Source organism: Oncorhynchus gorbuscha, linkage group LG01, assembly GCF_021184085.1.
Source record: "Oncorhynchus gorbuscha isolate QuinsamMale2020 ecotype Even-year linkage group LG01, OgorEven_v1.0, whole genome shotgun sequence".
In the NCBI taxonomy this organism is placed as follows: domain Eukaryota; kingdom Metazoa; phylum Chordata; class Actinopteri; order Salmoniformes; family Salmonidae; genus Oncorhynchus; species Oncorhynchus gorbuscha.
This window is the reverse complement of record NC_060173.1, coordinates 36,504,163-36,576,251: the sequence shown is the minus strand read 5'-3', so window position 1 is coordinate 36,576,251 and position 72,089 is coordinate 36,504,163. Positions and strand designations below refer to the sequence as shown.

The 72,089-nt window shown below is 39.2% G+C and overlaps 1 long non-coding RNA gene and 1 pseudogene across 2 annotated transcripts; one reads left to right on the top strand and one right to left on the bottom strand.

Moving 5' to 3' along the window:
* Positions 1-46,274: 46,274 nt before the first annotated feature.
* On the bottom strand, positions 46,275-51,895 carry LOC124036670 (annotated as a pseudogene). Its single transcript, XR_006838942.1, has 3 exons — positions 50,690-51,895; positions 49,160-49,686; positions 46,275-46,898 (listed from the first exon to the last, which is right to left on the bottom strand). The product of XR_006838942.1 is annotated as a COUP transcription factor 2-like (transcript).
* A 1,729-nt stretch (positions 51,896-53,624) lies between these two features.
* LOC124036676 lies at positions 53,625-61,978 on the top strand. The gene is made up of 3 exons (XR_006838944.1): positions 53,625-53,944; positions 59,155-59,203; positions 61,043-61,978. It is a non-coding gene; the product is annotated as an uncharacterized LOC124036676 (long non-coding RNA).
* The last annotated feature ends 10,111 nt before the right edge of the window (positions 61,979-72,089 follow it).

The window sequence follows — 72,089 nt, the reverse complement described above, 5'->3', positions numbered from 1 at the left end:
TCGCGCTGTGGTCTGCAGACAGCCTTACTCCTGGACCCGTTCCAGATTCTCTAGTGGTGGTGTGACTCAGTCTCTGCCGGGCAGCATAAAAGCTTCTGTTTTTTGAGGGGTGGTTTTACACCCTCAAGTTGACCACAAAAATATTCTGGCATCTAAGATATGTTCCGAACAAACTGTGCACGAAGGAGTGTAAGAACATTACTTTGTTAATTTCATTGTAGGGTTCTATGTAAAAAAATATTTAAAAAATAACTATATATATATACTCCCTCACAATATTTTTGAAATTATTAACAAATCAGTGGACTTACATTTTTCACCAATTAAAGATATCAGTACAACACTGTAGTGTTTCTACACTAAAGAAGCCAAAGCCTTGTTACTTACTACATGCTTTTTCTGCATTCTCACTGTGAGGCAAGCGGCAAAATGTATTCTGAAAATGAACACTTTCTATTTGGAAAAGCAACAAAGTCATTTAAATGGCATTCCAAATCCTGCACTGTAGACACTAAAATGACAATAAATAAATAAAATGATACAACAGGATACTGAATGAATTTATCTAGACGTGAAAACCTGCTCGTCTCAGGAAGTTTTAGAATGTTATCAGTAGTTTCAGCTCAAGAATGGCTTGAGGTGTTTTGAGTGTGAATCCGTCTACAGCTGCCAACACTGACATACACAGCATATGCTAAATACAGATAAGAGTATTTTTAATAGATCTGCAAAAAAAGTCCATCCAAATAGCTCAATGAATGTGCTTTGAATGTAGATGATAAATTGGCTTAAGCTGAATGTAGTGTCCCATGCAACATTGTGCTGTTGGGTGAGCCCATCACAAACTAGTCTCCCAGTTAAGACTGCAGCCATGGTAGGGATTAGAGAAGAGGCTTAAAGATCAGCTTCATGCCTTCATGGAGTTTTGATCATAAATTGTCATCTGCTACCAAAATGGTAGACATCACTCCTAAACAAAGGAATGAGAATAAACTGTGCAAAACTGTGTTATTGCTTATAATTCAATTGATTATATAATACTTTTTTTTATTCCATATTAACTTGTTTGAGGAATTCTATATATTTGCATTATTTTGGCACTGTGTAAACTACAAAACATTAGTCTGTTAATTTAATTCAGAATGTAATTTCCAATTGTTCCTAGCTATGGTTTTCAACTGAATTTACAGAAGTAGGCACTGCTTACACTACCAGAATGGTCTTATAGTTGTAGTCCTCTCCCTCTCTTCAGTTTCTTTCTAAAGAGTTTTCAGCCAGTGTATGGCTGGGAGGGGATGAGAAGGGCAGCTAAGCCTCTTTTAAGCTTCCCAAGCCTCTTAGAGATCTGAAGCACCAGCTTCTGTTGCTATACAGGAGGGAAAAGAAGCAAGTCATCTTTGTGCTACAAAATGGCTTCGCTCTTAGACATGTTCATTAAAATTATTCTACAGTATGTACACACTACATAACCAGGCTGGCATGGATGTCTTCTAGTATGCCTGGACAAATCATCTGTTTCAACCAATGAGGCCTTTAGACACAATAAGAGGGCCAATTCCAGTTGGTGCTGATTTTAATGTATATTACATGGAATACAGGTGATTTGTCTTAATGACAGTTGCAACAGCATTGTAGATACCCTAAAGCAACACAATCACTCTCCCTGAACCCCATTATGCTGTTACTGAATATGCTTAGAACTGATGACCTGTCAATAGCTACACAAATACATGCTGAAACAACGGGCTTTATGTCAGGGGAACACAATGTTGTTTTGGGGTTTCAAATCGGGTTTAGAACATGGCAGTCCCAACATAGTCCAGCTAATGTTTATTGTCAAAAATCTCACCAAAGTTGTACTGTGTAGCAACTTCTTGTAGTTTCAAATCACTTAAATAAGCTTCTTAAGAGGAAATAAGCATTTCTTTCTCATCCCTGAACTGTCCACCTCTCTCAGAGGTATTTAGAGTGAAAATCCTATCACTTCTCCAAACGTGGGACACCGTGGTAGATTTCTTGGCTCATTATAGATGCCCGGAAAAAACACTCCATCCCAGCTTAGCGTCTTTCAAGCAAAACATTTCAATACCAGAAAAAAGAGGTAGTAATATGGTTAACAGGATGCCCAGGGCAATATTTCTGAATGCTCAACTCTGCATGGTACCCATAGGCTACTCATCCATTTCTGATGGTTAATTGAAGTCCATTACACTGAAGTCTCCATCAGAGCTGGTGTGCCAGAGCTGTTGTTTTACATTTTTGGACAGCAAATGTTTTCTTTGATGTCCTGTAATTTCTGGGTGGGCAATGTGGGCAATACGATTAGGGAGAATGGCTTCTGGCATTATCTTTGCCGTTATCTACCAAAGGGGTAGGGCAACGTGATTGGTGCACATGTCATACCAGATAGCAGCAACATCTGGTGCAGACAATGAGATTTGTCTGAGGTTTGGACTGATTAAACGGTATGACTGTTGTTATCCCACCACCTTCCACCGTAGGTTATGCTGTGTCTCTGTGTGGGTGGCTGTCAAGGTTAGGATCTCGTTGTGAAAGCTTTTGGAATTCATAGATGAAAGTGCATTTCCTAAGGGGGAAAAGTTTAATTATATTTGACTTTAATATAACAAACTGTTGATGATATTCATATCAGCCACATATTGATTGAATACGCATGTACATTTGAAGCATTTGAAGCAAATATGCAAATGTAACTCTATCGTGTAACCATTATTTATTGATAAAAACACATTATGCAATCTACCAAAATAAACTTTTGACTACTTATTAGTCTTTCAGGCCTTGTTTTTTATATGCTGCCATGATTGTAATATCTGCATCAATATTTGTGACCCCAAGTATCTCTTTATTAACCCCAGCACTGGGTTTCATTTGCTGTCTGATCTTCAGAGTTATTAATGAGCTTTAGCTACTCTCCTCAAAGCTACCCTCTGCTTTTTCCATCAGCTCACGCAGGGAGCCTGTTAAAATAGACAGTAAGGGATATCCGGGTGGCATCTGTTCAGCATTAAAACGCAATTGCATCACTAAGAACTGAAATGGAGAGAAAAAACAAGAGATTTTAGAAAGCATCAGTTGAGAACAGTTGATAGCACTATTGTTGAATTGTCATGGATGTAAGGAATATTGCACAATTTGTGTTAGTATGCTGCTGCTTACTGATGCTGAAATACTGATGTGATGTATGAATAAATGTACATCTACCTTTAGATGTTAAACCATGTATATCTATAGCATTTCCAAAGCTGTATTACTGTATGCTGTAATTGTTCATATTTTCCCACATTTCATTATGTAGTTAATTTTTTTAAACAATGAACATCTATGTAATCTTAGTTCAAATTAATCCAATATTGACATGCCTTATACCACTAATATTATCTGCCAATGAAATACAATCGTGGCTTGTAATTTATTCAGTAATATGGAGATGTCTTCAGTTCCAGCTAAATGTGTCATGAGGGCATCTCTTCTCTGCCCCCACCTCTTAATAAGGCAGCTCTGCAGGCCTCTACTGTAATATATTTTACCAATAAAGCAGCTCCAGAGCCAGCATGGCCTTTTGACCACCACTGAGAACATGGAAAGCAGTAGGCAGTCTGCTAACTAGGCCTTCTCTCTAATATGAGTTACCTGTCCCCTGGCTTTGCAGAGGCTGGCTTAGCTCTTGGTATTTTCATTTGGGCCTGCCAAGATGCGACACCCCTGCTTTAATCTTGTGTTTGACGTTAAGCACTGTGTTCATGAAAAGCTTCAGTGAACTTCAACCTAGGGGTGGTGCTGTCATACAAAAATGATGTGGTGGGGGAGTGGAACTGCCTCCTCTGTCCTTGACCTCCCCTATTGGCCAGCCAAAGCCTTTCCCCTGCCCTTTTTTAATCAGGCCACACATTGACAGGTGGGACCCTTCCATTTTAGGGTTGAATAAGACATCTTACGAACTGGGGATGTGGGGGAGTTCCAAATACATAAGTCCAGAGAAGAATATACTGTTAGATTGTTAATCCTGTTATTGTGTACTTGTTTATTGTGGAGGGACAGTTTTTGGTTAAATACGACTTTCTAATAGGGGTATGTACAATATGATTAGTCTTATAGTTCTACATATTTAGTTTTGTTAGTCAAAAGTAGTCATTTGCAATATAATCTGACCAGTAGTAATACTAATAGTCATTTGGGTTCCACATTTTGTTACAGTGTTGGCACAACCACTAGTCTATTAACAGTATAGTCACGTCAGTGGGGCGGTTTGAAAACTTGAAAATAGAGAGGATGACATTAATTAAATTAGATAATTGAATGTATTCATTTTAGCAGGGTCCACTCCACGTAATGACTCTGATGGGATAGTTTTAGTAGTAGGGTGATAAACTTACTCATAAAGACACACAACATACATATGTATAAGAATGTCAATGGAAGCAGGTGTAGAACATGGTCTGATAGTCTATTTTTGCATATTAACATATTGGTAGAGATTGGTGCACTGATGCTGAAATGTTGGATGCCCATCCATTTAGATGCTTCAGGTACGGATACCTTCTTGCTATCGTTTATGATGATGTGGGGGAAAGAAAACAAGCCTCTTCTCCCTAATCATTTAGCTCAGTTTCTATGTGATCTGTTTGATGCAGTAAAACCAATTGTTCCCCATAGCATCAATGTTTGTCTATTACCATACTCTCTAGTAATGACAGGCTGTCCTCTGGCAGATTATAGTGCTCTGTCTCAAAGTAACAAAGAGTAGAATCTCTCTATGTGACCTGGTCTGGACTGTAATCAGAATATATTACATTGATGAAGGAGTCATTCCTCTCAAACTTCCTCTCAAATCATCTCTTTTTTTTGTGGGACACAGTAATGCATGAATGGTTGCCAACTATTTCTCAAATTGCTGTGCTATTTCAATGCAATCAACGTTGAGTTCTAAATGTAAAATAATGTTTTTATATTATATTTGATATTATATTTATTCAAAAATCATCCTAAATATATTTGATATCATATACCGAGTATATATTCTTCTGCTTACATTATAATATTTGACCCCCCCCCATATTAGCGTTACATGGCCCACTAAATGGTCAATTGTAAGCCCTGAGGACCAGCCAGCAGACATCCATTTGATGTAGGAAATATGTTAGGCCATTGTACATGCTATACATGAAGGAAATATACAATTTCAAGCATGAGCTGCAGTGCACTACAGACAAATCCGGGGGTTACATGTTATTACCAGGGTGACAGGTGTTTTTCAAAGAAAGTACCTACAATTGTATCCCCTCCTATAGTTGAGTTATTCATTGAAATGGGAACAAAAACCCTGAGAAGGCCTTACCAAGAAAAACTTCTAATTCAAGGTAGAAAGGAGTTGGAGCACTCAACAATTGTACAGTATGTGAACCGGTGACTGACATTTCAGCGTCAAGCTGACATCTTCTTCATAGTGACCTGCTCCTATTTATAGCCTAGTGGCCCATTGAGACACAACAATGTAAGAAAATAATAATGATAATATGTTTCAAGGTAAATGACAAATTATAGCACAAAAAAATACTTGCTAATAATAAGATAAATAGTGTGTCTTGTTACTCATAGGTCATTACAAACCACAGGTGATATTTTCGGTGTCTGTGAATTTGGAGACACAGAATCTATGCAGCAACATGATATAAACGAGGACAGTGAAAAATAATAATGTAGTTCCTTATGATCCATAGTGTCTAAGGAGTACTGACAGAATGCCTCTCTTTCCTTTAGTTTACATACAATGTCACCTCCTCTTGGTGAAAAGAATGTCTCTCCTATTAACATATTGACCACCATCAAAAACACAAAACGGCAACTCCAATGAAAAGCATCAAGATAAAGTAAACTAGCCTGACCCTCATTACATGCTACAGATGTAGTGTTGTACGACTATTTGATCATGTCTTTGTGCCTGAGTGAAAACCGCTCGGTGACACAAAGTGTTTCTCTGAGCTGACTAATTGAATAGACTTACCAATTTTATTAAGGTTTAATATAGCAATTGGCATTTACAGGTTGACCCCAATCATTCAAACGTGTTTTGTATCTAATTACCTACAGTGAAATTTGATTAGCAGAAAATATGGTGAATATCAAGCGGTTTCTTGCTCTGTGAAATATCAGTCTGTATAGTTAGAGTTGAAAAAAGATTACATGAGACTTTAGTCAAAACAAAAGCCTCTAGCTACTAATGAGAGTGGTTAGCGATTCTAATTTATGGAAATGTTATTAATTGACACCTATCTTTCATTTGTACCATTTGGTGGTGAAGTAATTAAAAACAACAATGAGAATCCCAGCAGTGGAAAAGCAAACAAGATCAAAGGAGGCAAAGCAGGCAGGAGAAAGTCCCTTATCCTGATCTGGGCCTTGCCATGGGCAACAGGGCCTCATTAAAGTCAGAAACACTCTGTTGATCACCAATTAACCTGATTTGTTTCCCTTCTGATTAAGGCCTTCTAGAATACTGGCTTTCCTCTGCTCCTGAATGACAAGGTTTATGGACAATGTGTGGCTCTATGTTAGCAAATAGAACATAAATCCATGGTAATCTGTGTCTTGTATGATACAACAACTTTGTAATGTGGCTGCAATTACTTTTGATTTGATTTCAGGCCAATGACACTTGAGCCTTTGTAGAGCGAGAGAGAGAGCAGCCGTTTGAACATAACAGGGGTAGACACCATAGCTTCCATCATCTGACCTGAATCAGAGCATTAGAAATAGATATGGAGAGATCAATCGCCCTCTCTGGTGTCCCATCCTTCAGGATATTGACCTATCCTTGTGGAAGACCCTCCATTTGGAACAGCGCAGCAAAGATGTTAGAAAGGAAGCAGAGAAGCACTTACTTCCTGCTAATAACATTCAATGGCAATGAGTAATGGCTGTTCAAATCACTGAAATATACTACACGATGGTCAGGATGAAATTAAATGACAGTGTCCTCAGTCCCATGTTTCATACGCTGAAATAAAAGATCCCTGAAATTGTCCATATGCACAAAAAGCTTATTTCTCTCAAATTGTGTGCACAAATTTGTTTACATGCCTGTTAGTGAGCATTTCTCCTTTGCCAAGATAATCCATCCACCTGACAGGTGTGGCATATCAAGAAGCTGATTAAACAGCAAGATAATTAAACAGGTGCACCTTGTGCTGGGGACAATAAAAAGCCAATCTAAAAATGTGCAGTTTTGTCACACAACACAGTGTCACAGATGTTTCAAGTTTTAAGGGAGTGTGCAATTGGCAAGCTTACTGCAGGAATGTCCACCAGAGCTATTGCCGGATAATTGAATGTTAATTTCTCTACCATAAGCCACCTCCAATGTCGTTTTAGAGAATTTGGCATGTACATCCAACCGGCATCACAACTACAGACCGTATGGCGTTGTCTGGGCATGCGGTTTCCTGACATCAATGTTGTGAACAGAGTGCCCCATGGTGGCAGTGGGGTTACGGTATGAGCAGGCATAAGCTACGGACAATGAACACAATTGTATTTTAATGAGAGCAATTTGAATGCACAGAGATACCTTGACGAGATCCTGAGACCCATTGTTGTGCCAGTCATCTGCCGCCATCACCTCATGTTTCAGCATGATAATGCACAGCCCCATGTCGGAAGGATCTGTTCACAATTCCTGGAAGCTGAAAATGTCCCAGTTCTTCCATGGCCTTCATACTCACCAGCCATGTCACCCATTGAGCATGTTTGGGATGCTCTCGATCAACGTGTACGACAGCATGTTCCAGTTCCCGCCAAAATCCAGCAACTTCGCACAGCCATTGAAGAGGAGTGGGACAACATTCCACAGGCCACGATCAACAGTCTGATCAAAACCTATCTGTAGGAGATGTGTCACATTGCATGAGGCAAATGGTGTTCACACCAGATACTGACTGATTTCTGATCCACACTATACTTTTTTTTAAAGGTACCAACAGATGCATATCTGTATTCCCAGTCATGAGACATCCATAGATTAGGGCCTAATGAATTAATTTCAGTCGACTGATTTCCTTATTTGAATTGTAACTCAGTAAAATATTTTTCATTGTGCATGTTGCATTTATATTTTTGTTCAGTACACAATAGTCTTTTACATAAGATGACCTGAAAGGTGAACTGTTATGGCATCTTTACAGAGATTTGAAAGCTATATGTTTTCTGATGCAGTCTTTCAAAGTAAATGCATCTTAATCATACACAAATTATACACTAGACTTGCTCTTTTAATAATAATAAATCCATTAGCTCGGTATTCGCTTTGTTTTACATATTCATTCTCTAAATTGCTTTTAATCACCACTTTCCAGAAATAATTATGGGATTTGCCAGGCGTGAGGTGAGTTTTAAGAATACTATGTGGTAGATTAATGACTTGAATAGAATCCACCTTCCAGGACCCTTTTCCAAGCCTGCAATTTGTAGCTTTGGATGATGGAAGTGATACAATGTGGTTTTGTGCATTGATTTGATTTGGAGAAAAGTTTTGCTTTATACCAAAGTAGCATGGGTAAAGTGATGGCTACCTGTGTAGAAAGTACCAGAAGGTTGTATATCTTAAACTTTTGTTTTTATAAAGCCACATATTTTTTTTTACAATTAGCCTATAAAGGAATTGTTAACACAATGTGCTGTTCACAGTCATAGTTAGACATTTTTTTTGCTTGGTACCTAAGTGGCAAGATAATGTAATATAAGGTTATCTAAGTGTACACATGTTGTATAGGCTAGTAGTCCTCTAAAGTCAGTCTGTTGGGAGGTAATGAATGCATTGCCAGCTTATATTTGATACATGAATGTAGTCTTTGATATGATGAGTTATGCCATCCCCAGTGCTCCAGATCTTCACTGGGTTTACTATAAACTAATGAGTTTATATTAAAGTCTGATATTCACAACTCTGGTTTACACTCCTGACCATGATTAAAACTGAAGTATCTACCAAAATAATTTACTGTAAACTTTGAGATTAAGAATATGCTTCAGGCCAGACAATATTTTTCACTAGACCGAGTTTCAAACAAATATAAACTAAGCGTATAAAAGCTATATGGAGAACAAATAAAGTACTGGGACAACAAATAAGACGGCCATTCTTAGCAGAGGATGTGAGGGGTGAAGGTTATATAAAATGAGAGATTAGCTGCTCATCACAATATTGGTGGGTTATCAACCGCCTGCAATGAAAGCAAATCCTGGCTCTGGGTCGATAAGGGTTTGACTGCATTTCGAATTAATTTTCCTCAGTTTAGAGAACCACTCCTATCTCACTATTGATCACACGGTTAATCCATAACCAAGCTCATCCCTTCCCCGTGGAACAAGCAGGAAAATAAAATAGATCATTGGGTAGGAACTCTTGACTTTATAAATAAGTGGGACAGAGTTAGGAGTGATTAGAGCTCATTGTTTAAGAATATACTCCCATACCATTGCTACTGTGAGTCAGTCATTTGCACATTCTGACCTTGATTTACCATGGCAGACCAGAAACTCCTGTGGATTTTCAGAGTAGGTTTGTTTGTGCTTGTTTGTGTAGTGGTATTCTATTCATCCACTTAAACATTTTAACTCTGTAACTGTATGACTGCTTGGTGTTTTTATGTGTGAGTGCACCAACACACTATCACCGCTTATTGTGAAATAGACACCAATTAGGGCACACGAAAAGTCCACTTTTTCATGTGCTTTACACAATTTTCATCACAACACATTTTGTGTGTATCTCACGATTTTCTTTCTTCATAGCACATTCCTGTACATTACACAAATTCCAATATGGTGTGGCTAACATTAGCTAGGCTAGCTAGGTGGCTGACATTAGCTAGGCTAGGTGTTAAGGTGAGGGGTTAAGGTTTAGGGGTTAGAGTTAAGGTTAGGGTTAGGTAACATGCTAGCTAAGTACTTAAAAGGTTAAGGTTAGGGTTAGGATTTAGGTTAAAGGGTTAAGGTTAGGGTTAGGAGTTAGGTTAAAGGATTAAGGTTAGGGTAAGGGTTAGCTAACATGCTAAATGGTTACAAAGTAGTTCAAAAGTAGTAAGTAGTTGAAAAATTGGTAATTAGGTAAAATGCTAAAGTTGCCCGTGATGAGATTCAAACACACAACCTTTGGGTTGCTAGCCTTTCATGTTATACACCCAACCATTTCCCCCAAACAATCTCCCTGCTATTATTTCTGTTTTAAGTGACCTGATTGTAATTCACTGTATATGAAAGTGTGTACTGCATGCAAAAATGCGTGTATAATTCAGAATAATCTGTGATACTGGTTTGGAGTGCACGTGTGAGGTGAGAATCCATTGAACGGTATGATTTTCCCGAATGACAGCAACAGCCCCTCACCTCTCTCTGTCTTTTCTGTTTTTATTTTCCAACTGAGTCACCTCTGTGGATTAAATTTAGCCCTAACCTTTCACCTCTGGGGTTCAACATTTGTCTCCAGTCCAATGACCACAAACAACTCCTGGATTGCTGTAAATGTCAGTGCAGTGGTGTCTCCGCCCTATCCCATATGAACCATAGGGCTGCGCTCAACCTGCACAAATGGAAGGCTTTCATGACCCCCCTTTTATCAGGACTGTCTGATTTCTTGTCAATTGTCCTGTTGCTCCTCTTTAAAATACATTAATAAATCAAGCACTAACATAAGAAATGACAGCATTAGGTTTTCCATATATTTTTATTGAAGACATTTGAAATAATGCTGGACTAACAACTTCTGGTTCAGAGATATTTTTCTTTACATTTATCAAAATTGGACCTAGTGAGTATCTCTCTCAACTCGAAGCATTTTCATCTCACATTATTTTCTTTAGGGCTGAAACAAAGCTCATCAACATGTAGTCAGTGAGCGCCTGATGAATGTAAGATTGATCCCTGAGAATTAACCATCTAAACAGTGCACCTGATAATGGTTTTAAAAGATACATCTATTATGGGATAGTATTTCCTTTTCAGAAGAAATTGGTCCTAATGAGGGTTGCTCTGCAAGCCCCCCTCTCCTCCCCTCTCCCTGTCCTCCCTGGGTCTCCCGGGGTTGCTGTCTCTGCGTTAAGACTCCATTGTTGCCTACTGGCGGATAATGTCCTTATTAATTGTACCTCTTTGTAAGGTGTCAGCTGCAGCCTCAGATTGAGATGGATGGTTCCTCTGGAGTCTGCTCCCTGGCACTCCACAGCCACCCTATCTTTAGAACAGCACACAGGTGCATGGTTTCTCAGCCAACGTTCCCACAGCACTCACATAATAAAAGTGTGACAAAAATATGGAAATATGGTAAATAAATGTTCATGCTAAATAGATAGAGAAAAGAACATACAAGTAATTTATAAGACTATGTACATTTTAGACTATTTTCTGTGTCATCCAGCTACAGTTGATGAGTCAGACAATGAACTAGCTAGCACCACAAGTAGTTGTTAGTTTTTTTTCTCCCCAATTTCATGGTATCCAATTGTTAGTAGCTAATATCTTCGCTACAACTCCCGTACGGGCACGGGAGAGACGAAGGTTGAAAGTCATGCGTCCTCCGATACACAACCCAACCAAAACAGCGTGCATCCAACCCGGGAGCAGGCTGCACCAATGTGTTGGAGGAAACACCATGCCCCTGGCAACCTTGGTAAGCGTGCACTGCGTCTGGCCCACCACAGGAGTCGCTGGTGCACGATGAGACAAGGATATCCCTACCGGCCAAACCCTCCCTAACCCGGACGACGCTAGGCCAATTGTGCATCGACCCATGGACCTCATGGGCGTGGCCGGTTACGACAGAGCCTGGGCACGAACCCAGAGTCTCTGGTGGCAGTAGAGCGCCCTCAACCACTGCGCCACCCGGGAGGCCAGTTGTTAGTTATTTAACTATTATAGTGTTTTAATAATAAATCTTTGGATTGCACAAATTGATGGATTGCACAAATTGTGTTCACTCTTTCTGTTGCCTTTTTCACACATGACAAAGGGTCAGTGACATTTTCGATACCAGAAGAAGGCAACGGAAAGAATGGATGGAGTATGCTGCCTGTGACTGGAACGAATTGCAAAAATCGCTGAAGTTGGAGACTTTTATCTCCCTCACCAACTTCAAACATCAGCTATCCGAGCAGCTAACCGATCGCTGCAGCTGTACATAGTCTATAGGAAAATAGCCCACCCATTTTCACCTACCTCATTCCCATACTGTTTTTATACTGTTTTTATTTATTTATTTTTCTGCTCTTCTGCACACCAATATCTCTACCTGTACATGACCATCTGATCATTTATCACTCCAGTGTTAATCTGCAAAATTGTATTATTCGCCTACCTCCTCATGCCTTTTGCACACATTGTATATAGACTGCCCATTTTTTTCTACTGTGTTATTGACTTGTTAATTGTTTATTCCATGTGTAACTCTGTGTTGTCTGTTCACACTGCTATGCTTTATCTTGGCCAGGTCGCAGTTGCAATTGAGAACTTGTTCTCAACTAGCCTACCTGGTTAAATAAAGGTGAAATAAAAATAATTTAAAAAACTTGTATAGCAAATTTGTCCTTAATTAACAGGGCAAAAAAATTATACATATTTACTTGTTGCTTTTAAGATGGTAGTAAAAACTGGTATGAATGAAATATATTTTTATTGATTATTTTAGTTTGAAATACCAGTTAATTAAGTAGGTTGAAGCCTCCGTGAGATCAGCGGCATTAACATCAAATCCTTTCCCCCTCATTAAAAGAAACAGAGTCAATTTAATTAATGCATATTAATCCCCACCAATGCTCATTTTAGCGTAAAAAAAAACGTAGCATGGCTGGTTGGACTTCAAAATCGTTAATTTCAAACATGCAAGTTTGAGCGTTGCCTGAATTTGTCAGCGCCACACACAGGGGCCTCAATGTGAAACATTTGGTCAGCCTTTTGGTTGATCGTCTGCTGAGCTAATTAAACAGGGGGCTTAATCAGAGCTTCTGCTCCTCAGACATCACCAGTGATACAGGAAGCTATAAGAGATTCTGATTCACCTGTGGAGGGAGAGTTTAGAGGAAGGAAGGGTGGGTGGCAAAATAACTCTCGCTGACGAATTGTGCCACACAATGTTGGTTAACACTTTCTATGTACGAAGTCAATGTTTATTTAATAATAAAGAAGCTTTTTAAAATGTAATTCCATTGTCATCCAAGAGCTGAATCTCCTCTCTAGCTCAGTTTGCTCCTCAATTCATGCACCTTCGTTGGAAGTGAGTTAGCGGCAGTGATCCCTTCCTTATGAGGCCAATTTGAGCGTTATGAGCATTGTAATAGTAAAATATAGTGCCATCATTAAGGCTTCATTATAACTCACAGCTATCTTTCCTGACTATTCTTTCTAAAGTATGATGTCAAACAGTTTGCCTTGTCAATCTTATTCTCTTGCTTGGAATGAGGTGTAAGGTTGTGCCAGGGCTATTCTGCTTGCCCTGGTCTGTGTTTCATGAATGTGGCCCTTTCTGGATAGCCAAACCAACACATTATATTCTCTGGTGACATATGGAAGCAAACAGACCTTCTACATGGCAAACAAGACCAGGGTCATCTTTAAAGAGCAATGATATGCACTAACTAAGCTAAAGGGCAAATTTTGATACTCTCTTGTATCGTTATCTTGCTGATATCAAGTCTGTGAATGATCAACAAAACATTGACGTCAAGTGAAAATGAAAAGGTAGCTACCAAAAGCGTGCTTTGAAAGGATATCTGCCCTCACGCCTGGTCCCTATCAGTAGGTCAGTTTGCTGGCAATGAGAAGTTAAACAAGAAATCCATAGGATTGTGTGGCTAAGGGTTTTTAAGGTTCATGGAATTTATTGTTTTTCTTAATTCCTTTTCAGTTTATTTGATTATTAATCGTTGAAAATAGTTCAAGCACTTGCTTGAGTTGGAATTTTGAAAACAATGGATGAATGTGAGGTAAAAATAAATAACCACAATACTGGAATATTTTGCAACTTTGAAATAGTAATTGTACATCTCTACAAATACACACTCCTGCAACACAACCATATAAGGCCTGATCAATGCGGAAGTGGTCAGATGACGTGAATGCTAAACTACAGGATTATTTTGCTATCAAAGACTATAATATGTTCCAGGATTCATTCAATGGCATTGCAGAGTATACCACCTCATTCATCGGCTTCATCAATAAGTGCATCGACGACGTCGTCCACACAGTGACTGTACGTACATATCCCAACCAGAAGCCATGGATTACAGGCAACATCCACATCGAGCTAAAGGCTAGAGCTGCGGCTTTCAAGGAGCGGAAGACTAATCCGTACACTTATAAGAAATCCCGCTATAGCCTCTGATGAACCATCAAACAAGCAACACGTCAATACAGGATTAAGATTGAATCCTACTAGACTGGCTCTGATGCTCGTCGGATGTGGCAGGGCTTGAAAACTATTACGGATTACAAAGGGAAACCCAGACGCGAGCTCTCCAGTGACATTAGCCTACCAGACAAGCTTTATGCCTTTTATGTTTGCTTCGGGGCAAGCAATACTGAAGCATGCACGAGAGCACAAGCTGTTGTGGATAACTGTGTGATAACGCTCTCGGTAGCCGATGTGAACAAAACCTTTAAACAGGTCAACATTCACAAAGCCGCTGGACCAGACGGATTACCAAGACGTATACTCAAAGCATGCGCGGACCAACTGTCAAGTGTCTTCACTGATATGTTCAACCTCTCCCTGACCGAGTCTGTAATACCTGCATGTTTCAAACAGATCACCATAGTCCCTGTGCCAAAGGAAGCGAAGGTAACGTGCCTAAATTATTACCACCCCGTGGCACTCACATTGGTAGCCATGAAGTGCTTTGAAAGGCTGGTTATGACTCACATCAACAGCATCCTCCCGGACACGCTAGACCCTCTCCAATTCGCATACCGCCCCAACAAATCCACAGATAACGATCTCAATTGCACTCCACGTGGCCCTTTCTCACCTGGACAAACGGAACACCTATGTGAGAATGCTGTTCATTGACCACAGCTCAGAGTTCAACACCATAGTGCCCACGAAGCTCATCACTAAGCTAAAGAGTCTGGGACTAAACACTTTCCTCTGCAACTGGATTCTGGACATCCTGATGGGACGCCCCCAGGTGGTAAGAGTAGACAACAACACGTCTGCCACAATGATCCTCAACACTGGGGCCCCTCAGGGTTGTGTACTTAGTGTGTACATAGTCCTGTACTCCCTGTTCACTCACTACTGCGTGGCCAAACACAACTCCAACACCATCATTAAGTTTGCTGACGACACAACAGTGATAGGCCTGATCACTGACAGTGATGAGACTATAGGGAGGAGGTCAGAGAACTGGCATTGTGGTGCCAGGACAACAACCTTTATTTAAAAATATATATATTTAACCTTTATTTAACCAGGTAGGCCAGTTGAGAACAAGTTCTCATTTACAACTGTGACCTGGCCAAGAGAAAGCAAAGCAATGTGACATAAACAACTCAGAGTTACACATGGGATAAACAAACGTACAGTCAACAACGCAAAAGAAAAATCTATATACGAGTGTGCAAATGTAGTAAGATTAGGTAGGTAAGGCAATAAATATGCAATAGTGGTGAAATAATAACAATTTAGCAATTAAACACTGGAGTGATAGATGTGCAGAAGAAGAATGTGCAAGTTAGAGATACTGGGGTGCAAAGGAGCAACAAAAAAATAACAATATGGGGAAGAGGTAGTTGGGTGGTGTCTCGTTCGTCATAATAATCGGAGCAAGGTGCAGCGTGGTATGCGTATATTCTTCTTTATTATAAGAATGAACACTGAACAAATGAACAAAATAACAAAACGAACCGTGAAGCTAATATGAGTAGTGCAGACAGGCAACTAAACATAGAATAAGAACCCACAAACACCAAAGGGGAAATGGCTACCTAAATATGATCCCCAATCAGACACAATGATAAACAGCTGCCTCTGATTGGGAACCATATCAGGCCACCATAAACATACAAATACCTAGACCTACAAAACCCTAGACATACAAAACCCTAGACAAAATCCCCCTAGACAGGGTAACCTGGTGTTTCAAATCCCCGAACTGACTGGGTACTGTCGCCGGAAGCTCTGGACTGGGAACTGCATCTCAGGGTGAGTGCGGTGAGCAGGCACAGGATGTACTGGACTGTGGAGGCGCACTGGGGGCCTGGTGCGTGGAACCAGTACAGGTGGCATCGGGCTGAAGACATGCACCTCAGGGCGAGTGCGAGGAGCAGGCACAGGACGTACTTGACTCTGGAGGCGCACTGGAGGTCTGGTGTGTGGTGCCGGCACTGGTGGTACTGGGCTGGTGACACGCACCTCAGTGCGAGTGAGAGGAGCAGGAACAGGACGTACTGGACTGTGGAGATGCACTGGAGATCTGGAGCGTAGAGCTGGCACAATGCGTCCTTGCTGGATGCTCACTTGAGCCCGGAAAGTGCGGGGTGCTAGCACAGAACGTACTGGGCTGAGCAGACGCACCGGAAACACAGTTTGCAGAGCAGGCGCAGGATATCCAGGTCCAAGGAGGTGTACTGGAGACCAGGAGCGCTGAGCCGGCACCATCCGTCCTGGTTGGATGCCCATTCTAGCCCGGCAAATGCAAGGAGCTGGAATAGAGCGCACCGGGCTTTGAATGTGAACTGGAGACACCATGCGCATCTCTGCATAACACAGTGCCTGACCAGTCACACACTCGGGCTTCCGTGCTAACCGTGTCCTCTCGTTTAGTCGACGTTCCTCCTGCGCTATCTCCACCTGCTTCCATGGCAGGGTCTTGTCCCCTGCCATTACCAGGATGTCCTCCACTCGTTCCTCCACTGCTTGGTCCTTTTGTGGTGGGTTCTTCTGTCACGTTCGTCATATGAATCTGACCAAGGCGCAGTGTGGTATGCGTACATTCTAATTTAAGAATGAACACTGAACAAACTAACAAAACAACAAAACGAACCGTGAAGCTATAATCGATAGTGCAGACAGGCAACTAAACATAGAACAAGCACCCACAAAAGGCAAAGGGGAAATGGCTACCTAAATATGATCCCCAATCAGAGACAACGATAAACAGCTGCCTCTGATTGGGAACCATATCAGGCCACCATCAACATACAAATATCTAGACCTACAAAACCCTAGACATACAAAACCCCTAGACAGTACAAAACCCCTAGACAATACAAAAACTAGCATATCCACCCTAGTCAATCCCTGACCTAATCAAAATATAAAGAAAACAGAGATATCTCAGGTCAGGGCATGACAGGTGGGCTATTTACAGATGGGCTGTGTACAGGTGCATTGATCAGTAAGCTGCTCTGACAGCTGATGCTTAAAGTTAGTGAGGGAGATATAAGACTCCAGTGATTTTTGCAATTTGTCCCAGTCATTGGCAGCAGAGAACTGGAAGGAAAGGTGGCCAAGAGACGAGTTGGCTTTGGGGATGCCCAGTGAAATATACCTGCTGGAGCACGTACTACGGGTGGGTGCTGCTATGGTGACCAGTGAGCTGAGATAAGGCGGGGCTTTACGTAGCAAAAACTTATAGATGACCTGGAGCCAGGGGTTTGGTGACGAATATGAAGCGAGGGCCAGCCAAAGAGAGCATACAGGTCACAGTGGTGAGTAGTATATGGGGCTTTGGTGACAAAACGGATGGCACTGTGATAGACTACATCCAATTTGCTGAGTAGAGTGTTTGAGTCTATTTTGTAAATTACATCGCCAAAGTCGAGGATTGGTAGGATGGTCAGTTTTACGAGGGTATGTTTGGCAGCATGAGTGAAGGATGCTGTGTTGAAATAGGAAGCCAATTCTAGATTTAATTTTGGATTGGATATGCTTAATGTGAGTCTGGAAGGAGAGTTTAAAGTCTAACCAGTCACCTAGGTATTTGTAGTTGTCCACATATTCTAAGTCAGAACCGTCCAGAGTAGTGATGCTAGACGAGCGGGCAGGTGCGGGCAGCGATCGGTTGAAGAGCATGCATTTAGGTTTACTTGCATTTAAGAGCAGTTGGAGGCCACGGAAGGAGTGTTGTATGGCATTGAAGCTTGTCTGGAGGTTTGTTAACATGGTGTCCAAAGAAGGGCCAGAAGTATACAGCACCTCTCCCTCAATGTGAGCAAGACATAGGAGCTGATCTTCGTCTACAGGAAAAGGCGGGCCGAACAGGCCCCCATTAACATCGACAGAGCTGTAGTGGAGCGGGTCGAGAGTTTCAAGTTCCTTGTTGTCGACATCACCAATGAACTATCATGGTCCAAACATACCAAGACAGTTGTGAAGAGGGCACAACAAAACCTTTTCCCCCGCAGGAGGCTGAAAAGCTTTGGCATGGGTCCCCAGATCCTCAAAAGGTTCTACAGCTGCACCATCGAGAGCATTCTGATTGGTTGCCTCACCGCCTGGTATGGCAACTGCTCGGCATCTGACCGTTAGGCGCTTCAGAGGGTGGTCCAAACGGCCCAGTACATCACTGCGGCCAAGCTTCCTGCCATCCAGGACCTATACAATAGGCGGTGTCAGAGGAAAGCCCATACAATTGTCAGAGACTCCAGTCACCCAAGTTATAGACTGTTTTCTCTGCTAGCGCACGGCAAGCGGTATCGGAGCACCAAGTCTAGGACCAAAAGGCTCCTCAACAGCTTCTACCTCGAAGCCATAAGACCGCTGAACAATTAATAAAATCGCCACTGGACAATTTACATTGACCCCCCCCCCAGTCACTTCACCCCCACCTATATGTACAAATAACTTCAACTAACTTGTACCCCCGCACACTGACTCGGTACCGGTGCCCCCTGTATATAGCCTAGTTATTATTATTATTGTTTTACTTTTTATTATTACTTTTTATTTTAGTCTACTTGGTAAATATTTTCTTAACTCTCCTTGAACTACACTGATGGTTAAGGGCTTATAAGTAAGCATTTCACGGTAAAAGTCTACACTTGTTGTATTCGGCGCATGAGACAAATAAAGGTTGATTTGATTTGATTACCAACAATGACGAGACAGCCTACAGGGAGGAGGTGAGTGCCCTGGTGGAGTGGTGCCAGGAAAATTACCTCTCCCTCAACGTCAACAAAATGAAGGAGCTGATCGTGGACTTCAGGAGACAGCTGAGGGAGCACGCCCCTATCCACATTGACGGGACCGCAGTGGAGAAGGTGGAAAGCTTCAAGGTCCTCGCGGTACACATCACTGAAGATCTGAAATGGTCCACCCACACAGACAGTGTGGTGAAGAAGGCACAACAGTGCATCTTCAACCTCAGGAGGCTGAAGAAATTTGGCTTGGCCCCTAAGACCCTCACACACTTTTACAGATGCACAATTGAGACCATCCTGTCGGGCTGTATCACCACCTGATATGGCAAACTGCACTGCCCACAACCGCAGGGTTCTCCAGAGGGTGGTGCGGTATGCCCAACGCATCACCAGGGGCACATAGCCTGCCCTCCGTGACATCTACAGCACCCGATGTCACAGAAAGGCCAAAAAGATCATCAAGGACATCAACCACCCGAGCCACAGCTTGTTCATCCCGCTATCATCCAGAAGGCGAGGTCAGTACAGCTGCATCAAAGCTGGGACCGAGAGACTGAAAAACAGCTTCTATCTCAAGGCCATCAGACTGTTAAATAGCCATCACTAGCCGGCTACCACCCGGTTACTCAACCCTGCACCTTAGAGGCTGCTGCCCTATATACATAGACATGGAAGCACTGGTCACTTTAACAATGGAACATTAGTCCCTTTAATAATTTTGACATAATGCTTTACTCATTTCATATACTGTATACTGTATTCTATTCTACTGTATTTTAGTCAATGCCATTCCGACATTGCTCATTCTAAAATTTATATATTTCTTAATTCCATTATTTTACTTTTAGATTTGTGTGTATTGTTGTAAATTGTCAGATATTACTGCACTGTTGGAGCTAGGAACACAAGCACTTTGCTACACCTGCAATAACATCTGCTAAATATGTGTATGTGACCAATACAATCTGATTTGATTTTGATTTGATACTGTTAGGATCCTGACTAAAAAACAAGAAGTCAGCCCACATCCTCCATATCCTCCCATAACTGCCGTAGCACCTGATGTAGCATTATGTAGCAAGGTGATGGAAAAGGTGTTTTACAAACAAACTAGTCATATTTTGATAGATTACTATTAACCAGTTGGTACTGAGAGATATTTATGAATTAATATACCAATTCCTTTGAAGCCTGGATTGTGCAATTGTTGATGTCAGTCGGGGCTCGCTCTGGCAAAATGTATCCCAAATAAAACATTCTGCATCAAACAAAACCTCAAATCCATGCAACAATATAAGTGTTATTTCCCCTGTGAATGACACATAGGTTTTATTGATTGCATGTCTTACAATGTCCGCCACATACTCTCTCTTCTTGTGTTTTTATGTTTATTCCTATGAAATAGATATAGGCCTACACAGGTGTGCCCCTCATCAGCAATTTTCCTCACTCCTGCACTTGATACCTGGTCATTGCAAGAAGAAAAAGCATATTGCTCAAAGACATCTTTCTGCTATCATACCCATCAAAGAAACTCAGATTGATGCATATTACATGAGTGAATTTATCAGTGTGTAATGCACTCTGCTTTTTAAGTGCTTTTGCTAGCATATTTGGTGGAATAAACATACATGGTGAACTGCACTGATAGGATGTAGAGAAGTGGAGGAGCCATAGTGCAGGAAGAGGAAATCCCTCCCTTTAAGAAAGGCGCTGCACTTTTTGTGATGTGTCAATTGTTTTTTCCCTCTTGAAGTGTAGATGGAATGTTTGAATTCCAGTATTACTGTAGAGCCTGCTGAGTTAAATTATGGTCCATGGTCCGTGAGGTGGGAGTAATCAATAAGAATACACAGGGCAGTGTGTAATGTGTCTGCTCCTAGCAGCAGGGACACTGTCCCCCCTGCTCTGTCCCCCAGCAGGTTAGATAAATATGATACTGAAACAGGGCACACTGGATTATATGATATCAATGCAGAATCAGGAAAGTGCTATTACACTCCCTTGCCTACTGTGAGCACTATTGACAAGGTTGGCTTTGAACATGATGATGGTGTATTAGTCCCTGACTCTCTCTCTCTTGCTCTCTTTCTCTCTCGCTCGCTCTCTAATGTGATATGTGGGCAATGTGGGAACCATACTGAAAAAGTGAGTATAAAAACCGAGAACCAATAATGGAGAAACAGCTTTAGTAGGCATACAGTAGAAAATGACCATTTTCATATCAAATTATAGATGGATCAGGGTTTAAATACTTCAGAATGACAACTTTAGGATAATTGATTGAACTTTAGGTACTAAGAAATATTATCTGGGGAATACATATATTCCCACTGTAGACCTATTGTTTTCACTTTGATAATTTGCTGTTGGAATTATTGTGTTTAATTGAGATTTACAGATATTCTTACAAAATGTCACCACAGAGGATTAGCTTTAATAACTGACAGGACTTTGTGATCAGTTATTTGGATTTCAAGAATGACATAGATTGTGCTCTGACACGTACATGTTGATAAATGGATGATCCAGTGAAAAGACAAGTCTCAATTAGCCAGTTTGCTGATCATGCTTGGCAACTTCCAAGCTGGCCATACAGTAACCTCATATCACTGAGCCACTCACGTTATTGATTACCTCACTTTCTTAGCTGCTGAAAGGGTTCAAACATGGCATTTGTGAAGGGCTATTATCAGTGACCACTTCAGATAACCTGATACAACCCGATACAACCTTTTCGGGAGGTTGTAACCTCCATGCCCCCTCTGGCCATCATTATTTAACATCTCTCTCCCTCTCTCTCTCCTTCTCCCTCTCATCTCTTTCTGTCATTGTCATTCCTGTCTTATTTTAGTGTAAATGAAATGCAGATCAGGCAGCAACTTCTTACCTTTGATGTTTGTGAGCTGCTCCACAGCTCCAACCTGTGTAGTCACCTACAGGTCTCTCTAGGGGCTTGTTGGACAGAAAGGAGTCTGACTAGATAGGGTTAGCAGTGTCTTGTTTGTGTAGTGTTGGGACTTTAGATACAAATAACCCCTGAACCTCAGCTGCAGAGCTCAAACAGTGTTACGGGTTGTGTGGACTGATGTAACAAAGCCCACTGGAGACCAGAGAAGGCCCTGATGGCCCGAGGCCTGCCATATCTACACTGTGTGACACCATCACATCACCTTGCCTATATCACACTGCATGAGTATATTATCTTCATTGTTCCTGTTTTCAAAGCTTCTTTCGCTTAATGGTGAAAGTGATGTGGAATGTTACTAAATATCAGAAGGATAGTCAAGCTGCACCCCAAAATACTGTCATTTGTTATTTGATATTTTCAGTATATAGCACTATCATGTAATGGCTGTAAAATAATGTCAAATACATGATTACTAAATTGTTGTACTGCATATACCCCTTCTATTTATTTTAAGTTAAGAATGGATTGTACAAAGTCTCTCAATGCAGGTATTAGTAAAAGTGAGTGAGTGGTATTTTCACTCTTTCAACAAAAGATTAATCAGAACCCTATTTGCATAAGGTCAGAACCTAGCTCCTGATGGAAGTTTTGCAGCATCCCTGTCTCTTAGCAACACTCTTGCTCTCTTGGTCTCTGTGTTAAATTGACTGGTCCATTGCTTTCTTCCTTTTCACCAAGAAGCTTACAATAAAATACCACCTCCGACCTGCGTCTATCACACAAAGCCACACCCCTATCTTTTCCCAATACGCCAATATTCTATTATTCTATGAAATATAGTCTAAGTAGTAAATGAGTGCCTTATCTGTTTGTGTTTACTTTATTTTAATTTAGAAAACGTGACACATTTTCAGGGGGTAGTCCACGAGCATTAGCATTAACATAAGGAAAATGGAGCTGCACAAATGTTGGCAAGATAAGAAGCAAATTGGAGGCCCCTGCTAAACAATAGGTCCAGTGGAGGGCTGATAATGTGGAAAGAGATGAAGGAAGAGAATGGGGGCCTGGGTCGCCCTCTCCATCCATTTAGTGGCGCTGGGGATACACTTAAAAAGGAGAGGGATTTGGTATGTTCAGAAAATGAGTTGCCCTGTCTGCCTCCATGTCTGGAATTGGTGACAGGATCCAGATGCTGGAAAGCGGTGTTAATAGAGGGTCAAATTTGGCACAATAGTATCCATCACTGCTTTCAGAGCTCCCTCTGTCATCCAAGCCATCTCTCCCTGCTCTATCCAGCAAAATTGTAGAGATGATTCAATTACTGTCTTTTTGGCAAGGCAGTCATACACAATAATTACTATTCTACTGGTGATCAAGAGTTTTTATCACCTTGACCACCTTAGTAGCCATCCTCTTTTAAATTGGATACATTGATTACTTTTCTAGAAAGGTAAACTGATATCAATCTGTTAATATATCTTAACATAGTGAAATAGGTAAGATCATGATGCTTGTTGAAAATATCATCATCAACCTGTATATAGTGTAGTACAGTAGTGTCTGCTGAATTAACATGAAACGTTTTGTTAGCCAGAGTATATTCATATGGAGCTGTTACAGGATCACACAATCATTAACTACACAGGCAAAGTACCATTACAGAGGCCTCTGAGGCTTATGTTTTATAAAACAGAGACGCACTCACTCGCTGGATGTAGATACAAGACCATGATAGGCTACTCCCATGATGACTACCTATTTATAGGAATTAAAACGTGACGTTATCAAAACAATCGTTTGAAATGCATGACATACAAGCTTTATTCTCACTTTAATAATACATTATAAAATGTATTTGAGTCAATTTATTGCAGTTATTGTAATGTTTTTATTACAGTGATTCAGTTTATAGGAAAAAATCTCCATAATATTATGCATCGTTCTTGAAGGCTATTGGTCACCACATGCTTTTATTTTCAGTCCATTTAAATTCATTTTACAGTAATATGTAGATTAATCAATCACAAAGTAAGAACTACAAGCATCGAAACAAGCACAATGATGGAAATATCAAAATAATACGTAGCGCCCTGCCTGCTTCAAAAACGAAAGAATAACAAAAGAAGGCATTATCAGTGGGCTATATCATACACGTTTCTGTCTGTATGTCTTTATAACAGGGGTATTACACAAAACTACCCAAAAGAAGATGCATCCCCATTTCACAACAGACATGAATAGAAAATGTATAGTATATAGCCCTACTGGAAAGACAAATTAACAAAAGTGGTTAGAAATGAATCTAAAGCGTTTGGTATCTTCCTGTGCTCTATATTTGACATTATTGATCATTTCTAGATATGTCGTGTAGCTTGCCATCGTTGTACAGCTGCAAGCATCTAAAAGCATGTCTTTAACAAGCATAGCATTGAATTACTTTGACTATGTGTTAGTACCCATTCTATAATTTTCTCCAGTTGCTCTGGCTGTTGGATCTTTCTCCCGAAAATTGTCACGCGGCACTCGGGCACGATGGCCGACGATAACTAGGCTCGAATTTCCTTTCATCCTAGAATTTCCGACGACACCTACATTTAATCTCTGGGGATCTACATGCTATTCGTCGAAATAGCTCATTTGACTAATCTTCTGTCATACACTATACCTTTGTATCTAAAATAAAGTTTGCACTATATAAGATAGATATTACTATATTATTATTGTAAATATTATTGATGTTGTTGTTATTATTGTTATTATTCAAATGAATTCTTATTTTTGTTGTTATTATAAAATAATGCATTCATTAATATGTGTTTGTTATAACCCAATGTGAATCTGTTTCAAACAATGGTTATGTTCTGCATAGAATAACCAACATAATATTAGAAAATGTGTGAACTGCGCAGGGTTATAAGCATGAACTGTGTGTTTATTAACATTGTGGCGGGTTTATATGAAAGGCTGCGCAGTTGAGAGTAAAAAGAAAGCGAAGGTGTTCCACTCTCCGTCCCTTGTACTTAAAGGTGGTTAAAGGGTCCCCGAACATCTGTTACACACTGTATTACACCTGTGAAGTTTCCTAATGTGGAGACTGCAGGAGAGAAAGCACTCTTCACTTGGCGGCAAGCAGCCTGAAGTCAGAACAGTGACCCCTTCACATTTTAATTAACTGCAAGCAGATGCACCGGAGACGAAGGTTCAATAAAGGACAAATTGAGAATCATGAAGGAAAGGATAGAGGGAGTTAAAGAGGTTGGAAAACATCGACTGAGTAACTCTGATCGGTTTTCCCTTTAAACAAAGACCAATGTTTTCATGAACCCCAAAATAGTGAAATTTGGCAACAACATTAAAAAATAATAATAATAATAACTGCGTTGGACTGTTATATTTAAAGAATATTGTAAATGTATTTATAACTGTACTCTCTTCAACAGAGGCTTAGCTTAATTCTAGTAGTTAAGTAGGCCTGGGCAAATAACCTTGCATGTCAAGGCAAAAGCCCAAACGCAATGTGGAATTATTCTAAATAGAGATGTGCTATAGCCTATGGTATTTAACACGAAATGGTCACACATTTTCCGGAAGTGCACTAGTAAACTATACCCATAGCGATCTTAGTGAATGTGCACCGTTTGTTCTTTATCCCCAATGGCCTCATTGTTTGTGTAATACGTGTCCTGTCCCATTGACACCACCCATTTGGAGAGAATGGAGTTGTCAGGCGAGATCCACCTGCCTCAAGAAACAGGAAGCAGATGACCTGTCTAATTGGCTGTTACGTCGAGATAGACTGAGAAATTCTCACTACATCTGTGATGAAAAATGCATTAATGCATCCATCAACCTTTACAGTAAATACATATAGGAATGTGCAGGACAATATCACTATGTTTGTTACTGTGCTAATGATAATTAAAATAACGGAATAAAATCGATGCAGCATTAACCTTCATATTTGACAGACGTGTTCCCCTTATCGAAGGGCATCTAAAGGGTAGAAGGGGCCAAACAAAACGGCTAATTGGTGCTCGGTAATAGCGGATTAATTGACCCTCACATGATCCTTGGTCCCACTCGAAATAAACCAACACTACTGCCTTGGGTTAGAGACCTTTTGTATATCCTATCGATTTCTGCGTCATAATCGCATGTGCATGTGAGCGAGCGAGGTGCAGATAGATGTGAGAGAGGACCTGCCATTTCTCTCCACCAGTTATGCCTACAGGCATCATCATGACCACTCAACGAATAGGCCTCAATTCTAAAACATTCTATCGGGATGTCTCGATATGGATCAATATCAGGAGCAAGCAAGTAGATGGCGTGTTGGCTCGGCTCGGCTCGGCTCGGCTCGGGTTGAGTTTGTCAATGTACTACTTGCGACGTTTATACCAATCTACCCCACTAGATAGTAATGATGGAAAACCCACCGTCTTAAAGCACTGATAACATCAGAGAATCCCGTCTCTACCTGTCATGAAATCTCCAGTCCTCTTCGGTCTGCTTCCTAAATATCTAGGGCATTTCTATTCCACTTGTAATATCCCCGTGCACCCTATGTCCCTCCTCAGCCTGCCATAACCTGTAAAAAATTGCTTTTTTTCTGCAAAGAGTTGAAAGTCCAGAGGGCATCAGATCTATTTCAAACTGTCAGAAGATGAGAACGCGGGACAACCTTTAGTCTGCCCCCGTCTCCGTTGACCCTTTCTTCCCCAGCTCACCAATTTGTCTTTCCATCTTTACTTTTATCGTCTTTATAAGATGTATACGTTTTTTTAAACGCATGAGAGCTGTTTACGACCTGATACTATGCAAATGTATTATTCTATCTTCTGACATTAACATTTGGATGCCATTATATTAATGGAATCCGAGTAGACTTAGCCTATAATGAGTGATGAGTGTGTGTCTGTGTGTGCCAGTGTGTTTCTGGTTCATGGCTCCCCTCCTCTTGACATGCTATGGCCCCATCCCGCAGAGATGTGGAGTGCAAGTGCGGGAGACTCCTCCCTGCAAATCCGTGGAGATGATGTCATCAGCCAGTGCTAACAATCGTCTGTCTTTGATATACTTCATATTTTTTTTTTTGGGGGGGGGGGGGGTCGATTCTAAGAGCCCGTTCTCTCTGAATTTCATTCTTTCTTTCTTTTCTATAATATAAATATTGAGTCGTAATGAATATACCTTTATTTCAGCTTGAAATTGTTGTGATAGTTGTTGTTCTGTTTTAAAATGTAGGAAGCTCACTGGACATAAACAATGGTCCAGTGAGGAGGGAGGTGTCTAAAAGCTGGCACTAATGTTGTGCACCCCCTCACAGTGCTGAAAACATCCGCTCTGTGAGGAGGGTTCCCACCCATACCCTGTGACCCCCGTGATTCCTCCTAGACAGTCAACCACTGAGCCAGATTCTGTATCTCACACAACAATGCCCTGATGCTTTTCTGCCTTGTTCATGTACTGCCCTTTTAACGAACTTAGTGCATCTCCTCGTCTGGTTAAATCTGGGGCATAATACCACATGTGGAGAAGCCTCTCATGACCATGCCTGACTGTTTTTTTCTTCTTTAGCAGCAGAGATGATATCAAACCGCCAACAGTGACACAATTCCCAAATGACAATGCTTTACAGTATAAAATTTCATCTGAATCTGTCGCAATGTTAAACCCAAATATTGTCCATTGTTGGTAAAGAGGGTCAAGAAACTTGTGAGCACAGTAGTTCAGGTTATATCCCCTAATAAAGTATTCATGAAGTAGCAATGGAAGCAAGGTATACGTTTACATTACATTGGTTTCTCAGCCTGGCTCAGTCCCCCTGTGTAATGTTCTGTTTCCCCCACTGGCAGACAGGCCATCACTCGTAGTGTGTACTTCCAGCAATGATATCAAAAAGGTTTTTTGGTCAAGCTAAAGAGAGGTCACTCTAATAATACCCAAGGTCAGTGGTGGGAGTCATTGAGTCTCCCAGTCATTTTTCATTTGTTCACAGAGTTAATGACAGTTGCAGGGGGACGAGAACTTGGAGTCAGCGGCCATGTGATGTCACTAACACATGCCAGGGGATTAGAAGGGCAGGCAGGGGACAAGTACTGTGGATTATAAACAGTGGAAAGCTCTTTAGTTTCAGATGAGTTTGTTATGACTGCATAGAAATGCATGAGTTACGCACAACATATCATTTTTTATTATTAATGCAATCTATATGTATATGCATATCATTCTCAATTTTTTTTTTTGAGAAGACAAAAACTATGCCGCTTGAATATAGTCTGGGGATTTATTTGCATGTAAATCAACTTGTTTCCCTTCCTCAATCTTATCCAAAAAAGTTACATTTACAACTAATGCATTTCACATTATGTCTGACCAAAACATAATTAAATGCCCATTTAAAACCAAGCAGTGATTCAGGAATCATACTACTTCCTCCCCCAATACTAGTACATCTCTGCGTTACCCTAGAAGGAATTAGTCCAATCCAATCACCTAAAGCGATCAGAAATGCAATTGTAACTCACTGTGCAGTCTGTAACATATGCATAGGGCTAACCTGGCCCACATTAACAGCTCGATGGATTGATTTCCTGCTGCAAACGTGAAAACAACATTTATATAAATGTTTATATAAATGCATTTATATAAGTGTAGCTTTTGCTTGTGTATATTTAAGGCATTACCATCTGACTTAAACAGTAATATGTCACACCTGTACGCACGCTGACAACATCCCATCATGTTACACTTGCACAAAATGTTCAATAAGTCATGTTTACTCCATTCTGGACGGTTCAAAAGTTAGGATATTTATTGACCAGGTTACTGTGATCAATTCTGTTGATATACATTCAGTGTTACACAATATTAGGAACACCTGCTCTTTACATGACATAGACTGACCAGGTGAATCCAGGTGAAAGCTATGATCCCTTATTCACTTAATTTGTTAAATCCACTTCAATCAGTGAAGATGAAGGATTTTTAAGCCTTGAGACAAATGAGACATGGATTGTGCATGGGTGCCATTCAGAGGGTGAATGGGCAAGACAAAAGATTTAAGTGCCTTTGAACGGTGTATGGTAGTAGATACCAGGTGCACCAGTTTGTGTCAAGAACTCCAACGCTGCTGGGTATTTTCATCAGTTTCCTGTGTGTTTCAAGAATGGTGCCCCACCCAAAGGACATCCAGCCAACTTGACACAACTGTAGGAAGCATTGGAGTCAACATGGGCCACCATCTCAATAATAGGGAGGTGTTCTTAATGCTTTGTACACTCGGTGTATATCTTACTGATGGGATAGAAGTGACCATGTGTGTTACTCTGTGTCTATGGTGCCCTGTAAAGTGATTCATATGGGATGTGTCCTACAATGAATTTTCAATTCCTTTGTACCTACCAGATACTAAACAATAGACTTATCCCAGATGTCCAAAACAGAGGGACCATTCATTAATTTTGCGTTCTGGTGTCTCGGTTTTTACATATAGCCCACACTCAAGTTAATGAAAAAGATCCCTAAAAGACAGATCTCCTTCCTCTTCCAGCTTCCTGATACATTAACCCCACTGTTCATTGCCATACAACATATTTCCCTTCATCATAAATGAGTCCCTGGTGTCTTTGACCTCATGCTGCACTTAGTCAAACTCGTTTGTTACCGCTGTGAAGAAAGTGTCAGCCTCATATTTAGGAGCATTTTGGGCTTTCCCACCAACGCTACTGTACTCTTCTTACCTTTCCAGTTCACATCTGTTGAACAATCAGGCTGGTAAGAGACATACATTTCTGACAAATTCCTTCTGCGGTATTATCCTCTCCATAACCATTTGCCTTGATTACCAGCATGTAGATACAATACATCCCCTCTTTGTGCACAAGGTCACAGAGTATAAATATGAATTGCATATTGCATTAATTCCAGATGAGTGAAGCTGTCAGACCAATAACAGTAGCTTTCAGTCCTACATTCTGCCACTTCTCCCCCATTTTTGGCCATGGGGTCATGTGTAAATTGAAAGTGACAGTTGAACCACTGTCCAACAGACTAATATTGTTTGAGTAAGCTACCAAGTCAAGGCACAGATCAGAGCTATATAGTAGCAAGTATCTCCAAAAGGTGTTTCATCATTTTGTATTTTGGAACCACCAAGAGTCCTAATGAAGAAATGAGTTACATCCTCTTTTTGTATATTCATTTTCATCTGGTCATTTTGATCTAGAAACAGGTAGACCGCCTCCTGAATCCTCCAGGAGATGCTAGGAGCTAGAAATATACACAATACATGTACAATAAAGGATTCAGAGCTGTCAGAGTCTTACTGAAAGATAAGGAATTCAAATCATATTTCAGAAACACACACTGAAAACTTCCCCAATTACTGTTCCTACTATCAACATCAAGGACAAAATAAAGTTTTAGCCTGAGAGTATAAGAATGGAGGGTCACATTTCTCCTGATTATTCCCTTATTCCACAAAGGTAACATGCTTGAAGTTATAGATGAATGAAATCTCATGATATACCACACAATTATTTGAATGGAATTGTTCATATCATATTCCGGCTTTTCCATGGGTGATTTAATGAGCACATGATGCTGTCACATCAAAGAATTTCTCAACTTCTGTTTCTGCTTATAAATATTTTTCCCTGTCATTGTCTGTTTATTTTGTTTTCTGCTTTGCTCCAAACATTGTCAAAATGAAGCAGCTCTCCGTCATCTATTTGAATGGTAATAAATAAGGTCATTACTGCCACTTTGTCCAGTTTTTGAAACAGAGGAAAAAGAAAGTGTTTTTGTCAGGTTGGAGAATAACTTCTAGTCCCTGCTCGAACTTCCTGCTGAGAACCCTTGAATATAATCATACAGCAGTGCAGAAACACATGAACATTGAAAGTCACTGATGGTTATAAATCTGATGGGATTAGCATATTTTGCCTCCCCCACAAGGAAGCAGGGGAGAGAAAAAATGAACTACATATATGAACAAAATTGTGCCAGTCAGAGATTTAAAAGGAGATTTATTGAACGATTTTGAGAGAAGGGGATAAATGTTATCAAATTTTAACAAAAAAATCTGTAATAACATTGTGAGTATTCTTGTCTTTGTCTTTCAGCTCGTGGGGTTGGAGCATTGTGTTCCAATTTCCATGTGCGAATATTACTGCTGAGTTGATCGATGAAAATAATGACAAATGTTCAGAAGATTGAAAGAGAAAAATCTGAGGATGCTATAATGTCACCCAGGCAGCATTACAAAAGAATTCTGATCAAAATATCAATATTAAGTCACATGCTATGACAAGGGTCAGGGTCCATGTCTCCATCTTTACATCTGGCATGATAGGTCCTGCCAAGAGACTCCTACTAGTGTAATGGGCCTCCGGGCCTGTCATCTTCTAATAGACCTGTCAACCAATGCCACTTCCTCTTGTTGGGGCATATTTGGTGTGTCGAGGGCGTATCATAGCCAGTATCATATAGGTCTGTAAACTATTTGGAGAACGAAAAAAGGAGCATGGTAGTTCCTTTTTCGAACTGTTATTTGAATTGTAATAATATGATATTTATTCAACTCTTAACGATATGCAATCATGTAGACTACAACATTCCTAAAACGTTAAATGCTTATAACAGTGTCATGTCGAGAGCATTGTATTGGGAATGTTTAGATATAGGACCTGTAACTGTCTCATAATTTCACTGCTAATTCAAGTAGCATGGCGCTTTGGCTAATCGTTTTTCCAAATATGTATTTATTTCTGTGACAACGCAATAGTTTGTCCCGTTATCATATGAAAACGCAATTTACAATTGGTAATTCATTTTAAGTAAAGAGGCGGCTGATTTTCCTCTGTTATCAATATGTTGAAATTAACTTTAGGCCTACCCGTTTTGGGAAACAGCGTTAATGTATCCCTTTGTTGTGAAATTACATAGGCTACAATCAAATGAATAGGTAAAAACAATTACAATCGGAAAACATTTGCGTTTTGAGATTGCTTCATGGTTGTATCTCCCAAAAGTTCACTAGAAGTGGTTATAGAACTGCATATTGTTAATTTATCTTGTAGACGTGATTATACTGTTATTGTCGCATTATTACAATCTTTTGATATTAAAGTTAATTTGAGTTAACTATTACAGGCATGTCCTGGTCTTAGAGGGGGAAAAATAACTCCAATGCGGACAATATAATACATTTACTTCGTTTTGGTTCTTCGAATTGTTTTCCAGATAATATTAATAAAAGTGATGAAAGACTAATGGCAACGCCAGAAGCTGGTCATAAATCAAAGAAAGAGGTGTACTAGTACCACTCGCGTCTCCTAATCTCCCTCAATTCTAACTGATGCTAAACTAAATTACAGGGTTCTGAAATTCCACTGATATGTCTTACGGCTTTTGGTTCCATTAAAACATTTTTGGAACATTAACCTATACAATATATTTCCTTACATATATATATATATATATTTATTAGTTTAAAATGCTGAATACACAAAGATAGAACTATGAATTGGTCGGAAATGGGTTATTCAATTGGTTGATATTAACTGGAATGCAGAACATCTTTTGTGTACCAGAGTACTGCTAACGGATGTGTAATATGCCATTCAAGTAGTAGGCCTATACAGTAGCCTGTTAATTACTGAGCCTCTTGTGGTCTTAGTTCTTGGTTGATGATCTTATTGCAAATCTATGCTTTTGAAACATTTATCCACAATAATTCAATTAATAAACTATTGGTTTCGGTGTGAATCGTTATTTAATTCTTAGGTACATACCTCTTAGGAGGTATATAGAGCTGATTTTCACACATTAAACACTCATACAGACAGAACGAGTCATCATTAGAGACAGTGTAGCTTTAATTGTGTGATCCATGTTTAAAAAGTAACAATGGTATCTTCTGTTCCACGCCTTCCTCTGAGGGATCAGGTAGAGGCTTGTCTGCTGTCTTCCCAAATCACTCTTCCCATGGCCATCCCAACATCACAATTCTCCAACCCCTGTTCTTTTTTTTTTGTGATTCCACTCATCTGAGCTTGAAATGCGAAGGCAGCAAAGCACTAAGCCTTCAAACGTGTGATTTTTTCAAAAGATTTCTGGAAGCAATCTCAGCCTGGCTGACCCCTGACTGCTGTAGATCTCTTTATTTCTCTCTCTGCCTGCACTTCATTTGGTAGAAAAGCTCTCAGATTCACACCTCTGGCAGACAGCACAAGTGTTTATTATGTGCATACACACAGAATACCCCATAGTGCACACCACAAAACAAAAAAAAAAACATGCAGCATGCAATCTTTAAATCATATCTATACTATGCTGTTTCACGATTCAACTGTACTACCCACCATCTCCTTGGATGCTCTCTTTTCTGTTACTGTCCTGTCTTTTTCAAACGAATTCACCAATATTTCCATATAAACTGACTGTACGTGTATTCTGTGTGTGTCAAAGAAACTGCATGGAGACTCATACTTACTATTCTGTTCAGACACCTTTAAGTAGACCTCTGATGCCGGCAATCCAGAAAGGGCAAGGAAATCTGGCCTCTCACTTTTTAGTGAACCATGAAGGAGAAAAGATGTAAGCATTGTTTTGCATTTTACACCCATATTTCTCACGTGAACTCCTGGGAAATAAAGAAAAAAACTCAGCATTTCCTCGTGGTGTCTTTTATTGAAAATCACATTGTTCATTTGTCAAAGATCTGAAAATCTACAAAGCATCACTGTTCCTCCACCAGTTAGACATTTGTTTTTAATGGCACTGTCATTTTTCCTTTGACTCACAAAAATGCACACAGGAAAGTATTTTGGTTTTAGGCCAATTGAAATGTACATGCTCACACTTACACTCAGAAAATACTGAGAAAGACACAAACACATAAACACTAACACACAACTCATTAACAATGAGATACTTGTTAATTTGCAGTTTGCCTTGATTTGATTTGAATGTCACTTTTCCCTCCCTCATTCTAGTAGTGTACGTGCTGTTAGTCCCTCCAGCTCTTGAAATGAGACTGCAGGCTCTATCATTAGATCGGATGGCAAGTCTTTATACAAAGTGTTTTGCATAATTACATACCAAAGCCAGAATAGCCACCCTCAAATTTTATGGGTCACAAAGCATCAACAATTGCCACATTATTGTCCACCAAAGTCCAGCCCCACCAATGACAAGGAATAAAAAAAAATCTACGTTTGGGAGATTGAATTTTCATTCCAATAAAAAGCAAAGAAGATTATTTCCAAACTGACAACTTGTTTACATATAGTTGTAGAGTTCAGAGGACTAGCTGAGACTTCAGGGGACACGATTAGAGGCTGCACACTCAGTCCTGCACATAATAAAGGAAGCATATAAAAGGCTAGATTTAAGTCCTCTTTGTCAGACCAGAGTCCAGTCTCTACCTTTGTGTCTAGGTAATTAAGATTTTCTAGAATGGATAGAGTGCTTGTCTGGTAACTGAATCATATTATATTTGTACTGCATGTGATGATACACATTATATCTATGGTACCTCTAGACAATTTGTAAAACATAAACATGTCCAAAACTCCTATATATTGCATTGAAAGCATTGTAATATCAATAATCTGGCATTATTATTATTATTATTATTACAAAAACACATTTTCTAACTATGTATAGAAATTGCCATACATTTTGGAAAGACATTTGTCATCCACGAGTTCTAATTTAAATATTAAATTACGTTTACAAAGTTTGAAATAGGTATCGTTGTTTATGCACATTAACTAAGCGTAAGTCGTTTTTATAATTTCAACTGCAACTTCTGTATCCCCATACTGTCGTCACTTTCCTTATTGAATTAACAATAATTTGTCTCAAGGCGAGTTCAATATTCAAATATTAAAAATTGCAGCAATGTTATAGAGATGTAGGTGACCGTTTCCTTTAATCAATTTTGACAGCTTTAAATTGGTGTACGTTTGGTCAAAGAAAGTTCTTATCAGGTTTTTATATGAAAACAATGCTCCTCACATTTCCCTCTCAGCAAATGGACCTATGGCTAAGAAATAAAACTGCAGTGAAGTTTATTTGCTAGATTGTAGGTATCTATATTTAAACCAAAGTTATGTCGTTTCCAGTATCCTCCAAAAAATGATATTCGTTCGATTGAAGTCCTTCAACTCATAGAAAAAAATACTTTATAGTTTACATACAGAAAAACACGCATGTGAAGAAAACCTATTGTTTTCGGATTTTACGCTATAAAATGTAATTCACTGTCACAGTTAGAGAATGGGGCATAAATACATATAAATAAATATGGGCCAGTATATTATTATTATTTAAATAAGAAGAGAATCCCAATCTTAGAATACGAAGATAATAAGAAAGACAAAATTACAAAAATTCGTGTGATCATGCTCTTCAAACTACATGAACCCTGAAGAGATCATGCAAACCATTCTATGGCAATAAGAAGAGAAACGCGCTGCTTTGAATCAACGATGCTGTTGCCTAATACGTGGAACTTTGAGGCACAGTATATAGTAAGATGTGTGTCTGTGTCTGTGTCTGTGTCTGTGTGTGCCTGTATGTGGCACCGCCAGGGAAATCATGGTTGATTTACTTATTGGCATTTACTTTTTTATTTCAAATACTAATATGGCCATGGGAACAAGAAAGTATTACCTAGAAACAGGTTAGAATGAAACTTAAAAACGACTTAGGCCACAATTTGAGCTGAATTGTCTTTCATTTTAATCACCAAATAAAATACAACTTAACATTGATTTTTGTAGGCTAATGTTGGACCACCATACATACATTGTAGCCTATATAGAATATTTGAAATGAATAAAACATACAACTCTTAGCCTTCTAGTTAGTAGTAGTAGGGTAGTATTATAAGACATCATTCAAAATGCTGTCCTGGACTCTTCTGCTCCATAGTCTAAAATGTGTTGTCTTCGACACGAAAAGCGTTCAACAGTCCATATAATTTTTCTCAGGAGTAATGAATAGACAGTATTTTGAAAGTAGGCTACAATGTATTATATCAACAACATTTAAGAAGTTATATTTCTATGTCATATTAACCTTTACTTAGATATTTAATTAGTATACATTTAAATATAAACGCATAATGACTTTGATTATCTTGGAAACAAAGAATTGGATTGGGATATGAAGTCCCCACATACATGCATTGTGGTGGTTGGTGTGCAAAATAGCGCCATCTCGCTTTTGAAGTGAGAAGTTCACTACAGTTTTGTGCTCAGTCCTTCATTGAAAACCCACCCCGTATGGTTTTAATATATACTCCATCTAAGGTTGGACAACAACCAACCCCTGTGATTGTATGCATTACAAATTTGATGATACATAGTTTGGTTGAAATATGTGTGTATTTGAAAAGATGGTCGTTTATATCAAGGACCTAAGATAATTCAAATAAATGTTTTCAACAAATGCAGCTCTGCAGTGTTCTTTTCATCTGTATAAGTTTACCAATTTTACGTGTCATATATCCTAAAACTGTAATTCAGATTTATTTTCACTTTATTTGCTGTATTCCCTTGGTCATTAAATATTCAATGTACAATGTACTGTAGGGAAATATACCTTCTTTACTACATTCAGAGGACGTATAATTAAACATCTAGCCATTAGTTTACAAGCAGTTGCTTTCGACTTCACAGATGTCGGTGTGTAACTTTTCCGCAGCACTTGATAAGATTGGGCGGTGGCTAGTGAAGAAGCCTACCATAATCATCAGCATAACCACCTCAACATGTAGGCCTATGGCATGGAGGTTTGGGGGGAGAGTAGGGGGGCATCAGAGCGAACAACCATGTAAAGATGCTGAACATGTTGCTCGAGGGGCCTGCTAATGATTGCAGGATAAGAAAGGAGGAACCAACTGGGCTCAGATTTCAAATTCAACATCTATTTTCCATTTGGTTGAGTTGTCAACTAACTTGAATTTAACGTGAAATTAATAAAACGTTCCACAATTTCATTGGATTTGGGTGAAAAAATACAAAATGACCTTATGTAGATGTCTTTTTGCAAATCCAATTCGTTTTACACGTTGATTCAACATCATCACATGGATTTTAGGGTTGAAATTACCTAGAAACAACGTTGATTTGACTAGTTGTTGCATCCCTCGCTATCATTAAAGCAAATGCCATTGCTGTCTGCTTACTCCTTCAAAGTAGGCCATCAAACTGTACAACTCTCTGATGTTCAGGTACACTAGGGATATTATGTGTTGCTGTCGACATGGCTCTGCCCTCACGGAGCTGCCTCTTTGTTATCACAAAAGGGGATACAAGTCCTTCAGGGAATACTCGTTTTTTTTACCACTACAACTTGACCACTATACCAACACCACCACCACCAATAACTGCTACGTCATTATTATTATTACTAGTAGCAGTAGTAGTAGGAGGAGGAGGCTACGATAAAGGTTCGTACAGTCAGGATGCTCACACTTCTCTAGGTTTTGCTTGAGTTTAACCCATTATATGTGTTTCCAAAGTTGTGAAACTGTCCTCCAAGTACGTATTTAAATGTTCTATGTCAAAAACAAATGGGCCTACATTAATTTGTGATATATATTTTTTTGTCTAAGAGATGCCGGGCATTGAGTTTATTATAGCGTTTTTAATTGCCTTCTTACAGAATTAAACACATAGGCTACTCTATTGTAAGTTATGATAGGCCAATAAAATAACTAATAAACCATGTAGGGATAAAACGTGTAGACCTATAACCCTTCAAAAACCTTCACCAACATATTTTCAAAATAATAATGTATTAATCAATTAACTTGTCTTACCATCAGTAATATAGCTACTATCAATGACACGTCATGGCATTCCTTATCTAAAACAGCAATGTAACACACCTAATATAGCCTAAATACTATTATTTGCACTATGCCTGACTAGTGTGCAGTGGATATGAAGGAGCATTGCCAAGTGCGCGTTTGACATCTCATGGTCGCGCGAAAGGTGTTCTTCAACCTCCGGGTTGTGGTGCGTATCTCAAGGAGGGGCCTAAATCGGCTTTGAGAGAGAGATGGAAAAACAACAGTTCGATCACAAGCAGTTGGGGACAAAGCTATGTGTACGGGTGACGTCTCCATAAGAATACACGACGTTGAGCTGATCCGGTATAGGCCTACATGGCATTCCATCCGGTCTTTCTGAAAATAGGCTATTGAATAAGCGACAAGTGTTGAATTAGGCCTAGTTGATAACTGTTTATATGGACTCATAGGCAGCAGTGAGCTAAATGAGCTAATTTTGTGAGATATATCACGATCATTAGCGTATGCCACTTGTTAGTTACATTATCATCAGCCTATTATTATCCTTATCATAATTGTTAGGCGTCAGGTTTCTTAAATCATGTCGCAATGAAATGTATTGAATTTCATGCTGTGTGTATTTTAACGTGTCTCTATTAGCAATAGAACTTAATGTGCCTTTTCCCCAAAATCCAACAGATACAGATACAGTTCAAGGTCATTTGCAATTTCTAGCCATTACAACAAAGCAACAGTGCTCAGCACGCCTTTAGAAAATAGCGAATTCGCATTACTTCAAGCCTATATTAAAAGGGTTGTTGTAGATACAGACATGATGTCCAAAGCGTAATAAAATCGTGATATTACATATTAGCTTGATGTAGCCTAATATATTTTTTCTCAAACTTATTCTCTCCCACAGTTCTCTCTCCCCTCTCTCTCTTTCCCTCTGTTTCTCTCTCTCTCGCACGCGCGCGCACACGCACACACACAGTCAGCTGGTAGTCCCAACCTTGCATTACTTTAATGACTTCAATTTTAACGGCTTAATAAAAAGTCCAGTACACTGAACAATAATCACGAATAATAACAACAACAAAAACACACACAAGACAACTAAAAAAATCTAATCCAATTTTAGACTGGACCTTATAAGAGTTTATGGTTATTTATTATTCTCCAAATGTTTCGGGAGTCTATATGCGCGCAACACGAAGTAATAGGCTACACATCCATACATTCTTGTTGCTATGCTTAATTACACATGCCACGTGTTGTAATTCAGTGTATTAGCCTACAACATTTAAGCTATAACTTCGAATGTGATACATAGTGATTATTAGTTGAATTAAGTATGTTACCTATATCAAACGTTTTTATAAACGAATACATATCAATACATTATCAATAAATAATCCATAAAACATTCATACACTTTTATTGTAAGACAATATAAAGAAGGTGAGCTAGTTTGAGGATGCTGTAGCCTATATGCTACATTTCGAACACCATAGATGTGACCTTTGCATTCTCTTTTTGTATGTTGATAAAATCGTCTCGGTCTGTTAACTTCATCTTACCACATGCCATTCCTCAGTGTAATCAGTGAGGCTCCAAGTCCCATCACTCTCCATTGGCTCCGCGCTAATTATACTTCATACTCAAATACTTTAGGAATGGTACATGCTTCTCTCTCTCCATAAAACATTAAGGAAGTGCGTTTTCCGTCTTCTTGAAATAACAATATTCTGTGCTTACTTGTCCAGTTGTTTTCCGGTTTCCCGCACCCGCTCTTGTTCCTACATTTGTTTGTTAGTCCTCTATTATATCAGTATAACGGCAAATAATGTTCTTGTGTTCAGTGTTCCATGTACAATAGCAAAGTTTCCCAGACCATGACCAAGAGCTTGTGCGTTGTCAGCACAAGCGCCTCAAATAAAATCTTTAAAACACTCAAATATAGGCTATACAAAAAACACACTCTCACACTCCTAACTCAACTGCAGTTGTCGTTCTTTTCCCTCAATTCTATAATCACAAAGCCTTGTGCCCCTTTGTAAGTCGGTGCAGTTTTTTCGAGATGAACTTTGCCATTTTGGTGTCGACTGGCCCCTTTTTTTGCATTTGCTCTGAGAACTCACTTTTAGTGCGGGGAATAGGATTTCGTGCAGAAGTGAGTGTATAAAAAGTTCAGAGAAACACGTTTACAATATTATTGCAGGACTTATTTGCAACATAGCCTGCAACTATGTCATGTATCCTGGTGTTAGTACTGTATCCACGTCGTTGAAGGACAAGCTACATAGTCATTCAGCTATCAAGTGTAAGTTAGGCATGTGTCACTACACAGCTTACATTGGCAGTTAAAACTGGAGAATATGCCAGTGATTGTCAGGTAGACCTATAAGGTGCAGCACAGAGCTCGACGTACGTGTAAATGCGTAGAAATGAACCAATTCGTTAAACATGTTGGGTGTCAGTCAACATTGCGAGAAAGAGATAGTGTGAGAGAGATCTTATACATCAAGTCTGATAGCGTTAGAACAATAAACACACTAGATGTTCAATGTTATTTAAAGTTGTTCATTGCAATCGAGGGGATGGTATAAAGCGAAGCCTCTCATCAGCCTCGTTGGTCTCTCCCTTTGTGTTAAAGTTGTCTCGAGGTCTCGGGAGGGCCTGGAAGTGACAGTTCTGTGAATAGCGGGTAGATGGCACAATTTTCTAACATTTAGAGCGAGAACGCAGGAAGCCGGGAGCACCAAGTCGATTTAAAAGCACTTTATTAAAAATAATAAAGATAGCCGAGAGGCAGTCTAAATACACAATTCTCTATGCAAGATTTTAGAGAATAAGCCTAATTATGGCTTTGTTTACGAACAAACTAAGTGCATGTTTAAAGCGGAGTTGATTTGGAACAAATATTATTTAGAAAAGAGCATAGGTATATACGTAATTGTAATCTCAATAGGCACAAGTCAGAAGATAAGACTATAATAATAATAATAACAATAGTAATAATAATAATAACAATAATAATAATAATAATAGCCTAATACTTTCCATGTCTAACTGTATTAAAGTTATTTGACATTTATTATATTAGCATAGGCCTACTATCAACAGGATGGTGACAGGTTTACCGAGGTTTGTATGTTCACCGCTTGAATGAAGACGATTTCAAATTTCTTTGGGCCGCACAGGGTCTGAAAGACTGGGGATCAGTCCTAGGCTCAGATTCTGGGTGGACGATAGCCCCTCAAATGGCCAGAGGAGCAGTATAGCAAATGTCACAGTACTTACAGAAATGTAACAAACATTTTAGATGGACCTATTTGTCATCAAGGCTATCTCTGAGCCTGATTCATAATCAAGTCAGTGGCAGAGATAGGCTAGGTTACAAGCTCTCTCTCTGGGGGTCAAAATAGTGGGTTGCCGGTCGTGCCAGGCCACCACATTATGTATAGGCTACTTTATCAAATGACCTGCAATCTAAAGAAAAGTCAAAACAAACAACAGAATAAAATAGAGGGACGAGCATGATTATGAAATCATCAGCTAACTATTGTCTCGCCCTTTCACATTTTGTCCAGGAGCGTTTTGGAACTGGACCGTTGCTTTGTAGATTTGGACTAAGGTTTATGAGCAGCACCTTGATAACACCGTGATAGTGATAATAATAGTACGAAACACAGTTAAGTCTATAAATCATGCTGTAATTTGACTTTAAGCGCGGTCATCATTTGGGTACTTTGCCTTTGACGTAGGCCTAATGTTCCCACGTTTTTCATCACAAACATGACATTTTTACATATAAACGATACACATGCACACGCCTTGCTCTCACGCAAGCACACAAGTACGCACAGCACACACACATGCAAATACTTAGCTAGGCCTACACACAGCCTATGCAAACAGAGAAACATATAACATACAAACATACACATATGCTACATACATAGACTACAGACATACATATACTGAAGAAGAAGAAAAAACGTTAGGAATCAATCAATGAGATTACAAAGCAGTGTTGGTTGTTCGTTTGCAGAGCTCATGCAGTGTTTGCAGTGCTCGTGCAGGACACAGGCATATCACAGGCATATTGACTGACTTTCAGGAGACTGTTGTAGGCTTGGCCTACGTGGAGCCCACCGGAGTTGGATGTTGACCTGACGCCAGCCTCTGTTCAAGACCTTTGTTCAGCCCAATAACTATATATACATTGATTTTTTTAGTTTTCAAGCGTCTTTGAGAATACATGTATAATGAAAGCGGTATATGAAATAAATATATTATTATTAAATCCAAAATGTTTTTTTTGTTTTTTTTTCACGAGGAAATAAATAAAAGTGACATTGTACTGAGGGAGACCTCATTAGTTCGTTGTCCAACGCTAATAAATGAACAGAAGTGCAAATTATAGAGTTCAGCCTCAACACACGCTCTGTCAACTAAAATCAGTCCGGTGAAGCCATGATCCGAATTACTTAAAAGGTATTCCTACCGGGCTATTATCGTAAAGCAATTCATTAAAAATCAAAAGAAAATAAGACAATTAATATTGCCCTTTTCATAAGATTTCTGAGTTGTAGGCCTAATGACTTTAGTACTATTACATGTAGGCCTAAAATATTTAGTGACAGAAAACGTGCAAGTACATACAGTATATTCCCTGTACTGTATCTTGGCCTATGGTCTCGGATCTCAAAAGGTTGCAAAGATACATTGACAGGTGGAATGTCTGCATCAAAAATATTAAAAACATTTCGTATAAGGCCAATCATAAACAACCCTTTCATTGTAGTCACAATTTAGTAACACTAACAGGGGCAAACGCAAACTGCATTGAATTACAGCATAATTAGATTTAGTTCACTTTCACCATTAATTAGACAGAAGCATGGTGGGATGCCTTTGCAATCTGAGAAATAGTAAAGTCGTCTGAAATTAGATTTATTTACACAAATAAATCCTGACACTGTGTTGCACAGTATGGTTTAGGCTACACTTTTATATCCTTTATCTGGTGCTGCATATTTATTGTAGTAGTAATCTGTAGGCTAGTAGTAGTAGTAGTGGTAGTAGTAGGTCTAGTGGTAGTAGTAGTGGTATTAGTAGGTCTAGTGGTAGTAGTAACACTACTAATAATAATCTCAAATGTAGTATTAATACAATAGAGAATAAAATATAATTTACATATAGGCCATTTGTCTTGGATAATATGAAATAGCGTATTGTTTAGTATTTTTTCTTACAGAAATTGTACACAGAATAGGCCTATTGAACTTAAAACGTATATATTTGAAGGTGCTGGGCATTAGTAAGTAATGAAATAATCATCAGGCTTTTGTCAAATTCTATCATGAAGACAACAATTCATAATTCACGATTTTGCAAGTGCTGGTTAGGCCTACTAATCATGGAAGATATAGTTGAATACCTCCGATAGTTTTATTGAGGCTCTGGGTCTCGATGAAGGGGGTCCATTTCTTAAGCAATGTGGTTTCTATTATGGAAAACTGCTTTGCTCCGGGGAGCCGTAGCATGCGTTGGATTGCAAGACGCCATATTGACTCAACTAATAGGACATCGAGTTAAAGTGCGCTTTAAGGCTGGGGGATCGCACGCTTGATCTCGCTTTACACACAACACAAATGTCAACTAATACGCAACTAGAGAGGTAGAGGTGGTACTTAGTGTAGTAAAATCAAGCAAACGATAGCCTATATATTGTCTGCTGCTTCCGGTAAAAACACAGGGTAGCCTATAAATATAGCATTTCGGACATATTTTTAACGTCCACTGTAGCATTTTATTTATGAACTCAAGTCAGACATGCTAGTACCTGCAGGGTTGCCTTATTCGTCGAGGTGTTATAAGTTCACTAAAGGAATTTGATATAATGTGCAAAAGCACCAAGGCTATGTACAAATATAAATGAAACCTACATTACGAACAGTCCTCTCCTCTGCAATGGTACACATAGGCCAAGTTCACTTCAATTCGTGAGGCCAAAAATTGGCCATACCCAAAAGCCTTTCTCTCACTCTCTCGGTCTCGCTCTCTCTCGCGCGCACTTTCTCTCTCTCTCACACGCACACACGATTTTGACTGATTAGTAATAAGAAAACATGGAAATGCGTATTTTTTTTTCAAATTCATAAATTATAATTTAATACCAAGAACAAATTTACAGCAGAATGCTTGTTTACAATAAGCTAACACAAACAAACAATTGTGTTCAACTATAAACTTCCACACACACTCACATATATCACTTGCAATTAATAATCATAATAATCATAATCATTAAAAAAAAGTATCTATACGTTATCAATACCCTGCAGTCATATATTTTTATATATTTATATAAAAACGTGGGTCAGTTTAAACTGTTCATAATTACAATCATGTATCATTCTCTGGTCCATATGTGGCATGGAAACAGCCAAAGAGCACTGTTCAATCAACTACACAATATGATCCCTTTTTATCCAACCACAACATGGTGTCTCGTGTGTTGAAGAAAAGCCCCAAAAACAAGGACACATTTTTTTCACACACACTCTTACACACTCTTACACACTCTCTCTTACACTCTCACTCTCTCTCTCTCTCTCACTCTCTCTCTCTCTCTCTCTCTCTCTCTCACTCTCTCTCTCTCTCTCTCTCTCTCTCTCTCTCTCTCTCTCTCTCACTCTCTCTCTCTCTCTCTCTCTCTCTCTCTCTCTCTCTCTCTCTCTCTCTCTCTCTCTCTCTCTCTCTCTCTCTCTCTCTCTCTCTCTCTCTCTCTCTCTCTCTCTCTCACTCACTCACCTATTCTCTCTCTCTCTCACACACACACACACACACACACACACACACACACACACACACACACACACACACACACACACACACACACACACACACACACACACACACACACACACACACACACACACACACACACACACACACACACACACACACACACACACACACACACACACACACACAAGGCATTTGTCACAGACCAAAGGAGCAGAACGCAGAACACTAAGTCAAAATAGCTTTCCAGACCAGCTCACCCTGTTTAGTCTTAGCCTATTGTTGAACATTTTGTTTCTTTTTTAAATACAAGGGCTAGTGTACTGAATGCACAGATTATATCTATACAGTCAAAAACATTTACATGTATATATATCAAAGGTAAAATAGGTTAGCGACCTGTGGCCATGCATTCACAGTCTAAATACATGAAAAAGAAAACATTTTTGTCTTAATATGTATATACATTACAAACATAACTTTCAGTGATACTAGCTAAGTCTGCCACTGAATTGAAGACGTTGTATTACCGAAAAAATAGCAAACACAGTTTTTCTTAATCACATACTTTGTATAAAGGAAAATTCATTGAAATGAATTGACCTATATTTACAACAATACTGCCTCTAATTAACGTTTTTCAAGTGAAATACACAAGCATAAGACTGAAGTTTCAAACCTAATAGTGTTCCCAAAGTTGTATACTGAAACAACGTTTTGATTAGAAATTACTTCGCGCTTTTCAGGCACTTAATGCTTGCAGTGTATAGAGGGTGACATTTCAGGGATGTCATAATAATACTGCTATTAAACACTATTCCAGCTGTACTTAAAGGTATATGACCCTTGACCTTTCCAATTTCAAAATAAGGTATTGTATGGCTAGATGTTTTCATTGATGTTTAGGCCTACATTGCAAGACACAATGTTATATGCATTACCTGCCTAAATTAATATAATAATTCATTTGCATCTACATTTACAAGCCACAATCACCCTTCAATAGCGAGGCTTCATACATTTTTTTAACTGTCTTTAAATTGATGCAAAACATTTCGAGCTGGGTGCATGTGGGGATGCACAAAGTTGAAATGGGTTCATAAAGCATAGCCTACATACTGGTAACCGATATCACACACTGTTCAGCAATAGCTGTTTTGCCTTGAATCTTCTATGAAACGTTAAGAGCAGATGTGGTTCGACTGGCTCAACTAAGCAGTGACAAAACAGGGCAACCCTGGAACATAACGTCTATACTCAATTGGAAAGAGCAATGATTTAGCTGGGTCAGAAAGTTGAACCTGAACTCCGAAAAAACACCATTGTCCAGTTTATTGTGTGTCATTTTAAGAGTAAGTGCGTTTGCAGCATTAAGCATGTAGTTATAAGCATTTTCCTATATTGCTGTGGATTTAGTTTTAATTCTTGAAGAACATTTTACATTACTTAACTGTTTCAAAAGAAGTCATGGTTTTAGAAAAGAACACCACTTGTACTACAGAATCACATAGGCCGGTTTGGAACCAGAAAGGAGGAACAAAAGAAAAGTACAAAAAACAGCTAGATACATGGACACAGGACAAGTCATTTGGAAAAAGAAAACGTACTTTTTTATTTTCTCCTAAGTTTTTCCAAATGTTCATTTTAAATGCACTTTATAGTTTCCATTTTCCTTTTGAGGATTACCAAAATCCTTTTCCTTATTTTTTTTTCGTTTTCTTTTTTCTTAAAAATGGATAAGAAGCAAGTTGTTCCGAATGACACTGGGAGCTTTTATCTGCATTTTGAAAGTTCGCTGAATGTCTCAATTTTAAAATTCACAGTCATTTACAACAATGTCTTTCTTTGTGAAAGCAAGCTCTTGTAACAGCCGTTTTCCTTCAACAAAAGAAGCGCTAACCATTGTAGTCTTACCCCCTTTGTTCATTCCTTCTGCTTACTGAATTGACATGTAGGGCCAGTTAAAACTGCTCCCCGAAAGCAACATATCCCTGATGAGGGTTTCAATTGGGGTTTTACCTACCAATCGGACGAAAAACAATTGCTCTATGACCGATGAAGAGACTGTGCGCAGCGAAGGCAAGCGAAGTAACAATTTCCCAAATCGTGTAGGCTGGTTGGGATACTGGCTCCGAACATATTCCTCCAGGGCGCACTGTGACTTCTCTTGCAAACTTTCCACATGGGCCACATCTGAGAGGCCACAAGCATCTGAAAAAAAGAAGCAAATTAACTAAAAATTCATCACACATTTATGACAGAACACTAATAGAAATGCTAAAGACCCCTCTTGTTGGCTATACGGTATATTACGTGACAGGTGCGCTTAAAAATGTTTGTACATTTTCTGTGTTAAATTTGGTCACTGAGGTGTGTTAGTAGCCTATAACATAACCTATTTTATGTTGATTAAACAATAAAAACCAATCAAACTGCATGTGATTACCATAATCAAACAGCAAGTTATGGCCACTATTATCGCCATCACTAACATATTCAGTAGGCCTACATTGTTTTCTTGTTAAAGAACACACCCATCTGTTTGCGAACATAGGCTATATTTTGTTGAATTTACATTGAATGTACCACGTTTTCTGGAAAAACTGTATCATAATCAATAGCCTATATCATGTGATTATTAATGTCACCCTAGCGCGGTGTATAAGAGCAGGCAATTATTTGTTGCCTTATATTTGGAAACTGTAGGCTATTGTTTAAAAGAAACTGGACAGGCACTGAACTTAATTACAAATTCTTACATTTGAATAGGAGTTTGGGTTAACACACACACACACACACACACACACACACACACACACACACACACACACACACACACACACACACACACACACACACACACACACACACACACACACACACACACACACACACACACACACACACACACACACACACACACACACACACACACACACACACACAGGGAAAGAGAGTTGTGACATGGTGACCTCTGTATTGCGTTTTGATTTGTCTCGAAGAAGGGCTAGAAACCGAAGCTATCCCTAACATGGATAGTACTAACCAAGTCACCTTAATAAACAAGAAAAATGGCGGTCAATGATATGTAGCAGTGCAAACTCTAAATATTCATTGAATACATTGAATACATTTACTACACGCAATATAATTAACATATATTGTTTAAACCGCCCAGGCATTTTTGTAGAATAGGCTAGGCCTAAGCCAATAGCCTAGTTTGTAAAATGTTGGCTATATAAAATAAGACAATGTTGTAGGCCTATTGTAAAAACAACTTATCAATTAGATAAGTTGTTATCTAATTATTGCCTAATTCTGCATAGGTCTGTATTTTCACAGACCTATGTAATGTAATCATATAGCAGGGAAGTATAGGCCATGACCCAGTTTTGGAAGAAGTCCAAAAAATGCACACACATGATTTGATTGGATCCCTAGATCTCCCTAACAGGGTGGCCTAGTGGGGTGGCAGGGTAGCCTAGTGGTTAGAGCGTTGGACTAGTAACCGAAAGGTTGCAAGTTCGAATCCCCGAGCTTACAAGGTACAAATCTGTCCTTCTGCCCCTGAATAGGCAGTTAACACACTGTTCCTAGGCCGTCATTGAAAATAAGAATTTGTTCTTAACTGACTTGCCTAGTAAAATAAAGGTAGAATAAATAAAAAATTAAACAGAACAGAGGGGAATAGAAAATAATTTTCCCACAATAACTGAAATGTCCGTCATGTGATCAGGCTAAATGTGGTAGAACGGCAAATTGTTGTTATTCTATTAATCAAACCGTCAATAAGATAAACTATTCCGTACAATTCCTGGCCCTCCCTGGCGTGAATAGGTTACGTTGTATGCTGTATGCCGTGGTTTAACAAATGGAGCATTAGGCCCGTCTTTCCTTTGCTATACCCCACCCCCTTAGAGCGTGACATCATTAATATCTGTCAATGCATTATAAATACAAACAAGTGAATCCACATAGGCTATACAATATATCCTAAAGGTACGTAAATTATTCTCAAAATGTAATTTTCAATCAAATATCGACAGTTTGTTTGTGATGACATACATGTCTTTGCTGAAATACTAGTTTAGTGACTTTTATGATGTGGGTCAAAGTTATCTTTCAGAGCAGCCTATTTTGTTGACAGCGTGTACTCAGAATGTAAATTTAATCAAGTGTGTGGCTATGCCTGACCAATCAGTAAAGGCAAATGATTGGCCATTTTATGACTAATGCCCAACAGCGCATTGATATAGGCCTACAGGCGGTTAGTTGAAAGCTTATATGTTTTTTTTCCTCTATGGGATTTTAAGACAGGCCAGGCATTTGCAAACTTTGCTCAGTTTATATATTTCATTGCATGCCTAGCCTATATTGTTTTCAAACCGGGAAAGTTCAAGCACACGTGACCTAAACACATTCTCATACTGCATAACTGGAAATGTCATATTCTGATGCAATTTGGAGTTTACCTGATGTGAAGAGCACAATTGCCTTTAAACAGCTGTATTCAGCAGAGTCAACGTGCAAAGCTTTCAGCTTTTCCACTTGTTCTTGGAAGATCCTAATGTGGTCCATAAATGCGACCACTCTGTCCGCAGACATGGGGGAGGCATGTAGGCCAGCCGCGGCCAGAAGTGGAGCCACATGGAGAGGCATGGAGCACTGTGCGGCGTTGAGCACAAATAACTCACTCCAGGTCAACCGCAGAAGAGCCACCTGGTCAGTAATCTGAAGGTCTGGAAAGAAGGGATATTCCTGGCCCACTCCACGGCGCTGAACAGCATCCTGGCCGCCAGTTCACATATGTTCTCGATGCCCATGATGTTGTTGGGTTGCATGCATTGACTGCCATACCGGGACGTTGGGTAGGGCTCCGCTCTCAGCAGTAGAGAGATATATCCGGATAAGTAGGAATGGCAGTGGAGTGGGTCCCCATTTGTCAAGGCGAACTGGCCATGGTGTGGCTGTGTGGGTGGCATCCGTCCCCGTTGCACCGCTGCAGTAAAAAGAGAAACTGCAGATATTGATGCCTGAATTCTACACATCAAGAGACATGTAACCCTTCTGACAGGACGCTATGACAAATATTGTTACACTATAGCAGTTCGAGGAATACACATACTGAATACGAGTTTAGACATTGCTTTTGCTATTCAACTGCTATGATGAAATCTATGGATCCAACATTATAAACAAAAACAATAAGCCTACATAGGTTACAACAATTATAGCCTAATATGAAGTAGGTTATGCAAACAATGACTTTCAATTACTGTAGAGATCGATACAAGCATATTGCCCGGAAAAGTCATGATGCTCTATGGAACATTTTAGAAGTACAAATCTGTATTTAACATTCTCATTTTGTTGTTGGACTACAACAACATGAGCGAACTGAATAGAAGCACAAAGGCAAGGCAGTTATTGCATGTTGTAACCCTTAACCTACTTAGCAATCTATTCGGCAAATTTTATTTTGACTAATATTTTCGACTGATCATTGAATAGAACAATTCTAAAGATACACATATGCCCTTTTCTATGTACAGTTCCGTTTTTTGGTCGAGATTAACACGACACATTGTGTGGGATCTATACACGCTGTCTCTTCACTCCACACTCGCCATAATAGCGCTGTAGCCTCTATGTGCTTCTATTCAAATACAGACGCATATCCATTTTGTCTCTTCCAAGGGGACGGGTCAGCTCTAATAATCTACATCCAAACTCGTATGACTATTGTTTCTGAAGGCCATATTATTAATAGGGAGCTCAAGAAATATAACTCTTTAGTCGAACGCGAAAAGGGAGGTTTGTTAACGGTGTAGAGCACTAAATGCAGGGGGCTCTATTGCGTGCTTCGGCCGCACAGCCTTGGGAAGAAGAGTCGGGGAGAGAATATGGGAGACCGCCACACATACAATTATTAATTAAGATAATACATTCATCGCACGACATACAGGACAAATACATCAATAAGAAAATAAAAATTCCAATACCTTCCCGTCTCATGCCAACTTTCAGGCATTTTTTGAGGCGGCAGTACTGACACTGATTGCGATGGTGCTGGTCAATGGGACAATTCCTGTTGGCACGACATGTGTAACTGAGGTTCCTTCGTACGCTCCGTTTGAAGAAGCTTTTGCACCCCTCGCAAGTAAACTGGCCATAGTGTTTACCACTAGATTTATCCCCGCAAACCACGCATTCTATGTGCTGTGGCTGCTGTTTCTCCGACTGCGTCGTCTGGTTTGTCGGCGTAGACTGTACAGTGTTGTTCGGGGGTCCTTGGACGGTTGTCTGAGGGGTCGGAGGGGCGACCTGAGAGCCTGACAGATTCAACTGAGGGGTCGGAAGGGATAGTCCTCCTTGAGATTGCGAAGAAAGGGTACCTTGGGTCTCAGCCACATCGTCCTGGGAGCCTCTCCACACTACCATTGCCATATCTATCAGTCAACGTAAGGAAACTTTTTGTCTGCCGTTTTTGGTTTCGCCGTGCTTGTTCTCTCAAAAGAATGCAGCACGCTGTAATCAAAATGAATAGTCAAATAAATAAATGACAAAAGCCTACTGATGTCGATTGTCCGTTGAATCTGGCGAAAATGTCAAATTGTATTGCTGTTATAGACGACGCGAAGCACACGTTTTAAAACTGATGTGATGGCGAGCTGATTCGCAGCATTGCGCTTAGAGGCCAAGTCCAGGGGCGCTTGCAGTCAGCCATTCAGGAGACTCGAAATGGATAAAAAAAAAGAGCAAATGATTGCAATAATGAAATGAGGTAGCCTATTCAAGAAACGAAGCAGTAAGTTGAACGTATAGGCGACGTGACAGCAGCATAAACCACACAATTGATTTAGGCTACACACTAGCAGCAGAGCGCTATCAAGTTCCAGCTCAAGTCATGAAGAAAATCATCAACTGGTAAAAAAAATATTGCTGCTTCTCCCTTTTCTTGTGAGGTGGTTCGAGCAGCAGCGCGCAGCTGAAGCCAATGCTATGAAGTCAACTCTCCGACAAGCAAGTGAAAATAAAACAAAAAGATCACAACTTATAGAACCTCCTTCATGCAGGAAAAATAATTTGAAAAAGAGCAGAGAATCAAAGTGATCAAATATGTTAAAAAGGGTGAGGTTAGGAAGTGATTGCGAATTGTAGGAGCTGGGCTAGCAGAATGCTTTCTCTCTGATCAGCTCACTGAGCTCTCTATATAGTGAACTTTGACACGACTGCTGCAACTTAGCACACGTTACCATGGAGATGAGCTGCCATATAAGGAAAGTGACTGTGTTTGACTGGTCAGAGCTCACGGACCTCCCCCTGAACCCCATTGGCTAGTCGGCACTTGTGCTACTTGGTGCCTTGCCAAAGCAAGGATAGGTGTCGAGAAAATGCTTGGTCCTAAAAGGAGACACGTTAAAGGAGAGGACAATGCTCCCAATTCACCGATTTTCATGAAATACACATATAAAGTTCTAAATGTTCAATGATTACATTCTCTGACCACGTACTGTTTCTTGGTATGTGTTTGTAAGTTACTGAGTAGCCTTAAGTGAGTCGGTTGCCTAATAAATGTTTGCCTGAAATGTAATAGTCTGAGAGATGTGAGGATGGTATTTTTGCGTCTGATATATGTCTGATATTGCCTCTGATATAGCCTATGTCTGATATATATCAGACACCAAAATACCACCCTGACCTCTCTCAGGTGTAGCCTATATATTGCGTCTGATAAAGGCTTTTATGAGATGCATTAGCATATAGTGCTCCTGCATTTAACTCAAACTTTTGTATCTAGCCTACCATTACATTAGAAATAGCCGAATGCAATAGAAGTAGCCTATCAGAAGTTAAAATGAACCATTATTATAGGTTATGGCTTTGTACAAAATAAATGATGACAATTACGGCATACAATTGAATGTAGGATATGCATCTGTAAGTGAAAATCATTGTTAAACCTTATTGAAAATGGTAATACCTCTCGTTGCAACACATTTGTCTATATGCTACATAGGCTTTCTAAATCTATCGTGAGCTGTATGAAAGGTGCTATACAAATAAAGTTAGGACTATTATTATTATTGTATTAGGCTGATTCAGGCATATTATCAGACAACTTAGCCTATGTTCAATCACAGTGTTGGGATGGTCAATTTTCTTACAATATAATCTTATTCCCGAACAGGCTACATCACGGTTTCTTTCAGTCAATTTAGTCAAATGCTTATTAGTAGACTATTTCTGACTGACAAGATAGTTGTTGATACTTCTGGTTATGATAATTATGAATTATGTGTAGGCTTCACATTTGCAAGTATATGATAAAATTGCTTTTCATAGAGCTACAGTAAAAGAAATCTAAGCACAAGGGATTTTAATCATGAATATATAAAATATAACATAGGCTATCCTATATGAGAGTTGAGACCTCTCTCGTAATTTAGAAAATCCCGAGCTATGATGAGCTATTGTTTTATTTATTGGTTCATGATTCTAGGCTATAACAACTTTCATGGACTGTAATTGCAAATTGTTAAACTATATCATGATAGTATAGGTCTTAATTAAATGTTTCTGCCCCAAAAAATACAAATTCAAGGCACTTTAATTATAGGTATATCCTAATCTACAATTTGTACATAATATCACAAATGCCTGAGTGAATGGTGTTTCATTTGAAGACAAAGCATATCTATGAAGTATATAGCCTAAAAGTGGCCCCTATGTGCTCCTAGAAGTTTCTAGTCTGAGCATTTTTAGCTGGTACTTTCAAAATCACCAGGGTCTGTCAAAGTTGGGTCCTGTGAAAAATGTACACAGCTAAATGGAGCATATGCTGTCAATACAGCAGACAGGATCTATTACAGTATCTGAGTGCCCCCTAGCGTATGTATCGTTTCTGCCTCAAATCAACATTCAATTCGGAGGAGCCTTCCGACATGGAAACTGCCTGGGTCTCTCGTCTCTCACAGTGACCAAAGTAGCGTGCGCCCATTTCTAACTGATTCATGTTTAAGAAAATGTCTTCTTATTGACTTGGACGTCATCGAGGTATGCGTGTTGATCACTGTTTCGCCTCCGTAGGCACAGGGATTTTTTGTATTTTACTTTTAATCATTGATTGATATAGGCTGATAATTGGTCTTGAGCGTAACACTTTCATTCTAAAGCAAACTGCATGGTCTAAATGATATCACTGTCTGCAGTTTATTGTATTGTTTTATTGTGGATTCTACTTGACCACTCCATTGGTGAGTATGAACATTTTGGCATATTTGTTTCATTAATGAAATGTTTGAATGTGAAAACGTGCTTGGCATTAGGCAATTGTCTCGGTCGTAAATAGAACGACTATCAAAATGGATACATCAAAAAGCTGTTTAGTCATAAAACACATTTCTAGCATAAAACATCACAAAAACCTCATGAACCTTACCAGGCGCAGGCATAAAGATACTATGACGCATAACATGCTAATTATTGTCTAATTAAATGTTAATGGGAATACATATTGGGCAGAAACACATTATGTATACGCCTAAAGGCACCTATATGTATTAAAAAAATATATATTGTGAGATTATTGTAGACAATAATGTATAGGCTATTCTCACAAACGTACCAAATGCATAGGTCGATTCGTCCGCAGCGTGATGCATCTTCTGTCTTATCAGAATATACTAGTCTTCTCTTTCTTTTCGATATCATGTCGAGAATAGACGGGAAGGTGTACTTTCCACCCGATGGAATGAATCACAAAAATACTTGACTTTATTTGAAGAACAATAAGCAAAAAACGTAAGACTGACAAAGGATTAATCACAGTCACAACATTGTATAACTTATGTGCTGAACTTAAACCTTGTAATGTAAATTGTCTTGTCTTCATAACATAAGTAGCGGTTGTTATGGCTGTCTTTAAAAATGACAAAAGTCAAACGGCAAGAAAATGCTCCTGTGCGTCTTTCCTTTCTGTCCTACTGTAGGCTACGCTATGGGTTAAAACGCGTCTGTATGCCGCTGCTTTTAGTGCGCTGGATGGGAGGGGTGAAATTCAGACTACACATAGTCAGACACCTGTCTGTTTGTATTGAAACTAGGGATGCTTTTATACATTATCACTTCATTTATGTTAGAATCATGAACGTAAATTAATTTGACAACAATATATTATGAATCGATGAGCTGACAGAAGCGAATAACCAAAACTTGTAAAATGTGATATAGCAAAATGGCAATTAAACACATTTGTTGAAAGCTAAAATAATTAATTAAATGAAACAGAAATTAATATCAGTTTTAGATGGCAGATGCGGTGACACGAAAACTATTATTAATATTATTATTATTAGGCTATAATTATTATTACAGCAATGATACCGGTAACAATTGCAATTCTTGGTATACCAATTATTGCTGTTTTAATATTATGAATATTATTATTTTTGTTGCGGTTGACAAAACACTAACTGTTGTTATTGAACAGGGGAAGGAGATGATTGCTTTCAAATAGGCGCATTTCAATTGACAGATAGTTTCTCTGATAGTAGGATCTCATCCTCATATGTCTACAAATGTACTTCCATTAACACACAGAGAGAAAGACAGGGAGGGGGGGGGGGAGAAAAGGGGGAAAGAGTGTGATGTGACATGACCTCTACAGAGAGAGAGAGAGAGAGAGAAAGAGAGAGAGACTAGATGGTTGTAGATATGCAGTTTTTGTTCCTAAAACTGTGAAGTTTACGTTTTCATATGGCTTTAATTGCCCTTCACGCATTCATATATAAACCCGTTACTTTTGTAGATCAGCCGGGTTAGGCCTATAGAGTCATGTCTGGATAAGAGCGTCTGCTAAATGACTTAAATGTAAATGTAAATGTTGCAAAGAAATACAACTAGTGGGCCAACATTCTATGTGATGTTTTGTGAGTTGAAAAGTAGGCTACTAAAATCTTTCTTTGTCCTATACTTTTTCACATTCTCTGGATAAATGTAGGCCCTATGTCTATGAAGAATCAATGATAGAGTTACAACAGGCATTTTCTTTCTCTGTTCTGGTGCACGTCTTGGGGAAAATGCTCTCCTCAAGACAGAATCTCAAGCATAGGGGCACGGTAAGCCACTATACGCAATAGCGCACCTACATCGATTAGGACGAGACTCGAGGATGACGCTGACTCGCCACACTAAATAGTTACTGATCACACACAAATTGCAGGATCTTTAACGATTTGTCATGCTCATAGCACGGAAAATCGGTAAATCACTTTATTATTGTTTGTAAAACAATGCGCGCACAGATGAACGCAGTTCGATAGAGAGTGAATGGCCGAGTCAGTGGTTGAGATTCATGGTCGTCCTTTGAAAAAGCTTTCACTCGTGTTACAGGTTAAACTAACAAATGAAAAACAGTACACCTTTTGTTCAACTAAAATCACGTGTAGTCAATGAATTGACGGACATTTTGAAAAATGTGTTGCCTACAGCCCTACTTGTTTACGGAGCTGCACTCAATCACAAAAGTATATGCATTACCTCCTAACTTAACTATATTTTATAGAAAAGGGGAATCTATTCGGAATAATAATGTAGGCTTTAAGGAGTCGGCAATACTGGAATAGTGGGATCAGGCGGCGGCAGGTTAGCCTCCGTGCATTGGGGAGAGGCAGCAAGACAAGGATGAAAGTTCACTTTAATCTTATCTTTGCCTTCAGCAAGTCCTTCAGAGGGATACTGACCTGAAGGTCTCTGAGATCCCAGCCTGATTAACCCCTCCAGACCCGACTGGGTGCAAAGGTTAACCCGGCTAATCAAGTTGAAGAGGCTGATTGAATTAGATGACAAGGAGTCAAGGGGGAAACAACTGTCCTCCCCCCAAAAAGTCAGAGGCCAACCACTGGCAACACTTTAGTCTGTGTGAATCTCACTCTATAACCTATAGGCCTATCAGCAATCCAAAAATGGGAATAAACAAATGTCTAGTTGAATCTCCACAACAATTATCCTAGTGTTGAAGTATTTACTTGGAAGTTATTAATTAAAATCTATGCATAGTCATAGCTCTGTATTACAGAAACAAGTCATATTTTTTGTAGATAGTGGATTTATGTTCTCTTCACCTAATTTCTGAGCATACTAGCTCCTAGTGTCATTTTTTCAGTTATGAAACATATTCATATTTACAATGTATTACCTACACCATCCCAATTGTACACCGCCCTATGGGACACACAATCACAGCCAGGTGTGATACAGCCTGGATTTGAACCAGGGTATCTGTTGTGATGCCTCTAGCACTGAAATGCGGTGCCTTTAGACCACTGCACCACTCGGGAGCCCTGTGTTCTAATGTAATTTGTCCTGGGATATAACTTGTATTTTTCCCTCGGCCCTCATTTCCTTCCAACAGAATTGACATTGATTCAATGGCTCTCTTCAGTGAAGCAGTTTGACAGGTGGACAGACAGCCCTCACAAATGAGCTCTAATAATCTGTGACAGGATAGGAGCTCTAGTGGCCCTGCCCTTTATTGGTCTTTCTTCTTGAGTGGCATGTCAACTGTCCTTAAAAACAAACATGTACATTTCTCAACTTTCTCTTAAAAACATAGTCATGCAGTGTCACATATGATTCTAATTCCACTATGATAAAGTTTATAATGGACCATTCAAGTGGGGACGTTATGGTCAAATTCATGCTTCTCAGACTCATTTTCAGACTATTAACTTTGTAGATAAATTAGTACATGAAAACATTAAACATGAAGTCCTGACGCTTTTGCTATACGCAGAGTGCAGTATGAGAGCACATTGTTCTGTGAAGAACGGCTCTGCCTCCGTCTCCATAATTCCCAAAGCAGCACAGTTGTCTTAATGCTGAAGGTAATGTTGTTGAACAAATTACAACATATTTGGGCATCAAGCCAGACTTCTTTGCGGATAAAAACATGATTTTATTTAATTTGGTTGTAACTGTATTATAGGCTTTTGAATAGTTACATAGATTAGAGGAATTACTTTCAGAGATTCTTAGTGTGACTTTTACATATATACTGTAGAACTTGATGCTACTGTATTACTTTAAGGTAAACTTAGTCAATAGGATCAAACTATTATAATCTATACAAATAAGGTTGTAGTGTCTCATAATGCTATGTGACTTAAATTATTAATTGAAATGTTGCACTTATTTATTATGCATACTTGAGATTCACAATCTACTTGCAGTGTCATTATATTTGTCCGGGTATCTACCGGACTAATTCTAAGCATGATTACACAGTATTATTTTGATTACATTGATTATGAACATGAGCACTTTGTTAAGGCATCTTGTGTGTATAGCAATGTCATATCTACACCAACATCTTAAACATGACTGATCTCATGAATTCAGCATTAAAGCAGTGATTACTGCACTTCATAAATAGTTTGTTCTTGAATATTCATTGTTTAATAGTCAGCAGATTATTTGTCCATCTTTCATAAAACAAATCAGATTAAAGTAGAATCTTCTGTTGCTTTTAGGTGAAAGAGGAGATTGTGGGTAAAACACATGCCTAAATGGCAAAGAACTGGGCAAAATGAAAAGTAAATAACATAGCAGGCTACATGGGCCCCTGAAAGACCGCATTCGTTGATGTTGTAAGAAATCAGAACACATAGTGGCTTAACATTACATTTGAGGAATGGTTAAATCTCATTTGGGGTAAGGGAGTGTAATTGAAAATAAAAATACAGTTGCAGTATATATTATAATGAGTGGGCAAAATGTCAACCACTTGGTGTGTTAACCATCAGCAGCACACACACATAGTTTCCTCTTCGTATGTGATGTTTTGTAAAACACATTCTTATTCAATGAACAAGTACTGTATATCACCAATGATTGACTCTGAAGTAATACATTATAATGTTTAAAGAACTGCTCAATAAGCTGTGTGTGTAGAGTACAGTATATGTGTATGGGTGGAGGTGGGGTTGGGGGGCGTTCTGGGTGTTTATGGAGTTCATTCAGCAGTGTAGACTACTCTCTTTGCTCTCTGTGTCTGTTTGCCCTGCGGGCCAATCTAAGAAGGCAGCAGTTTCAAGATAGCTCACAGAGTTCGATTTGCCAATGATGGATTACCGTGTCAATTTAAACAGCAATGGATTCATTTGTTTCAATGATCCCTCTTTAGGCGGATTGCCAGGGTGCTTTCTCTCCCATCCACTTCATTTCCTATAAATGTTGGGTATAGTTGAAATCATGATGATTATGATGTATATAGCCAGGAAAAGAGTTAACCTGTTCAAGTGTTGTTATGGTCTTTGGAAGCCAACAACCAGCTATGCTCTTTATCCATGCTACGACCATGCTGCTATTACTGTGTAATAATAATATCTGAATTTTCTTTCTCTGACCAAATGAACATTTCTTTCTCTGACCCCCCCTCCCACCCCTGGTGACTGGTGACCTCCAGTTGACAGATCTGCTCCTGGCTTTCCTGAGTGTCAGACTGCTGAGACATGGTAGGGATGTGGCCACCTATTGAAATGTGATGCTGGAGATTAAAAGGATTTGTCGGGAAAAGTGTAATTTGGTGTACATTCACTTTATGCCAAAAGGGATTGATTACAGTCATTGTTTTATTTGAAGGCCCAATGTGGCCTTGGACTAAACTAAACTAAATTCTGAAAATCATCTTAATTGATGAACTTCACTGAATGATTCTACATGACCTGGTGTAAATAACGTTCACTTGATGACCTTTTGCAAAACTACATCACAGATAATAGATTATGATGTAAAGATTTGTAAAAGCATTAGAAATGGCTTTATTGCAGAACTTATGTTGTCATGTTTTAACAGAATGTATAGATTTACACCAATACTAATGAATAAAACTATCTTTAAATTGCAGATCACAAATGTAAGACATTAATAAAATCTACAAAGCAACTGACTTCAGCTGTATTTGTCTCGTAATGTTGAATTGATACACAATTGTTCCCATTCTCATGTCTGTCGTGAAGGCCAGATGGAATTGGCGACATTAACAAACAATGAAAAATGGCTTCTTTTGTCATGACTTGCACAATTTATGTTTATCTTTAACATGAAACAATAGTGTAAAATTCTTTAAAAAATGGCTTGTACAAGCTTTCAATATCTATTTATTACACAGCTGAAACTGACATTTTTATAGCATACATTGCAAGGTTCTATTTGGAGGCAAATGTGAGCACACACAAAGAATACAATGTTTTCCAAGCATTACCCCTCTCTCACTGCCTTCACCGTCTGAGTCTGGACTTAATCATGGGCCACTGGACTAAACTCAAGTTATTAGGAAATATAAATATTTTCTGAAGTAATCAAAGAGTGAGGGAAGGAGAGAGATTGATTTGCCTTGTGGGTTGTACTCTAATTGGAAGCAGGTTGTTTTCTATTGAGGACCGCTTGGAGACATGGACTGAGGTTTGCTTCGTCCTGTCCCTGGACAGTCTTTCAGCAGGTTGTAATTGTATATACCTGTCTGCCTTTTACATTTTTCCTACCAAAAGTCCACTTTAGTGAGTTTTACCTTTTTTTCAATTTTCGCCTAAAATTACATACCCAAATCTAACTGCCTGTAGCTCAGGCCTTGAACCAAGAATATGCATTTTATTGGCACCATTTGAAAGGAAACTCTTTGAAGTTTGTGGAAATGTGAAAGGAATGTAGGAGAATATAACACATTAGATCTGGTAAAATATAATACAAATAAAAAACCAAACGTTTTTTCATATTTATTTTGGTACCATAATCTTTTAAATGCAAGAGAAGTGTCATAATGTATTATTCCAGCACAGTTGCAATTTAGATATTGGCCACTAGATGTCAGCAGTGTATGTGCAAAGGTTTGGACTGATCCAAAGAACCATTACATTTCTGTTCAAAATTGTGTGTCAGGACTGCCCAAATGTGCCTAATTTGTTTATTAATAACTTTTCATGTTCAAAACTGTGCACTCTCCTCAAACAATATCATGGTATTATTTCACTGTAATAGCTACTGTAAATTGGACAGTGCAGTTAGATTAACAAGGATTTAAGCTTTCTGCCAATGTCAGATATGTCTATGTCCTGGGAAATGTTCTTGTTTACTTACAACCTCATTCTAATCGCATTAGCCTATGTTAGCTCAACCGTCCCGCAGGGTCTAAGTTTTAAACTGTAGACTTCTTTTCAGAATCTGAAAATATTAATACAATACATTATTGTATCAATGGGCTTTTGAGGTAACTGGTATTGCATGTAAATAAACCTAACATTTCAGTCATGCCACTATAAAATGCTCCCTTTCACCCTTTGACACTTTCCTTACAGAAGAAGACCATCCTGCTGACTCAGGATCCACTTCAACACAGAGGTCCCCCTTTGGCCTTCAGCTCATTAATTCAATTAATATGTTCATTTCAATGAAGCCAAAATGGAAAATTATCCATTTAAAAGTAAGGCACTTTCCATTGAAACAAGGGAAACCCCACATTTGTGTGGTTGAGCCATGAATCATCATATGGCATGTGTGGCGATTGCATTTAGAGAGTGATCAGAGACAGTACCAAAGACTGGAAACATCCCATACTCGGCACTAGATTTAATGAGTGCTGAGTTGTAGTATTTACAACAGTGCCAAAAAGGCTCAGCTATGTTCAGGAAGCATGTGAAGTGTCTGCAATAAAAAAAAACATTGTCAAACAAGATTTGGGAACAATTACATAGACAGATAGTGTAATGTTTATATGATCCCTCCAAACCAGAGCAGCTGCAGTAACCAGACCAGCAACATAACCATGCCCCATGTGACTACGTCTTTCATCTAGTTGAGAGGCCAGTAGTTTGTTAATTTTACATCAGTTCTCACAATTTATCATGCCTACACTGAAACATTTCAACAATTGTACTTACATTGTGGCCAAACGTCTTGAACTTCAGATGAACAATATGACATTGCTTGTTGTTGACTAGAAATCACTAGCTACCATGCAAGCAGCTTTGGCTATTATGTGTCATTGCTATTTTAGAAGTAACCACTGTAAGTTTCTCATTGCTAGCTATTTGAACCAACATTAACGATAGTTTGTGACATCCAACCTTTATGGGTGTGATGTGATATACCAAATACATTGGACATGAATGCGTATAATTTTGTATCCGGGACAAACCATTATTGTGACGGTATCAGCTGTGCATGCCGGAGAACTTTCCGCAACACAGTTGTTGGCAATAATTTGGGTTTTACACGTCATAATTATCACCTATAACAGTTGAAGAGGCACGAAATGTGGACAAATCTAGGATGAAGTTGAATATATAAATAATTTACTGTACCAGGCATTGGAAAGGTAATATATTGCAAGTAACTAAAGGTATGTAAAGGTAAAGCTACAAAATAACAATATTTTAAACTGTCTAGCCACCCTTGAAACTCCCACACATCTTGTTCGAAATGGCAGCTCTATCAAGATAATCATCTGAATGAATCTGTTACACCACGACCTATCAGGCTTGTAATTATTCATTGAGACCCTTCAGGCTAAACCAAAGTAGTGAATGACCAGGAAGTCACCTTATTGTCTATACAACTCATCATATCAGGTCATATACTGGCTAATGCTTCAGGTCATATGCTTTTCTTGTTGTAACATTTGTTAACGTTAGCACCGCTGAGCACATGAGTAGCAGCAGATTGCATAGCTTTTGTCCAAACCATTTCCTTATTGTGCAAGAAATAATCCTTTATTCAATTTATGTCTGAGGAGGCTTTTTAAAACATATTTTCACAAGATCGTTAGACTGTTCAAGAGTGTTAACTAATACGACCACTTGGCCCTCTATGGTCTAGATTTTCCTTCACGGATGAAACATTAGCAGAGCTCACTGCTGAGAAGGGTGTGGCTGTGGCTATATCCCTGGGAGAAGGGCACAGCTCCTGACAGAAAGGTAATGCTGTTGATACCCTAATGTCTAGGTCTCAGCACTACCAGACCATGGACCCCTTGCTCCCCATTTATCCCTCTGTCAATTTGCAGATCATGTAAAATCAAACTGAAATTGCTGTGAGAAATGTATCAATATATTTAATCCCTGACTGAAATTACAAGTCAGGTTGGTTTCTCTAATGAAATCTTACTCAACATAATGAACACAGTGGAAGTCAGCATTCTCACCATAGGTAAAGATCCCAATGACCTTATTATACATTTTGACTTTGTCAGCTTCCTTTTTTAATGAACTTAGTGTCAATGACTAATGTAAACTAAGGGCATGAATAGGAATATCAACAGTACACAAATAGGATTCATTACAGGATTTGGGTCACACTGCTCATAGACTTAGGGCTCTATTCAATCCGCATCGCAGAAGTTCAGCTTTACAGCGTGAATGAAATTTAAAGGCAATGTTCCCGCCACAGCGGAGACTGCTTTCACAGTAGACACTGCATCAATCAGAAATTACCTTTACATTTCTATTGCAGATTCTGTAGTGCTTCAGCCTTACACATTCAATAGAGCCCTTAGGCTGTTACTTGTTCAAAATGTACAAATCAGGTCACGCTTGAAAAATGTCTTTCAACAAAGAGAAATGCTGAACTTTGTCAAGCACCATGTGTAGGCTACAATACCCATTCTGACATAGCAGTTGTATTCTGCAATTGCGTAAATTATGTTGACCTGTAGATGAACAAAGACATATTAAAAAACTTTGTACAGATTTCCTGTGCAATGAGTTACCTTCTCTCATGTAATTGTTTCCATATTAGACCCCACTCACCCCTTCTTGCAAGCACATCCCTTCCAAAGGAATACTTGTGTTATGATTTGTTTACAATCACTCTATCCAATTCCACCTGCTGACAAGAGGTACCTCAGGGTACAGTGTTGTTACCCTTACAGCAGAACTCAGACACATTCTGGATATGAACAAATAGGTGTTTTCCATATATACAGCTATAGTTACAGAGTGATCGCTAGAAATAGACAGGAATTTCAGATTCTGAAAAGGTCCCGAGAACAATTATATATGCCTTCCTCTGTGCTCACTACAAAAAAATGAAAAATGACTGCCCAGCACTAGGAATGCACTCTTGATGCACAGAGCTGGAGCTCAATTGCAGTTCACACAGATAACCACAAAATACAGATGGCGATTTCCAGAAGTTTAAAAAAAGTTCAGAGAACATTGATATATGCCGCCTTCTGCGCTCACCCAAGATATTAAAAATGATTGCCCAGCATTACCTGTACATAGCCCACCTATAATTTAGCCTAAACTACCTCTTTCCCTAATGTATTTAATTTATTTATTTTGCTCCTTTGCACCCCATTATTTGTATTTCTACTTTGCACATTCTTCCACTGCAAATCTACCATTCCAGTGTTTTACTTGCTATTTTGTATTTACTTTGCAACCATGGCCTTTTTTTTGCCTTTACATCACTTATCTCACCTCATTTGCTCACATTGTATATAGACTTGTTTATACTGTATTATTGACTGTATGTTTGTTTTACTCCATGTGTAACTGTGTCGTTGTTTGTGTCGAAGTGCTTTGCTTTATCTTGGCCAGGTCACAATTGTAAATGAGAACTTGTTCTCAACTTGCCTACCTGGTTAAATAAAGGTGAAAAAAAAATAAAAAAATTAGAAGCAAATTTGTGATTCTCGGAGTAGAAGCCTGCTGCTTAAACCACTGCGCTACGCAATTCACAAAGCTCAGCAAGCCATGGGAATACTGAGAATACGGATTATACCTGATGGTAATAGCGCATCATTTTACATTATTTGGTTTTAAGCCTTCCCCAAACCATAGCCCAGACCTTAACCACTCGGGAATTAATATCTAAACTTCACCCTTTGAGTTGTTTCTGTTTCGATCCTGTAACGCGCAAAAATAGATGTTCATACATATTACGTTGAATTTAAAAGGGAAACTAGGAGATCTTGTTAAGAGTTAGGTCTGTATCTGGAGATGATAATCTTATTTGTGGTCTCACTGAGTCATTCCTCTTTGTTGTAATGGCTAAGGTGTTGGATTGACAATCTCAGAGACCCAGGTTCAAGTCCCAGTAGGGCTCCCACTCAATTAGCTATATTGTTGTCAGAAGTGGGTTGGCACTGCTGGGAGAGCCATTGGTACAAGAGCAAGAAACTTGTGCAAATTAAGCAGAGGAAAGCACTTTCTGAAGGAAAGGCGTAGTGTAACAACCTTAGTACAACACCTACCGACTTTGTTAATTGTTGTACAAGATCTACCAACTTCGTCGGTTGTTGTACAATACAACACCTACCAACTTCGCCAATTGTTGTTTGACAATATTTTCCACATAATTGTAGAAACCACTCAGCACCTAGGAACAGGACAGCTCTTATAATAAAACTGTTATGTTTTGTTTGTGAGTCCTGTAACAAAAAAATATTCCAGGTCTCAGCATTACTTACACAAGGCTGTTAAAAAGGTCTTTGTCACTTTGGCACACTGCACCTACATAGTATTTGCCAGCAGCACCACCATCATCATAGAATCTACTTTCTTTCTTTCTTTCTTTCTTTCTTTCTTTCTTTCTTTCTTTCTTTCTTTCTTTCTTTCTTTCTTTCTTTCTTTCTTTCTTTCTTTCTTTCTTTCTTTCTTTCTTTCTTTCTTTCTTTCTTTCTTTCTTTCTTTCTTTCTTTCTTTCTTTCTGTTTCTTCAAGTTTGCATTGTGCATTGACTGTGCTGGTCATGAGCTTGTGTCAGCCAATGCAGGACAAAGCCCCCATAAACTATAACACCACTTCCTGCACAGCTCAAGGTGAAATAGTAGCATAAACTATCAGACACTTCATTATAATATCGGTTTACATATCCAGGACACTAAAAAGTAGGGGCCATTTCATCAAGCTAATTGCCTGTTTGTAAGAGGGAGCAAACTTTTCCACCATCAGTCTATTATGGAGCCTGTTTCTTAATCACAAATAGAGCCTTTGTATCCCAGAGGGACTTGCATTCTAATGTATAATTGAACCAAAGACCAAAGCTATCAATCTTTCACAGACACTTTAGTTATTTTTCTCCTCCTTGCTGTAATTGTGGTGACATGCAGTAACAACAAACACTGTGAAAAGGCTGCTTCCACAGATCTGTGGAAAGGATGGTATTCCTTGTTTATTATGTACAATGCTTGCATTGTAGAGTGGAACCAGATACCCTATCAATAATAAAGATCAAGGTGTCCAGACCTCTGTATGACCAACTTTAAACTTTAAAAGGACAGGAACTTTGGCCTTTGGATTAAAAAAGCAGCAATCCCTCATCTAAGGATCTCTAATGGAGAGAAATGTTCTCTTTTGCATGGTCAAAATTAAGTAATGGTGCTGTAATACATGCGGTACCGCAAAAAAAAAAAAATATATGTGATCGGGATTTTGGAGAAGCTTTACTATTATGGTGTGCAGACCAGTTTCTGATGACATGAAAATGGCTGAGTTGACAACATAGACCAACAAGACCTGTAACTGCCCCCAGGGATTATTAAAGTCTCCATCAGAGTGCAGGAGGGCCATGGTCACATTCCTCACTGCAGTGTCACCGCCCCTGCACAACGCCTATGGTCCCCTTGATGCCTTTAATGATGAGTCTTGCCGTTAATGAGTTAATGCAAAAACTCTCAATGTCATCGGTAAAGATAAGAGAGAAGAAAGCAGAGCATTGTACACATAATGACAGGCTCCCCGCCTGCCTCTGAGATGTCACGGGTCAGCCATGTTAAGAATGTGTGTGCCCAATCATCTAGTGATCTTTATCTAGCTAGCCTGCAGCTAAGCAAGACATGGGCCCAATCAGGGGTGCTGATGAATGAACAATGAGGCCCTTGAATTGTTCTGCCTGCCACATGACTGCTTCTATACTAACACATGATGACATTAACAATCAATATACCGATTACTGAACTTATGGAGGATCTCTTCAAGCCATCGTTTGTGCTACAAGTGTTTTGTACTCATGTACATAATGCAGATATGCTCTATTTGACCTGATCCACATGATCCTTCCAGGATCCAAACAACGAGTAACCAAATTCTGTTTAATTTCATGGTGGGCCACAGATATTGCTATACAGACTTCTGTTTGAAAATCATCTGAAAAAGCATAAGGCCATTGCAGAGCTCACTCTGTAGTTTATATTTCCTCTCTGGCCCTAACAGTTGTTTGTTTTTGTTTTGGAGGAGCGAGGGAGCCTCTTTTTGGAGGACCGAGGGAGTATCTTTTTGGAGGACCGAGGGAGCCTCTTTTTGGAGGACCGAGGGAGCCTCTTTTTGGAGGACCGAGGGAGTCTCTTTTTGGAGGACCGAGGGAGTATCTTTTTGGAGGAGCGAGGGAGCCTCTTTTTGGAGGACCGAGGGAGTATCTTTTTGGAGGACCGAGGGAGTATCTTTGCAGGTGCAAATTCAAAGAAGTGCAACAGGTGAAAAGATTGGCATATTATCGAGCAACGTTTATGTTCGGGTTTTGTATCAGTATTGATTGTGTTTGTTGCGCAACCACAGGGGAAACTACAGAGTTCTCCTTAGAAGGGTCCTGATGAATGATGGTGTACAAAATGACAAATTAGGATCTTAGATGGCTTTTCGTGGCGTAATGAGATGGAATTTAAAGGTTAAGGGGATGAATTTCAGCTGTCACAAACATCATAAAACCTGACAAATTGTATTATAACAGTCAGTGAAATCCACACTGCACTGCCGTTTTCTTCTCTTCAAGCACTCGCTGACATAGACTGTCTCAGATTCAGGTCTCCAACTCCAGCCAGGCTCAGACAAAGGGCCCCTGCCAGTCCAGTGGCATTTGTCTCGTTCAACATTATCTGAAATCAAATGCTCTATTCTACTCCCACGATTCCTCATGGAATGGTCAGCCCAGCCCTAATGTGGGAATGTCTGTAATCCTCACAAAAGGACACTGACATTTATACCCACCAGAAATGAATTATAAAAGACAAGGCCAGGATTCCACCAGCGGCTTTGTGCAGGGTACACAAGACTGTGGGCGTATAGATAATGACTCTTTATTGTAGGGTCACTACTGCAGGTAGTGATGACAAAAAGGCAGATCCAGTCACATGGACAGCTGTGAGACAGGTGACCCAGCATGTTAACACAAATAGGGAATGAGTATTAAGGGAGAAATATATTCAATGAAGCCCGAGGGACTGATCCACAAGAGCTGGTGCCATCAAGACGTTGCCAAGGTTGACACATCGTAATCCTAGTGAGAGGGAATAGGCCTAATTGTTGCATTTGTCATAAGGAAAACAAAGTGAATATATTACAACAAAAGGACCAGATAAAAAAAAAACTGCCTTGGATATTCCATGTCATAGACTTTCTCTTGGCCATTGTCTATGGGCTCCCGAGTGGCGCAGTGGTCTAAGGAACTGCATCTCAGTGCTAGAGGCGTCATTACAGACCCTGGTTTGATTCAAGGCTGTATCACAACCGTTAGTGATTGGGAGTCCCATAGGACGGCGCACAATTGGCTCAGCATCGTCCGGGTTAGGGTTTGGTTAGATTAAAATAAAAAATGATGTTGGTGTAAGCGTATTTCGTAGCACTAGAAATTGTTAGGATATTCAGACTGTTATCTAACACCTTGTCACAGGGCCAGCCGTTTACCCCATGAGATAATAGGCTTCAGTAAATCCTATAACATGAGATTAGGCCCTTTGACCTCACGGACGAGAAAATGACATTAGCTAATGTCTGAACACTACACAACCTCTGTGTGACAGACACAAGATGTCACTTTATAGGTACACCTTCAGCATGCTTAAGTCTACATCTCTATCTGATTAAGTTTGAAACTGTTAACATTCATCAATACACTGTGATCTAAAGAGAGCTAGCTCCCTTTTCATCCTGGATCTGTGTGGGAGTTATTCAGTGTCTTTCTGCTCAGAAAAAAGCCCATTACCTGACAAGGTAAAACAACAAGGCAAAACAATTATGCCAAATGATTGTGCAACATGTACTAAGGAACTCCTTTCTCAAAGTACATAATGTGGGACAATGTTTGCTGTTTTAAAAGTGTCAGTGTAACAGGCATTGGTGTGTTTAAGCTTTCACGGTTTGTTGTGTGGCATCAGGATAACTCAGTTGACTTAGCTTGTTGTCTTACAGGGTAATATCTTTGACTAAGTTAAATTATCATCGGTGTATGTGCCACCAGCGTGCCACACTCAAGCCAAGAGTGGTGTAAAATGTTAACCCCTTAAAATGTATAGTAGCCGAATACAAACCCATGCCAGGATTCGTTAGATTTGGTTGACCATGAGCCCAATGCCATGCCAATCAGTGTGTTTCTTCTTATTTTGTTTTATTCAACTAACTATCTACTAGCCCTTACCATCACCCTAGTTTGTCAAATTGCTGAAAATTAACATGGCTGTATATCAACATAGCTAGCTGTATATCAGCATAGCTGTATATCAACATAGCTGTATATCAACATAGCTGTCCTTCTGTAACTCAGTTGGTAGAGCATGGCGCTTGTAGCACCAGGGTAGTGGGTTCGATTCCTGGGACCACCCATACGTAGAATGTATGCACACATGACTGTAAGTCGCTTTGGATAAAAGTGTCTGCTAAATGGCATATATTATTTATTATTATTATACTGTATATCAACATAGCTGTATATCAACATAGCTGTATATCAACATAGCTGTATATCAACATAGCTGTGTATCATAATTTATGTTTATCAACATAGCTGTACATCAACATAGCTGTGCATCATAATTGCTGTAGGTCAACATAGCTGTATATCAACATAGCTGTATATCATAATTGCTGTATATGTACATAGCTGTATATCAACATAGTTGCAAATGTTGCACCTATATACTATAAATAAGCGACAATCTGCATAAAGCAGGATAAAATGCTATAGGTAAATATTTCATTGTAACGTTCAATCTAATATTGTTTGTTGTTAGATATATTTAGAAGTAATTACAATTATAAGAGGCTTAAACTTTGAAAAGTGTTCTCACTCCACAATTAGAGAAAGCACAAACAAGTTTAAAGGTAAACAAAGAGTGAAATTCCCTCAGCCATTGAACTCTGTGACCTGTGTGTTTTCCATGTGACCTCACCAATAAGAAATGCCTTTGGTAATTTGAATCAAATGGAGGTGTCAAATGGAGGTGTGCTCCCCTGGGCAGATGCATGTATTTTTTCAATTTTAAATTTATTTATTTTTTACAAGAGTAGAAGCTGATCGTTGCAGGTGCGAGGCTGACACAGGGGCTGGCTTGCAGACCTACACAGAGAGGATATCCAGTGCCTGTGTTTAATCAAAGCCAGTGGGATGGGATGGGATTCATTGCTCTTTGATGGAGAAACTGTTATGAAGATGGACAGTCACTTTCCTCTCTAAGTGAAACCATAGTTTAGCCTCAATTCCCAGAGAAAAGGCCCATTTGTTATCCACAAGGAAGAGCAGAAGGAGTGGTGGTGCTGGGTGGGTACTGCATGCACTTTCCCAATTACATTGCTCAGGCATACATTTTTGGTAGTAGAAAACGGACTTTCCCAACCCAGTGTCCAGATAGGGCACAGTTTAACTCCTTAGCATCATACAACTGGATATTGTGGTAAATATGCCCCCCATTTCTAAATAGAACATCCTAGATATGTGGGTTTTGTATGCAAGATATCAATGGGCATATCATTATCTTTATACGTAAATATAGACGTGAATAGGACTGATGAGACATAGAAAGTTGGGACTGCACACCAAAGCTCATTCAAGCTTTTGGCAGTTGCCTGATGATATGTGTCACTGTTGAGGAAGAAATCCAATTCCCTTGTCCAGTTTAGGTAGGGGTTCCATGGGTGCTTAAAGAGACAGTTCACCTTTCTTTCAAATTTTAGCTTATTTTCAACTTCCTAGGGTGTTGTTGTTTACGCCAAACCATTTTAGCATTGTATCAGTTAGAAGTGCAGTCAAAATCATTGGGGAAAGGATTGGGTTAGGTCTCCCTCCATCCACTGTGGAGGCATAAAGTACTCTCTATAAAAGCCTACATTAATACTAACGTTAATTCCACCATCACCCTTTTAATTGACTATACAAACCGAGCTCTTATCTAATGTACACTTATAGTCAAGTCGTTAACACCCACATGGCAGAGATTAAGATGGTTAGAGGCTGCATAACTAACCACAAAATAATGAACTCTGCCAAAGCCACGACATGGTGAGGAAGGCAAGTGTATCTGTACTCCTAATTCCTAACCCAATCATCTCAGGAGATGGAATTGCATTCTGACAAGACAGCCTGCTGCATCCTTGCTCATGGAATTTGACAGCGATTCCAATATGCTAAATTGGGGATTGTCAAGAAGGTTAATATAAGAATAACCTCCTTAAAGTACCAACATGTCGTGCCAATGGGAAGAATTGCTATTATAATGACTTTAACTAATCAAAATGCAAAAGGAATCAATTAGTGTAACTAAACCTTGTGTTGCTCAATTTCTTAAAAGTGGAATGACCAACTAGTAATCCCTATCATAGCATAATGCATACACAGATCCACTTCACACGCAAGAACGCACATACACATGTTTAAATCCAATCTTTTTTTGTTTCACGACATCTTGACTGTTATGTTACTGTATCTGTGATTGGATTTAAAACAAAGAAACGTGCAATTTCTTATTTTTGATATTAAAATATTTCTAAAATATTATCATCACTACTTTCGAACAAGGTGACATGCTAAACTTTGGGGATTGAAGCTAAAACAGCCATTCAGTAGACTACACGTTGTAGTGTCAAGGAATGAGCCTTGGCCAAAATAAAGATACTCTCTGGCATAAAAAAAGCTCATATCAAAACTCCTTGAAGGGATCACTTTCCTGTTTTGTTTTTCAATTCCTTTTTAACACAGCTTGATAAGCTCACTGTGAACTCATCTCATGAAGTATGGTATTAGAGTAAATGGAGCACTTCACACTTATTTTGCCCTGTCTCAGCTATCACTGTGTTGAATTTAATGATATATCCAGCTTTGGATGACTGATACCAGCCTGAGCGGTCAGAGTGTTAGCACTCCCCCAATATCTATTACAATTAGTTTTTGATTAAGGGACCAGCGCGTCTGTTTGAAGCCTTTAATGTTATGTCAACTGGATGATGATAGAGAGAGAGCAGAATGGACACCTCCCAGTAACAAAGAGGCTGGTAAAATACTCCCAGTGAACCATTTTATCTTCTTAGTGGAAACCAGATGACCCTTGCTTTTTTCTCATTTTTTAATGTTACACTATTTGCTGGGGTGATATATACTTGTACAACCCTCCCACTCGTGTAGTTTATGCCAGTGTTTT